This window comes from Lontra canadensis, unplaced genomic scaffold, assembly GCF_010015895.1.
Source record: "Lontra canadensis isolate GAN:19392208 unplaced genomic scaffold, GSC_riverotter_1.0 scaffold42, whole genome shotgun sequence".
Classification (NCBI taxonomy): Eukaryota; Metazoa; Chordata; class Mammalia; order Carnivora; family Mustelidae; genus Lontra; species Lontra canadensis.
The window spans coordinates 11420092-11492180 of record NW_022631036.1 but is presented as its reverse complement, the minus strand read 5'-3'; positions in this window follow the sequence as shown (position 1 = coordinate 11492180).

Below are 72089 nucleotides of genomic sequence, written 5' to 3'. Positions count from 1 at the left end.
GCAAACCTCTTGTCAGAAATCAAACAGGAGGAGAGTGTAGTAAAATATTTAAAGTGTTGAAAGGAAATAAACCCAGCAGCCTAGGATTCTAAATATTGACATTATTCTTTAGAACTATAGGAGAATAAAAAATTCCTCTGAAAACAAAAACAGGGAGTCCTTTGCCACTGGACCTGCCCTATAAGAAATATTAAAGAAGTTCTTTAGAATTAGAAAATGACCTAGTCAGAAATTTTATCTGCATTAAGAATGAGAGAGCACCAGAGAAGAAATAAAGAAACATAATCATTTACAGTAATATTAGTAAATATGTATTGGATAATCATGGCATATGGGTATGGCATATGGGTAAATGAATTGAATAAGTAATGATCATAAAGGACAGAATACTGAGAATATTGTTACAGGTATTACATATAAAGCAATACAGTGTTTTTTAAGGGTGTACTAATATCAGTTAATGTATATTTGAACCTCTAGGGATATTGATAAAACCATTTTTAAAAGCATAGTTGATATGCTGAGGAGAGAAAATTGAATCATAAAATGTTCCATTAAAACCCGAGAAGGCAAAAGAAGAAGAAGAGGAAGTAGAAGAAGTAGAAGAAGAAGAAGAAGAAGAAGAAGAAGAAAGAAAACAAATGCAATGAATAACAAGCAATTAAAAATATGGTAGATATTAATTAAATTATATCAATAATAGCTTTAAATGTAAATGTTATAAATACATCAATTAAAAAACATTGTTAGAATAGAAAAAAAAAATCCAACACATATATTTACAAGAAACTTAAGTTAAATATAAAGACTCCGGTGAATTGCAAGTCAGGGGTAGGGAACATACTAACATAGAACATACTAACTAATCAAAAGAGAGCTGGGATAGCTATATTAGTTTCAGACAAAGAAGACTTCAGAACAGGAAATTGCTTACAGATAAAGAAGGGCATATCATAATAAGAGAGTCAACTAACTCTCAATTATGTCTTCCTAGGAGACATAATTGTCCTTAGCAGGTATGGACCAAAATTCCCTAAGCCTAATCCCTCATGCATAAAGCAGGAAACAAATGTCCATTAGAGGATTTTGTGATATTAGAAACTGTAAAGTTACCACTCAATGGTTAATGTATCCTATTTTTTCTTAGTGTATTGTACTTTCCATTCACAATCTGTCCCTATTTTCATTTCTACTTTCAATTACTACTGCTCTTCCCCAAGCAAGCTTCCTGCAGCCATGACAATTGTCAATGGTTTCATGACTAGCCCACACTATTGTTCATGCATGCACTTTCACATGTAATTTCTTTATTTCCTCCAAATGGAGTGTTCTTCCCTGCCACCAAACTCAACCTGTTTACCTCAAAAAAACTTTCACAAACTTGCAAGAAATTGATAGTATTAATTGCTGTGTTCTCACTCTTCTAATATAAATTGTAGCTAACTTCAGTAGAACTTATTTCATTGCTTTATGTATCATTCTTCCCATAAATTTTCCTCCTCTTTTAATTGGAGTTTGTGATATAGAGGGACTGTATGGTATTTCATTTTTTATCCTTTGGACTTAGCAAAACAACTTGCATAAGACTGTGCTTAGTAATGAATGAAATTTAGTTTACTCCCATTTCCCAAATATACAATGAATTTACATTTTTTTGTACCTTTGCATGGGTTATTTTTCTCTAATTTGGATCCGTTTCCTATCTATGGCTGATAAACTCATTCATAATTCATGTTCTTCCTCACCTATAACACTCTTACAGTATTTTGTAGATGTTTTATAATTTTAGCTTCTGTGTTTAGGTTTATGATCCATCTCAAATCAATTTTTGTGCTTCATGTGTGAAGGGGTAGAAATTTCTCTTCTATTCTTTATTCAGTTGTTTCAATATACCACTTGCTGAAAAGATTTTTCTTTTCCCATTGAACTACTTTGCTCTCTGTCAAAAATCATTTGATTGTAATTATGTAGAGCTATTTCTAGAATCTATTTTGTCCTGAAGATCTATTCATTGATCTTATGCCTATACCACAAACTTGATTATGATAGCTTTACAGTATGTCTTGAAGTCAGGTAGTATAAATCCTCAAATTTTATTTCTCTTTTTCAGTAATGTTTGTTCTGTCTTGGTCTTTTACATTTCCATATAAATTTTATTATACACTTGTTAGTAACAACAAAAAGCCTATTATGAAATTGATTGAAATTGCATTCTATCTTTGATTAATTTGGATAGAATTGATATCTTTACAATATTTATTTAGGGTCATCTCTAATTTCCCTCAAAGTTTTGTAGCTTTCAGAGTAGAGATCTTGCTCAGCTTTCATTAGATGTATCCCTCCTTGTTTTTTTTTTTAATATTGTGAATGGTATTGATTTTTAAATTTCATTTCCAATTGTTTGTTACCACTTTGTAGAAATACAATTGATTTTTATATTGATCTTGAATCCCAAGACCTTGCTGAATTCATCTATTACACCTACTATGTTATAAATGTATTTCTTGGGAGTTTCAATGTAAGCAATTTTGTTTTTTGTAGACAAAATTCCTTCTCCTTCATTCTTTCCTTCTTTCCTTTCTTCTTCCCTCCCCCCTACTCTCTTTTTCCCTTCCCCCTCCCTTTGTCTCCCCTCTCCCTTCCTCCTTGCCTCTCCCTCCTTTCCTCCTTCTTTCTTTTTTTTTCCCCCTTAAATGTACTAGCTAAGACCCCTAGCACAAAATACAGTGTTGAATAAAAGTGGTAAAAAGTTCACAGCCTTTCCTTCACCCAAATCTTAGTGTTGCTGAAGAATGACTAATACTTCATCAATAAATTTGAATTCAGCTGAAAGTTTTTCACAGATTTTTTCTAGATTGAGGGAGTTTTCTTCCCTTTCTAGATGCTAAGAGATATTTTTTTCATTAATGAGTGTTAGATTTTGTCTGATGCTTTTTTTTTTTTTTTTTTGGCCTCCATTAAGATAACCATATGACTTATGTCCTTGGTTCTCTTAAACGGATGGATTATATTTATTGATGTCTGAATGTTAATATAATCTTGAATTCCTGGGGGGTAAACTCTACTTAACCATGATATATTTTCTAATTATACATATGTTAGATTGCCCATTATTTTTCCCACAGGTAATTAGTATTCAGATCAGTTGTTTTTACATTTTCTCCCTCTCTATAATTCCTTTAGGGTAATCTCTATCGAACTGTCATTAAAGTCACTGATCATTTCTTTTGCAATGAATTTAATTCTAGTGTTTAATTCTGTGTTAGATCATTTTGTATTGAAGATTCCAGACTTTCTATATTCTAGCAGTTTTCTTTTCTCTACTGACATATCATATTTGTTTATTCCTAGTTTGTCTATTCCTGCAAATCCATGTACTTATTTAGAATAGTTTTTTCATAGTTCATGTTGACCAGTTACAATATCTAAGCTATCTGTGAATTGGATTCTTCTGAAATTTTATCTTGATTGTGGGTTCTAAAGACTCTAGAAGATTTTTGTTTCTTCACATAGTTCATCATTCTTTTATTGGATGCCACACACTTTATGTCAAAGAACCAGGAGCACTGGAGTACACTATCATATTGCTTTGTTTTCCCAGGGCATACAGGAGTTTTTAATGTCTTGTAGATAAAGTGAAAAAGTGATCATTCAAATTTTATCAACTATTGAATGATTTAGGTTAATGGAGTTTATAATTTTAAGGTTAAGCTCATTTCTGATTAGCCTAACCAAAACATCCAATCTGGCTGCTGCTAGCTGCCATTGCTACAGAGGAGCTACTCTCTGTTTGATGAGAATTTGAATGAGGATTTGGGAGAGTATTAGGTGGAGATGTGGTCTTTGTATTTACCAGCTCCTGCTACTATTAGAATGGGTATTAGAGCTTTAAAAATGTGTAAATTATCTCTATTTTTCAGTCTCAATTTCACTGCCTTTGTTTCAGCAAAATTGGGAAGGAATGAGTTTATGAAAATTGTTATGCCAAGAACATTTTTGTTGCATTTGGGATTTCTCAGACTCCAGTTATTCCTGCCTGCTTATCAGTTGCTAATATCTTGCCAGACCTCTTTTCCCCAGTGCGGTCTCTAGTCTTTGGCAGGTCTCTTTATACCAGGCACTCTTTTTTTTTTTTTTTTTTTTTTTTTTTTAAATACCAGACACTCGAAGGAAGCTCATCGCCTATGGAGGAAAGCAGTTGATCAAGGCTTTCTTGGATCCACCACTCTTCAATAACCCCATAGACAAATATGGTTTCATATATTCTAGATTTTTCTTGGTGTTTCCACAGCAATAAATTTCTTCTTCATCTTTTTTATACCAACACTGTTCTCTTTGGAGAATATATGTGTGGGTTATCCTGGTGTTGATTTCTCAACTCTGTCCTCTGAAGAGTCCCTAGATGCTCAATGTGAAGGAATAAATATTCTTCTAGACCCATCTCACTCAATAAAACCCTGTGGAAAATACTTCTGAACAACTTTTATAAATACAATTTATTTTTTAAATAGCTTTATATTACTATTTACAAGAAATAGCTATATATTAAATAGCTTTGTATTAACATATAGTATGAATCTATCATAATTTAACCATTCTCCTACTTAGAGTACAATAATTTTATTTCTGTGTATTGACAACTATGAACAATTCTGTCATGAATATTCCTGTGTTTTTAGATACTGTATTTTAGATACTGTATCTAAAAACAGTATTTTAGATACAGTATTTTTAGATACTGATATTTGTTTCTATGATGGAGAATTCTAGGAGTGGGATTGGTAATTATGTGTAAAGTGATTGTAATAGATGTTGCTAGATTTGTTTTTTTAAGTGGTAATAATTTATATTTTCACCCATAGTGTGGCTTATTCTATATCCTTGCCAACAGTAGGAATTATTAGTCTTTTATAGTTTTTGTCATTCTGGTGAGTTTAATTTTATTTTGTTATGTGCTTTCCTGACTACCACTAGATTTTGTCCAGTATTTTGTTGTGTAGTTTCCTAACTACCAGAAAGTTTGAGCATTTTAAAATATATGTTATCATTTGATGTGTTTTCCTTCCATGAATTACCAATTTATAGCATTTTATCCTTTTTCTGTTGTAAACTTATAGGAGTTCTTTGTATATTATGGGTCAGAGTTCTTAATCTGTTATCTAAATTGCAAATACATCAATGTACATTTTCGTACACTTGAGTTTGTCCCTTATAAACAAGCAAAAAAAAAACCTACTATGTAATAAGTAAGTAGGACATGTGAGTGTGTCTGAGACTGTCTCATTTTTCTCCATTCCTCCCAGTGTACTGGCTGATTAATGTCCCCTTTTATCCTCAGAAATTTCTTAGTGTGCTAAGTTTTATAGTTGTCTCATATATGAGGAGTATTTGAAGAAATTAGAGATGTTCAAATTGGAGAAAATTCTTGCTTACATATATATGCTTGCTTGCATACATTTATATGTATGTGTACGTGTATGTAATTTTTTCCCATTGGAGGCCCTATGAGTACAACTAAACCAGTATGTGGGAAACACAGGACAATAGATTTTAATTTACTCTAAGGGAAATAGAAAGTTTTCAGTTTTTCAAAGTTGGATTTAGCCAGTTTGGGAAATGTTTGAGCTCATCACTGCCAGCCATAAATGTTATGTTGATTAACTGTTTAGTTATTGTGGGATTAAATCCCCCAGAAATCTAGTATGTCTTCTGGGTATATATATTGTGATTCCATATGACTGGAATGATAGAAGCCACTTTGTATGGTGAAAAAAATATTTGGGTATTCTGCAAACTAAGTGGTAAGGATTACAGGTTTTGGAATATAGCAGGGTTCTAATTCTGGTTAGGCCATTTACTTTCTACATGGCCTTAGTAACATTAGTAGATAGTTCTAAGCCTTGGTTTTCTACCCTTATAAAATTATAGTATTTCATGTGGCAATTTTAAGTTTTAAATGTGACTATGAACATAAAATATGTAGCTTAATGTTTAGTATGTAGTAACCATTCAAGTCAAGGGGACTCCTCATTAATATTCTTGCCAGATGTACTGAACAACAACATTGTCTGTAGGTCACTGTTGATATATTGATCTTGAAATTCTTATAGAAGTTTCTTATTGTGGAGTCAGAGTAAGGTTAGTAAAATAAGGTCAAAGTACTGTATTACTTAAAGTTTTCTTAGTTATGGAAGCAAGTAATTAAAACAAACACAAACTCTCATAGAAAGAAAAGTTTTGTTCTTTTATAGATCTTACTAAGCTACATTTGAGACCATTCCTAAAAATGAGCTTAGAAATGTTTGTTTTTATAATGTCATCTTCTCAAACAAACAGAAAGCACAAGAACTAGGAATGCAAGTTGTACATAGAATTAAGCCGAGGACATTTGTTAACCTTAACAATCAGATATTAGAAAGGGCTGTCACAGTGGTAGGAAAAATGCTGAAAGGGGCTTTTATAACTACAGATCTCGGATCAAGCTGACTGGGCAGAGTTCTTATTCTGAGGAGCAGTCAAAACAATCTCTGTTTTGAGAAGTGGTCATGGGTTTCACAAGCAGGTGGCTTCAATTGATTCTGCCCTTTTGTTTTTTTTTTTTTAAAACACATGGAGTAACAGGGAAGGCAAAAATAAGTGCTTTGGAAACGTGGCATGGAAGGCAATGCCGTATTATAGTAGGACCATAGCTGGAGATCTCCCTTTAATGGGAAGAAATCAAGTTAAAACGAGCTGGACATGAAGACAATCTATGTTACAATCCTGGAAGAATTCTTGCTAGTTTATAGTTTCGCTCTAGCATTTATCGAGCAAAAACACTAGACACTAATAGAGAACAATTTCTTTTCATTTGATGACAAGTAATAATAACAAAAAAGGAGTTGATGCAAATTTTATAGGAGAAAGGGGCAAGAATGAAACATACACCAAAATGAATGACAGACAAAGAAAACACCCTCTAAAATTTGTCAGTGATCAGGTAAACTGTGATTAAAAACACTAGCATGAGTGAGCATCTCTTAATGAAACAAGTATGAACTCATGGCTCAGAAACAAAGCTCAAAGATATATGGTGAGACCACAAATGTAGAAGTAGCATGAGAAACAGAAGCCAGGGAATACTTGGATGTTAAAAATAAAATAATCACAGAAATAAAGTTATCATTGACAATGTGTATATGAAGAGATTTGTGGAAAATACAATAAAGGTCCTGAAGGACAGGTTTTGTGTGTGTGTGTGTGTGTGTGTGTGTGTGTTTTGTTTTTTAATAAGCTAAAAGTAATGTAAATGAACAAATAATTTTAAGCGTTAGAAATAAACCAATATTTATGGAACAAAGGATCCTACATTAGCCATAATTAGTGTCCCTGTATAAGTAAGCAAAACAATTAGAAAAGAAAATAAACATTTAATAATGTATTGCAAGGGGAATTTCCACAAATAAAAGAAGACTTGAATTTATAGGTTGAAATGACATACTATGTCCTAGGGAAAAAAAAATCATACAATATGATTAACAGACAAAGCCTAGTGATAATTTCATCAAATATAAAGAAAATTATTTTTCCTATCTAGGCAAAACAATCCAGGCACCAGTCGGGGGAATAAAATAACAATGCAAGCAGACCTTTTAAAAAAAACATTCCAGACACGTGTGGAACAATGCCCCTAAATTACTCAGGAAAAACATGACCTAAAAATCTAATGCACATCCAGATCATTGAACTATAGAGGAGATATATATATATATATATATATATATATATATATATATATATGTAGTTTTTTTACATGTGCAAGAATGAAAGTAAGGTAATTTCCATAGATTCTTTTTGAAGAAACTGTTCCTCAGCCAAAGAGGAGAAAAATGAATAAAGAATGATTAAAGGACTGGTGGTCAGTCTTGAACCCATTTCCTGAAAGGGAAGAAATGGAAACTAATGTGTGAGTTATTCTACAAAATTGGCAATAAAGTTATATTGTTTATAGATGACTAGATTGCTTGCTAGGAATCTCAGGGGAAATCAAACAGACAAAAAAACTGGGACAATTTGGTAGGTGCCAAGTTACAAAATTAATAAACAAATGTCAACAGTCTTTTCTCTATAAAAAATATTTAAAATAATGGAACACATGGTAATATTTGCAAAAGCAAAGGAAATGAAGAAGTAGCTAGGGATAAAATTAAGTAGAAATTTATATGAGGTAGGTAAAGAAAACCCAAATTACTGTTTATTGATAGAGCAATCAATAGATAAACATACCTTTTAAGGATAGAAAGATTCAATAGCATAATGATGTAGATTATTCCTACATTAATACATAAAAGATACAATTCTAAAGCAAATAGAGACTGAACTTTTAAAAAATAAGAAAGGTTCACTGTAATATTTGCATGGAAAAGCAAATAATATTCTATAAAGGAGAGTGAAAGGCAAAATAAGCAAACACAAATGATAGCATATAATATCAATCTAAAGAAATGACCATGTGGTACTCAGAAATGACCGACGGGTTCATCAAAGGAGAAGAGTAGAGGGTGTGTAAATAGACCAAAGCCATACAGGAATTTACTACATTACTAAGGCAGCCATGTTCATTATCTTGAAAAGGAAGGGCTTTTCAATAAATGATGTTAGTATCATCTGAGACACTAATGTAAGGCTTATCTTACCTTTTACCAAAGAGAAATTTTTGATAAATTTCAAACCCAAAATTTCTAGGAAATAAGATGGATACTTCCCCTGCCCCCATAATTCTAGAGTAAGATACAGAATCTAGAAATTATCGATATATTTAAATGCTTATAATGCAAAAGAAGAAAATACTACATGACAAAATTATATTTTTAAAATATATGACAAAAGGACAATTTCACTTATATGCAAAGAGTTAAGTTGATTAGAAAAAAAATCAGTAAGACCATTAGAGAAAACACATGAACTGAGAGTTCAAGGTAAAAGAAATATAAACAGAAAACTATCTTCAAGTTCCCTGGAATGAGAATTGACAATTAAAATTATATAAATATTTTCAATTATTATCCCCCAAATATTACATAAGTGACTATTTTATATCATATTGGTGAAAATTAAGGTTTTTTCTTTTTATAGTGATGAGTTGGATTTTTCTGAACCTTACTTCAATTTTTCATATACTTGTGATGGTCAGATTTATATGTCCATTTAGCTAGATTACACTCTCCAGCTATTCAATCAAACATTAATCTAGGTGTTGGGAAGATACTTTACAGATCTGATTAAGGTCCATAATTAATTGAGTAAGGGAAATTGTCCTAGACTAACTGGGTGGGCCTGATTCAGTCAATTAAAAGCCCTAAAGAGCAAAACCAGGCATTATTTTCTCTCTCTCTCTCTCAAATTCCTGCCTGTAGACTGCAGTTTCATCCTGTGCTGAAGTTTTCCAGTCTGCCCTTCTGGCCGCCTGCCCTAAGGGTTTTGCACTAGCCTAGCCAACCACACAATTACATAACATAATTCCTTGCAATAAATCTCGTAACCTCTTAATATACATATCTTCTTCTAGTTCTGTTTCACTGACTGAACCCTTAATAATATTTTTTTTTCTGTTGGTATGGCTGCTTTTGCTCACAGGCAAAAGGAAAGAATCACTAGATTCTTTCGCATTCCTGAGCCTGTTTCAGGTGGGTACATATTTTAGTTTCTAAATTTAAGTGGGGAAGAGACCTTAAATATAATGACATATTATGAATGATTCTGATTTTGCCCCAGGATATGGATTGAAATATATACTGACAACATGGTATTTTAGGTGGGTATACAAGTCTTTCGGAGAGCTCGAGTAAATGGGACTCAGTGAGAAGTTCAGTTTATCGCTCTATTCTACTGTTGATGAGCTTTAGTTTTTTGTTTGTTTTATTCCTCCAATTCTCTTATAATCAGAAAAAAAAAATGTTGCAAAGAGAATTCCTGCTCCAATGTTATGGTGCATATGTACAAGAGTTTCCTTAAGACGATGGTTCTCAACCCTGGCTATATGATGAAGTGACCTAGAGAGCCTTTAAAAAATAATGCTGATATTTGGGTTTCATTCTCAAAGATTCTGAATTGATTGGCCTGGTGTTGGTCGAAGAGAATAGGATTTTTTTTTTTTAAAGATTTTATTTATTTACTTGAGAGAGAAAGAACATGAGCAGGGGGGAGGGGTAGAGGAAGAAGGAAAAGCAGACTCCTCACTGAGCAGGGAGTGGACATGGGGCTCTGATCCCAGGACCCCAAGATCATGACCTGAGTAGAAGGCAGATGCAGATGCCTCACCCACTGAGCCATGCAGGTGCCCCAAGAAGAGGATTTTAAAACCTTCTTGGATTGGTCTACTGTGCCAAAAAGCCTGACAATCTCCTATAAGTAGGAGTAAAAGTGTTTGATTGTAAGATGTGAATGTTTATTTTTAGTAGGTAAAGACAAATTATTTTCTGAAGTAGTTATACTCTCTTTTATTCTGACCATCAGGGTAAATGACTTTCCTTTCCTCCCTTACTCATGTTTATCTTAAAATTTTGCCAGTTAGGTGTTTATAAAGATAACACATTATGATTTTATTTTACATTTCCCTGATTATAATTGAGCTTATTTATCTTGTCATATGTTTATAAGGTTTTATAAACTTTTCAAACTACTTTTTCTGTGAAATACTAGTTCCTATATTTGCCTGTTGTTCTGTTGGTAACTTATCTTTTTAAAATTAACTTGTAGAAATTATTAGATACCCTGAATTGCAATTCATGTCAGTTTATGCAAGTATCTTCTTCAAATCTGGAGGTTTTTTGTTAAGAGAAAGACTCCATTTTTCATGTTTTAACCCTAAACAGATTTCGAGCATCCTCTTTCTCCTTTTCCCAACATGAGAGCAAGCCAATAAGAAACCCCCCCTCCAACCTTGGTGTTTGCATGAAATTGAATCCCCATCCTGGCCCCACTTCCTAGCCACAACACAACCCAAACCGTCAGTTTGCTCTAGCTAGCCACTCAGACCAGCCTTCACCTGCCTCACTTTCCCTAGAAAGAACAGTTGTGTAAGTAATAAATTATTTCATATCCTTTTGGTGGATGTAGTATCATCAGGCTCAATAGATTTTAGAAACTACTAATTTTTTTTTCAAATTATGTTTTTTTTCCTGTTTTAACTGTGGTTTTGCAAGAGTTAATCCTTCCATTTGTTCAAATGGATATGTGTGTTGTATCCGCTGGTTTCCTTGTATATTTTAGATTCCTGGTAGTCTGCTCATATTTATCAGTGAGGACCTAGAAGGAAAAGCATTGACAGCTGGAGTAGATGTCATCAGCATAATTACAGTTTCTCCCTACAGTAATGTATTCAGATTATGATCATAGAAATTTTCATTGTGATGATCGGACAGGGAAGAGGGTTGTATGTGATTTTTGGATTGTCAGTTTTCTCTAAAATGTTGAGACAAATTTGCTTTTTCTGGGTTGTGGGGCTGCACATACTCCTTTGTGTCCAGAATTTATCTGGACCACTGCCTGATTTTATGTCCTACCTCAGTAACTTAGTTTGTCAGACTTCTGTATCAAACTGCCATTTTACTATCCAAAGGTAAGTGCTGTTGGCAGCAATACTGGGATCTGGTATAACTGGTTTGCACTTCTTTCATTGGTAGCCTCATGGCAAAATCCAAAATCTTTTTATTTCTTTTTTAAGTTTATCTGAATTTCAGTTAATTAAGGTGTTGTGCAGTTCAGTTTCAGGTACACAATATAGTGATTCATCACCTCCATACAGTACCTGGTGCTCATGACAAATGTACTTCTCGATCCCCATCACCCACCCAACACATCCACCCCCCCACCCCATATCCCCCAGGGCAACCATCAGTTAGTTCTCTATCGTTAAGAATCTGTTGCTTGGTTTCCACCACTCCCCACGCCTGCCTCTCTTTTTCCCTTTGCTCATTTTTTGTTTGTTTGTTTCCTAAATTCCACATATGAGTAAAAGCATATGATATTTGTTTTTCTCTGACTGACTATTTTGCTCAGCATAATACACTCTAGTTCCATCCATGTTGTTGCATATGACAAGATTTCATTCTTTCTTATGCTGAATAATATTTCAGTGCATGTGTGTATATGTGTGTATACCTATATACACAACACTTGTGTATGTGTATATGTACACATATGCATACACACTTACCATCTCTTTATCCATTCACATTCATCAGTCAATGGACACTTGGGCTATATTCATAATTTGGCTCTTGTATATAACGTGGCTGTAAACATCAGGGTGCATGTACCCCTTCAAATCTGTATTTTTGTAGCCTTTGGGTAAATACCTAGTAGTGCAATTGCTGGATTATAGGGTAGTTGTATTTTTAACTTTTTGAGAAACCTCTGTACTATTTTCCAGAGTGGCTACACCAGTTTGCATTCCCAGCGACTGTGCAAGAGTGTTCCCCTTTTTCCACACCCTCACCAACACTTGTTGATTTGTTGATTTTAGCCATTCTGACAAGTATGAGGTGGTATCTTTTTGTAGTTTTGAATTAGATTTCCCTGATTATAAGTAATGTTGAGTATTTTTTCATGTGTGTCTGTTGGCCATTTGTATGTCTTCTTTGGACATGTATTCATGTCCTCTGCCCATTTTTTAATTAGATTATTCCATTTTTTTGGATGTTGAATTTTATTATTTTTAATGTATTTGCAATACTAACCCTTATCAGATATGTCATTTGCAAATATTAATTGACCATATAATTGTGGGCTCATGTTTGGGCTTTCTTTTCAGTTCCATTGATCTACATGCCTATTTTTGCACCAGTACCATACTGTTTCAATGACCTCAGCTTTGTAATATAACTTAAAGTCTGGAATTGGGATGCTCCCAGCTTCGCTTTTCTTTTTTAAGATTGCTTTGGCTTTTCAGGGTCTTTTGTGGTTTCATACAAATTTTAGGATTGTTTGTTCTAGCTCTGTGAAAATGTTGTTAGTATTTTGATAGGGATTGCATTTTAAAATGTAGATTGTTTTGGATAGTATAGACATTTTCACAGTATTTGTTCTTACAATCCATGGGCATGGAATGTCTTTTCATTTCTTTGTGTGGTCTTTAATGTTTTTCATCAGTGTCTTATATTTTTCAGAGTAGAAGTCTTTTATCTCTTTGGGTAGGTTTATTTCTAGGTATCTCATGGTTTTTGGTGCAATCGTAAATGGATTGATTCCTTAATATCTCTTTCTGCTGCTTCATTAATGGTGTATAGAAATGCAACAGATTTCTAGATATTGATAGCAGAATCTGAATTCTGCTTTTGTTTTTGTATCCTGATTACTCTGTTCCTGGGCTATTCTAAGGTTTTTCTTTGATACCTCACTTTTTAGAAAGTCCTTCTGATCACGAAGTGGTTTTAAGTTCCTAATTTCTAATTGGTTTCTTTTAATTTTCTTGTATCTACCTTATATATCTAGAAATTCTTCAGTGTTATACCTGCTTATGACTCTCATCTTAGTTCTCTGTCATGACTATGGATGTTATTGTATGTGTATATCTCTTCCGTTTTCCAAAGAAATTTTAAGGAGGAGGGACAATTACCTATCATGTACCTTGAATTGTAAACTCTTACCTTTGTCCTTTTACTTGTTTTATTTGCTTATTTTCTCCTTTAAGTTTGTCTATTCCTGGTATACAGTCTCCTGATACTACTCCTAGGCTTGACTTTCCTAAGTAGACTAAGTTTCTTCAAGACACATTTTTACTCATTAGATTTTGTGCAGCTATGCTCTGGACATGCTCTGTGTGATACAGTTTTTTTTAACCTATAGAACTTTGTTTCAGTCACACCCTTATCTTCTGTGTCCAATAATTTTGTCTTCCCTCCCAGGTAAAACAATGATGCTCATTACTGGAATCAATTTGATCTTAGTCGTACTATATTTAAATATATGAAGCTCAGTTTTTAGAATTAATTTGATTTTCAACTTGAAATAGTGCAGCAAAACAACCATATCACAGCCCTGGTCACAGTGAGTTATATAAACATACCTTTTCTTCTACAAAAACTCTTTTCAGACACAAAATTTTATTTACTTCACTTTCACAGAATAAACAGCTCTGTTTTAATTCAACACATTTTCCTCCAATTTTACACATCAAAAATCTAGGTTAGTGGTCCGGATTATTATTAGGAAGCAGGAGTGAGGAGTGTCAAGGTCAGTCCCACAGGAGTCAGACTAGATTTCTAAATTAGGGATACTTGAGACCAATTAGAACACAAGCTAGGAAAAAGAACACAAGAAGCAAAGGGACCCACAGAATAGAAATCAGTGCTTCCCAAATGGGGAGATCAGGAAACTCAACAGAATATGAGCACACAGCATGTGGATATTGACAGTACTTATGGTGCACATTGGAAAGACAGCCCCTTTATTAGGCACCAAAGGCATACTGTTACTTTTATCAGAGTAATGAGATATTATTAAAACAAATCAAAGAAAAGTTAACTCTGGATGCCATAGGCAAACTGCACATGACATCTGAAAAAAATTGCTTAGGTTTCTAGAAACTTATTATACTGTTTCCATTTGAGGGACAGGAATGGAAGTAGCAGTGGTAGTCTTGAATCTCCACACAGTTAATGGGAAGCAGAAGTTAACAGGGTTTTGTGACTGTTATTATAGTGACTTTTTTTCCCCCCTTGATCCATCACTGCTCTCCTTAATTCCTCTCACAGAATTCTCTGGAAATGTTACAAATGTAAAATATCTGTTCCACTGAGGAATGCTCATTAAGTGGTGTTATAACTATGAACAAATGTTGTAGATAGTACAGTTGCTCTCTTTTTCTCCTTTTGTTCCTAGTCACTCTCATTTTGGGAAGATCCTGGGAGATGTATAATGGAGTTCACATAGTTTTTAGAAGCATCCATCTAGATGTTAACAGCTATCAACTTCTTAATTTTAAAATTTTAAAGTTTATTTATTTATTTATTTTTATTTGAAAGAGAAAGACAGTGAGCACAAGCAGGGGGAGCAGCAAGCAGAAGCAGAGGGACAGCAGACTCCCTGCTGAGCAGGGAGCCTGACAGGGAGCTCTGGGATCATGATCTGAGCTGAAGGTAGACACTTAACTGACTGAGCCAACCAGGCACCCCAGCTATCGGGTTTTTAGATAGCACTTTAGAATAAAATATTTCTTACTGTATCATAACACCTCCACCTCAGTGTGGAAGTGCATGATTTAGTATTTCCATTAGGAAAAACAGCTACAAATAACTTTAGTCACAATAGTTAATATTAGTTAATAGTAGTTAATGGCATACAGCATTTATTGTATAGAATATTAACAGTATACTTTATACAGTATACAAGAACTGAGAAAACCTGGACTACAAAGTATGCTTTACCATTGCCCTCAAAACCTATTCCCCATTTAAATTTTCTTTCCTTTTCTCTTTAAAATGATGATACTTATTTTGCTAAGGGATTATATAGATTGATAGTTCTTAGCCATTTACAAAATAGAATATGCAATATAAGGGAAAAACGGCAATTATAAAGTAAGTAGCCATGGTTACAATGGAATTTACAAAGGTTCAAGTAGAATAAATCCTTTGGAAATATGACATTTTAAAAAATGCATTTTAATGAAATACACATCTCTTTGGTGATTAAATGGAAGGAAGAATCCATTATATTAAATCTTCAAATTATTTTTAATACATTTGGTTTTAGCTACCTTTTGAAGTCAATTATTTGTCGCTTTTATTAGGTACTTTTCCACTCCCAAAGGCCTCTAATTTGTTGTATTCATTAACATCTATGATTCTTCCTCAATACATGAGTGATATATTTGAGCTTACACATTAATATATTTGTTTTGCTGGAAAACAGATTTTGATTTTGAAAAGTTCTATGGGCAAGAGTGACAAATAATTTCCACAGGAATTATTTCTATTATTTCTATTTTCTTGCAGCAGCAGTTTATTTGATAATCCTTCAGATTTAAGTGACTTGACTATAGAAGAAAATTAAATTAGAAAATGAGGTAAGAAGAAATTAACCAATCTTTGTATAAATCCAGCTATTTCTGCAAAAATTTCTCATCATTATGTTTGGCTATTAAATTTTATTCTTGTTATAATTATTATGGTAAATTTGAAGAATGCAAGTAATAAACATTGTCAACTCATCTTTTTTTTTTTTCTATTTTATTTATTTATTTGAGAGAGAGAGAGCATGAGTCGGGGGAAGAGTAGAGGGAGAGGGCAAGCAGACTCGGCACTGAGCACAGAGCCCCAGTGTAGGACTTGATCCCACGCTCCTAAGAGTATGATCTAAGCCAAAAATCAAGAGGACACTTAACTGACTGGGCCACCCAGGCCTCCAGCTGATCTTTGATAAGGGAGTAAGGGCAATTCCGTGGAGGAAAGATGTTTTCAACAAATGGTACTAGAATAATTTGGTGCCCCTAAAGAAATGCATCTAGATATAGATGTTATACATTTAACAAAAATGAACTGAAAAAAAAATCATTGACCTGAGTGTAAAACTCAAAACTCTAAATATTTAGAAGAAAACACAAGGAATTTGGATGATCTAGGATTTGGCAATGAATTTTTAGATACAGCACTGAAAGTAGGACCCATGAAAGAAAAGATTTAAAAGTACAAATCATGAAAATTTTGATTACTCTGACTTAACTTGCTTGTATATCTTTAGGTGGTATATATTAGATTATTTTTCTGATTTTTTCATTTAGCTACATAGTTAAATTTTTTCTTCAATATTTAATCTTGAAAGTGGCAGTGGCTCCTATACATTTCTCTATTAGTAGCTTGGACTACCATAACAAAATGCCATAGACTGGGTGGCCTACAGAACAGAGGTTTATTTTCTCATAGTTCTAGAGACTGAGAAATCAAAGAACAAGTTACCAGCCAATTTGGTAACAAGTTACCTCTCCTAGTGAGAGCTCTCATTCTGGTTTTCAAGACTGCAACCTTCTTGCTTAGTTCTCTTAATTTCCTTCTCACACATAAAATACATTCGTTCCATCCCAATGATCCCCCAAATCTTATTTCCTTATTTTTTGATCCCCCAAATCTTAACTCACCCCAACTTCAATCCTTAAGTCCAAAGTCTCATCTGGATAATACCAAATCAGATATGCATGATACTGAAGATATGATTCACCCTAAAGAAAAATTCCTCTCCAACTGTGAATTTGTGAAACCAGATAAGCCATGTGCTTCCAAAATAAAATGATGGGAAAGCCATAGGAAAGACATACCCATCCCAAAAGGGGAAAGTAGGTGACTGATCCCAACCAACTCTAAACCTGGCAAGGCAAATTTCATGAAATTTTAATATCTAGAGTAATCCTCTTTGGCTTGATGTCCATCTTTCAGATTAATTGGGATGGTGGCCTTGCCTTCTGTACTTACCAGGTCAACAGTCCCAACTCCATGGCTCTGCTGGCTGGGAATTACACCCCCAAAGCTTTGTCCCAAGAGGCCCTGCCACTGAGGCTCCACGGGATAGCACTGCACCCAACCCTTTGATCAGAGGGCTTTGACCTGTTGAAATAAAAGCCACGAGTGGCACCACCCATTAAAACTAATGAGGCAGCTCTGAGGGTCTGCAAATTCCTTCAGGGACATTCTTTCTTTTCTTGAAGAATAGTGCACGTTTGCAGCTGAATTAACTCTATGGTCCATGCCTGTAGGATCTAAGAAGTCATCCTGCTTTCTTTGACTCTTCCTCCCCCATCCCCATTTTGTTCAAAATTTCAATGTATCTGGTGGTATAATTCCATCTTGATTCTTTGCTTCTGCTGAGATTAAGTCCCTGAGTCAGACCCACATCTCTTTATTAGATGTTTTTTCATCTCTACCTTTAATGTTCTCTTCAGAACAAGCTTTCTCACTTTGTGCCATATGGCTAGGCTGGTAATTTTTCAGATTTCCAAGTTCTGGTTCCTTTTTGCTTAACAATTTTTCTTTCATTCATTTCTCTCTTCTAATATTCTACTGTTAGCCACCAGAAGGAACCAGGCTTCTCCTTCAGCACTTTTGCTTAGAAATCTCCTCAGCTAAATATATAGTTTCATCACTTACAAGTTCTACCTTCCACCAAACAGTACAACATAATTCAGCCAAGTTCTTTGCCACTTTATAACAAGGCTCACCTTTCCTTCAATTTCCAAGAACATGTTTGTCATTCCCATCTGAGATCTCACTAGAATGGTCCTTAATGTCCATATTTCTACCAATATTCTGTTCTGATTATCTAAGTATTCTCTAAGATGGAATTTTTCTCTCCATCTCTCCTTTTTCTTTCTGAACTCTCATCAGAATCACCTTTAACATTCATATTTCTAACATTCATTTCAAAACTCTTTAACCTTGGGGCACCTGGATGTCTCAGTCAGTTAAGCATCTGCCTTTGGCTCAGGTCATGATCCCAGGGTCCTGGCACTGGGCTCTCTGCTTAGCAGGGAACCTGCTTCTTGCTCTCCCTTTGCCCCCCACTTGTGCTCTCTCTTTCATGCTTTCTCTCTCAAATAAAATCTTAACAACAACAACAACAACAACAACAACAAACCACAATCTCTTTACCCTCTATCTATGACCCAGATTCAAAGCTGAGCACCTTCCCCGACCTCTGCCAACTTCTTGGTACCAAGATTTATATTAGTCTGCTCAGGCTGCCATAACAAAATACCATAGACTGGTAGCTTAAACAACAGCAATTTATTGGCTTACAATTTTGAATGCTGGGAAGTCCAAGATTAAACTGCTGGCCTCTCTGGTTTCTGGTGAGAGCTTTCTTCCTGGCTTGTAGACTTCTGCCTTCTCTCAATGTTCTCACATGGTCATTTCTCATTATGACGTATGTGTGTGTATGTGCATAAAGAGAAAGAATCTGTCTTCTTATAAAGGCACTAATCCTATTGGATCAGGGTTCTACTCTTAAGACCTCATTTAGCCTTAATTATTGTCAGAAGATCCTATCTCCAAATATAGTCTTATTAGGCTTCAACATATTGATTTTGGGGGGGGACACACTTCAATCCATAGCAATTTCCAGTTGATCTTTGTTAACAATGCTTATTTTTATTTTGCAAATAGCAGCTCTTGACTTGACAAAAAAGCAGACTGAAGCCACACACTTAGAAATTCTGGTTGGTTGCTCAAAAAACATTAGCATTCTGATTCAGCACAGGAATGTGGGTGTCTTTGGGAACATATTTGTTGTAAGCCATATGTTTTGTACATCATGTTACAGGTTCTTGGGGACAACTCTTCTTCATAAAGTCCAAACCCAGCTAATAAAAACCTGTTAGACTGATAGTCAATGAAGGTTGAGCCTATAGAAGAAACAAAGAAAAATTACACTCTAAATTCAGAAAGGGAAAAAATGAAATCAATAACACATTTTCCCCACAACCATCCATCTTTCCTGGGAATTTTATATCATATCATTATATTTATTTGGATGTTAAAAGTAAGTAAGAACCATGCACTTTATTTACCAGCAGAAAAAAATAGGGCATATTCCTACATATGCCAAAAAAATGGGATATTCAAGCAGCTATTTAGATGATTTAGAACTCCAAATATTTTTTTTCTAATAAATTTGGTAGCTATAGCCTTTCTGTGTTACTTTAGAAATATAGAAGCAATAGACTTCTGGCTAAAATGGCAGTTTGAATGCAAGGGCCTGACTATCTACTTTTTAGAATTTAAATAATTAAGTAGATATAAATGTACTTGAATTAATTCTACAATTCCTGTGTTTTAATCTTACTGTAGTATTGCAGTATTGAATTCAGTGAACCACTATACATAATCTAGAAGTAAAATATGTACTTTCATCTCCCCAAATCCACTTAAGTCTAATTTATGGCTCACAGCATGAGCTATAAGTTTTCTTCCCTTCCCTCTCCAAGTGTCCTGAAGGCTTAAACTCAAATCATCTCACTCTGATCTCCTTACCCAAATACTCACCTTACTTAGTTTCTGTGTCTTTGAGTCTATCTTTCCTGATCCACAAATTCTCTTGGGTATCTGTTATCCACACTCCTTCTGTTACACACATTAATTTCTTTGATATATTTGTAACATGTGAGCGTTAGAGAGGAGATAGGACCCTCTGATATCACTGAGCCCTTTGGATGCAGAGGGACTAAGCAGGTGAGATGAATGGCTATGAGACCCCACAGTTGGAGAAGGAAGGCTGCTTACTTTGGGGGAGACTTTAGCCTAGGGAAGCTTCCTTTTACCTCCCGAAGTGTCTGAGTTTGCAGGATTAAACATGCTCTGCCTTCTACCAATTGATTTCCAAGTCCTCATGAAACACTGCCTGTTTGACAACTAAGGGAATACAAAACCTGAATACTTTTTGAATGGTTTATTAAATCATAAGCAAAGATGCACATACATTTAAACTAGAAACATTTCCACCCTAGCATTCTACATTTAAATTAATATTCTATGTTCTTTTCCAATATGACAACTTGCTGAAATCTTCAGATTCCAACCAACCTCACTCCTTGATAAATAGTTCTTGAGAATATCTAGGTCAGCTAATGTTAAAAATACAAACACGAAGTACAAAGTAACAAAAGGGATATGGAAGAGACTACAATACAGAGATTCAGCTGCCTTTTATTCCCCAGTTACCAAAAGCATTTGCTCTTCCTTGATCCAAGCTGTGTCCAGAAACTACTCTCCTGTAATAAATGTTCTTAGCCACATTTTTCAAAATTGATGCCACAAAAGCTTCCAATTGTTTTAAGACAATACATTTTTAATTAAAAAATTATTTTAATCAAGTGTGAATAGTGCTAAATATTCCTGTCTTAGCATTATGTATAATAAAAGACAAATGGCTCATGCCGTGTTTATTGTCATCTGTATAATTAATTTGAACAGGTTTATAAGTAAGTGGTATTTCATTTTTGAAAACCTGAAAATTTATAGACTGGCGAAGTATTTCATAGCAATATTTCAAATGCCTGATATCCCATAGTCCTAAATACATTCTCTCCACTGATGTATGTTTAGTACTTCCAAACACAGTTTCTCTGTCACAAGGAAGTTATCTTTGTAAGGAAAAAATATGTAATTCTTCAGGATGTTCTTTGATTCTTAGCAAATAATTAAGAGGACTGATAGCAATCAGACAGGTATAGTTAGAAGTCAGTGAAGCAAAAGTAGGAGAAGAATGGAAGCAGCCAGCTCTAAAATCAATCCTTTAGACCCTATAATACCAGATATTATTCATGGAAATTAATCATCAGGCAGAAGACAAAATGACAACATTTTTGCTATTATTTAAAAGTTTTCACTGAATATTTATGATCTGATATAGATATGTAAGTGATAGATTGAAATCTGATAACCAAAACTAAAATCCCCTGTTCCAGAATTCCCCGTATTGTTAACTTCAGAAGGTTAACTTCCCTCTAATTTTCCCTAAAGAGTAGAGATGCCTCATCCTCACTTCTTGTACATTTATATCTTGTGCATTTTACATGTCCTAAAAAATCTTTCCCTCTTTTAGGCCCTCTGAGGGTCCAGTTCCTCTTTAGGGCCAAGGTTTCTCTTTACTATTAAGTTATACTTAAATCCCTACATAATGTGTACATATGAATTTATTGATAAAATGTTTTAAAAGGCATTAAACATACTGAAAGTGCAACATATGTCACAATGACTTGTAAGTATCTAAAGTATCTCTGTGTAACATAAGATTCATCCCCATTTTTTTAACCCATTAGTTTCTATAGAAGGGATTCTACAAAAAGATTTTAAAAAATTTTTATAATCTCAATCTTTCTAATTCTTATAAATCAAAAATTTTGGATTATGTTATTGTTACATTAGATTTTAAAACAATTAAAATGCAATATTTTTGTTAAAATGGGATTCCTTGGTCTTGGCCCTGCTAACATTTTAGACCACAAAATTTTTAATTGTAGAAGGATGTCCTGTATATTGTAAGATGTTTAGGAGAATCCCTATCCTCTACTAGATGCCAGCAGCACCCCTCAGTTGTGGCAACCAAAAATGTCTCCATTTTTAAAAAAACATATTTATTTATTTTAGGGAGGGGAAAGAGAAGAGGGAGAGGGAGAGAGAAAATCTCTAGTGGACTGCCCGCTGAGCATGGAGCTTGATACAGGGCTCGATCTCATGACTCAGATCATGACATGAGCTGAAACAAAGACTTGGATCCTTAACAAACTGAGTCACCCAGGCACCCCTATGATGTCTCCATTTTTGATGAGTGTTCCCTGACAAATGTCCCCTGAAGGGCAAAGTCATCTTCAGTTAAGAACTAGTGATTTAAAAGACAATATTCTATTATTCATCATTATTAATAATAATGTCCTCATTTAGTGGACCACAGTGGATGTGAACACATATAAGACTCTATGTCCCAAAAGAAATCAGTGTAATTCATTCATTCCCATTCAGTAGACATTTCCCAATTTTAGTGAATCTTGTGGAAGTAAATGCAATTCTGAAGGTCAACCAAATAATATCCTTTACTTCTGGATTAAAATGGTGAGGACATTTAAATTCCTCTCCCCGTGTTTATGCCCTTCTCTTCCTTTGTTTCATATGTTAAGGCAGGAGGAGATGATTTGATTATTTTCTCTACACAGTTCATTGATGACATCTGCTGCTTTGCCCTCAGCACCTCGCAGAAATTTCAAGGCAAATTAACAACCAGATGGCTTTACCTGTATAAAAACTTTTCTGGATATCCAGCCTATTTCAGCACAGTACCTTCTGTCCTAAAGAGAAAGCCAAAAGTAACGTAATGCCATTAGGCAGAGTAAAATATAGAAAATATGGTCTATTTATTCTTTTAAATTCCATTTCTTCTAGTTTTACAAGTTTTTTCACTTCCACATAACTACATCATCCCTTTGTGATGCCCTTCTACAGTTAGCATCGACTGCTGTGAATATTGTCTCTTCCTTCCTCATGAAATTTTTGTAAAACATTATTTTAGCAACTTTCAAGCCAATCTGGCTTTATGTAAAGGAGAAAGGTGTGCCCTTCTTAAATATGTGTCCATATTTAAGAAGCAGGTGTATGTTTGTGGGCCCTCAGTAAAAACTGAGACCAAGACTCCCATTAGTTCATCTCAGACGTATGTCAGAACTGCTCAGGATTTCTACCTTTCAAGTCTGTAAATATGGACCCAATGCCATGTAATATAATTTCAGAACAAAGGGGAATTGTACCTTCCTTTTGAGGGATGCGTGCTACTGCATTTAAAGCAATACATCAACTATGTGATTAGCAGCCGTCATCTTAGGCAGAACTTACAATGTTAGCAGCACTTTGAGAGCAAGTCTGAATGGACCCATATGTAGTGTGCTGTGAGAAACCCTTTGTAGAGTGTGTTTCATTTTTGACTGTGTGAAACTAAAATTAAAGGAAAAATGTCTACTATCAAAAAGACAAGTCAAAACCACAATGAGATATCACCTCACACCAGTCAGAATGGCTAAAATTAACAAGTCAGGAAATGACAGATGCTGGCGAGGATGTGGAGAAAGGGGAACCCTCCTACACTGTTGGTGGGAATGCAAGCTGATGCAACCACTCTGGAAAACAGCATGGAGGTTCCTCAAAATGTTGAAAATAGAACTACCCTATGACCCAGCAATTGCACTGCTGGGTATTTACCCTAAGGATACAAACGTAGTGATCCGAAGGGGCACGTGCACCCGAATGTTTATAGCAGCAATGTCTACAATAGCCAAACTATGGAAAGAACCTAGATGTCCATCAACAGATGAATGGATAAAGAAGATGTGGTATATATACACAATGGAATACTATGCAGCCATCAAAAGAAATGAAATCTTGCCATTTGCGACGACGTGGATGGAACTAGAGGGTATCATGCTTAGTGAAATAAGTCAATCAGAGAAAGACAATTATCATATGATCTCCCTCATATGAGGGAAAGGAGATGCAACATGGGGGGTTAATGGGGTAGGAGAAGAGTAAATGAAACAAGTTGGGATTGGGAGGGAGACAAACCATAAGTGACTCTTAATCTCACAAAACAAACTGAGGGTTGATGGGGGGAGGGGTTTGGGGGGTGGGGTTATGGACATTGGGGAGGGTATGTGCTATGGTGAGTGCTGTGAAATGTGTAAACCTGGCGATTCACAGACCTGTACCCCTGGGGATAAAAATATATGTTTTAAAAAAATAAAATTTATTAAATATCTAGAAAAAAAAAAAAGACAAGATGGGTGCCTGGGTGTCTCAGTCATTAAGTGTCTGCCTTCAGCTCAGGTCATCGTCCCAGAGTCCTGGGATCCAGGCCCACATTGGGCCCCCTGCTTGGCGGAAAGCCTGCTACTCCCTCCCTCACTCCCCCTGCTGTGTTCCCTCTCTTGCTGTGTCTCTTTCTGTTAAATAAATAAATATAATCTTAAAAAAAAAAGAGATAAGTATTGGCAAGAATATGGAGAAAAGGGGACCTAGTACATCATTGTTATTGGGAATGTCAGTTGGTACAGTCAGTATGGGAAACAGTAGGGAGGTACCTCCAAAACTAAAAATAGTACTACCATATGAACCAAACAACCCTGCTTCTGTGTATATATCCAAAGGAAACAAAATTATTTTCTCAAAGAAATACTTGCACTCTGTTTCCTACAAATTATTCACAATAGCTAACATAGCTTCATCTGATGGATAAGTAGATAATAAAAATGTGTGTGTGTGTGTGTGTGTGTGTGTATGTGTGTGCATACTCATCCACAATGGAATATAATGCAGCCATAAAAAGAAAGAAATCCTGCCATTTAAAACAATATGAATAGACCCTGAGGGCATTATGCTAAATGAAGTAAGACAGGCAGAGAAAGACAAATACTATAAGATCTCACTTGCGGGCGGAATCTAAAATAGCAAAACTCATGTAAAAGGATAGTAGAATGTTGGTTGCCAGGGTCTGGAGAGTGAGGATAATGAGATCTTGATCAAGGAATGTAAAATCACAGTTATAACATGAATAAATTCTGGAGGTCTAAGGTACAGCCTGGCAACTACAGTGGTTGCTAAGAGAATAAATCTTATATGTTTTCTCCACAACGATAACAAAAAAGATGGTAATTATGTGAGGTGATGGCTATGTTAACTAATCTTTTTTGGTAATTTTGCAATATATACATGTATCATATCATCAAGTAGTACATCTTAAACATACACAATGTTATATGTCAATTGTATCTCAATAAAATTGGAAAATAAAAGCATCTACATGCAAATCTATATTTACAAGTATAAATTTAAAAATCTAATTGTTAGTCAAATGAATATTTTTATTGCAGAATTATTTCCAATGTTTTTCTAATTATATATGTCCATTGTGGAAAATGCTTAGTAGAGTAAACTCAATAAAGAAAATAAAAATCATGCATAAATCAGCCCAGAGATAATGAGAGCTAACTCAAAGGATAATGACTCTTGAGCCCCAGCCTCACTATAAAAATAAAATACACACACACATATATGTTATATTGAATTCATTATATTATATTGAATTATATTGAAAAGCCACATATATAGAATGTAGTAGTAAGTCAGAGAAATAATATACGTTTTACTGTATACTTAAAACCCTCATTTTTGGAGTGCCTGGGTGGCTCAGTGGGTTAAAGCCTCTGCCTTCGGCTCAGGTCCTGATCCCAGGGCCCTGGGATTGAGCCCCGCATCAGGCTCTCTGCTCGGCAGGGAGCCTGCTTTCCTTCCTCTCTCTCTGCCTGCCTCTCTGCCTACTTCTGATCTCTGTCTGTCAAATAAGTAAATAAAATCTTTAAAAAAAAACCAAACCTTCATTTTTATCTTTGAGAGATTAGAAATAGTTCATCACCCTTGGAAATAATATGCCCAAACTCTAATTATACTATAGAATTTTCTGATTATTTTAAAACAAAATATTCCTGAGTGATATTTGGGAAAGAACCAAAATATACTCAAACGTCATTTTAAAATGCTTAAGGAAATGTAATAAGTGGAGTGCTTCCAAAGTAGTGAGTGGTGAACCTCGTTCAGTGTCCAGGGGACACCTTTACCTCTTTAGCCCTGATCCTATAATTAGGATGTGAAAGCTGGAAAAATTACATTAAAAATAAATAAATAAAAACTGTCAGTTATATACTCCACACAGCAACTTACTTCTATTATTTTTGTTTGTTTTGATTGGTTTGATAATCACAAATTTCAAGATATGTACAGATTGTCTGGGCTAATATTTGTAACACTTATGAAAAACTTTATTTAAAGATTAGTGGTTTCTGGGGCATCTGGATCGCTCAGTCTCTTAGGTATTTGATCTTGGGGTCCTGAGTTCAAGCCCCACGTTGGGTGTAGAGGGGTGTAGAGCCTACTTAAAAACAAAAACAAAAACAAAAACCACTCGCTGCTGGTTTGTTTTTTATTATTATTATTGCTAGGGGTGTTTATCAGTGGTTCTTTGGACAAAAGCTTTTATTTTTCTGTCATGACTCAGAATGACTTATGATTTTCTGCATAGTGAAGCCTCAAGGAGAATGTATGTGCCTCATTGGTGCAACTGAGTTATGGCAAGAACCATTCAGGAAAAACAGCACAGCTACAGAGGGGAACTGTTAGGTGATCTATATGCAGTCTTTTTATCTCCAGTGATTTGTCTTCTGTGGTACCAGTTACTTATTCATACCACTGTGTGATTTTATGCTCAATTTCTTTCTTTTTCTGTGCAAGCCAAGAGATTTTGCTTTTCTTTTTTGGCAAATAAAGAGCATTTTTTAGAAAAAATCTACTTTCAGTGTTGCTGTGGTTTAAGTTACTAAGCATTGTTTGTCTTACCAAATGTTTGAGTGCTATTGCCATTGTATATTAAAATGATTTATTAAACATGTTGCAGTTAAAACCTGTTAAAATTGCATTTTGAAGGAAGTAGTCTACCTCTGATATTTAATTCAATTCTAACAGTGTGATAGGAATGCACTGTTGATGCACCAGAACTATTCACTCAGGCCATTAAAGTACAGTAAGAAAATTGCAAATTCCAGTAAACTTTATGACAATGTGGTATCTTGAAATGGCTGATAAACCTCAAAAAGTACTATTTCTTGCTGCAGAGACAGCTATAGTTATATACTTAGAAACTTTTAAAAGCTCAATTCATATTTAATCAAAATTGTAGGATATTTAAAATATTATATTTGCAACTGATGGAATGAATCACAATAGAAATACTCTCTTAGTCCTGAAGTAGCCATTGACATTTATAGCTATTATAACTAGAAAATAGTTATTTATAGTTATTGCTAGTAAGATAGAATAATTTTGTATCATTCTTGGACCTTTCTTTTGTCTTATAAATATATTCAACTCTAAAAGCAATGCTTATACACATTTTGGAAAATACTAAAATGCAAATAAGGGTGAACATAAATCATTCATAATTTTATACACACACACATACACACACACACACAAATCCCACACATGCTACTAACATTTTGAAAGATTTTCCTTTTGTCTCTGTTTTATATAATGAGAATCCCATTACCTTCTTTTTTATGAGGCAGCACAGACTAAACACTAGGTTCATGGATTTTGGACCCAGGCTGCCCACTTTTGAATCACAGTTTTGTAATACCGGGCTAATTGCTGGTTTTTTAACCTCTAATTCTCAGATTCTGCATGTATACGGTGGGAGTAACAACAGTACCTAGTTCATAGGGTTATGTTATAAAAGAGTATGATTGAATAAGAAAATTAAAAACAGGAAAAAAATGGGAAAGGCAGAAAATTTTGTGGAAAAAGACTAGCATGCTTGAAACTGGGATCAAAGTAGTATATTGGTTAGGGCATTTATAAAACTGATGAACCATGAGTGAGGAAGATTCAAGAGACTCTAAATCTCCTATAAATCCATAACTGCAGAACCAAATACCTGGAAGTAAAAATTTAATACATAGACTAATATCAGATTCATGTAAAGTTCATGCAAAGTTTTATTGGCATGCCTGGTATTTTTTATAGAATTCCTGATATTTCATGTGGAAATCATGAGGCCTTGAATGAGGTTTCCATTTTCATCTTTTTTTTTCCCCCATTTTTATCATTTTTGAAAGGATTGGATTATCTTCTGGCAGACAGAGAGATGGCATGCAGATTACCTTGATCCAGTTGAAAGTGGATTTCAGGTGTCTTTAGGGCTGGTCTGTTTCTCCTTTGTACTTCTGGGAATAACATTTACATCCAGGGCATGGGTCTTCTGGGTCTCACCAGGAACACTGGGGTTTTTAACAAAGTCCTTCCTTTTGAGCCGTGAACTCTGACTTCTGTCAACCAAGCTCCATGAGATTGTCAAAATCTCTGCTCAAATTTTTAGGCTCCAAGAGCTATTGTCCGCTTGCTTTATTTGTTTGTTTTTTCAGCATTTTGTTCATTGCATTAGAGGCTTAAGATTTGGCAAATTCTTTGAGGAGAAATTGAATGGAGAATTTCAGGCTCCTATCTATGATTCCCTCTTGTCTGGGATTATGACTTCTTGAACTCCTGCCACTTTAGCATTCTTGAACTCTAGTGGTTGCCTCTCCAGTCCAGAAAAACTCCCACAAGCACCTGGCCACCTGTACACTTGTCCTCTCCTCACAGTAAAGGAGATTTGCAGATACACTGGGGGGAGTTTGAACCACATCTCAATGTCCTTCCCTTCCTTGATGGACTTTGGTCACTCAAATCCTGAAGTTTGATGTTTTTAATCCACATCTTAGACTTATATTCACTGGGAGTGTTAGTCTGATACAAGCTTCTCTATCGAGACCAAAGAATCAGTGATTTTAAGATCTGGAGTATGTTTTGGGTGTCTGTACTGACACCAACAGGTGATAGGCTTCTGAAACTGCTCCACCCCTATAGAGGCTATCCTCTTCCATACTATTTCCAATTGTAGCCTGGAGTACAATATTTAGTACATAGAACAAAGGATTGGCAGATTGTTTAATCAAGGATATTTCTCTACTGATGACACGGAGAATCCTGGATCTTCTCCCTAGTAGGATTTTACAGTTATTAGAGACCAGTTAGGGCCATGCATTTCCCATTATTCTTCATTCTCAAGGGTAGTTTAATTTTTTTTTTCTTGTTCTTCTGGATCACTGTCCAAATAGATCATTAGCAGGCAGCTTTTCATTTAGTGCATACATTATCAAACCATAAGGAGTCATATCTAGATCTGATGGGAAGGATTAGACATCACCTAGAAATCTTCTGTTGTGACCTGATTGTCAGAGGATAGGGCTTTCTGGCTGTCTTCTTTCAGACGCTGGGAAGTATGCCTTATGACATGTATGTATGAATGTTGTGTATGGATGTTGGGGAACTAAAATATGAACGGCAAATGAGATTATTTATTGTCTACATAATAAGTAGCCTTACTTTCCTCTTTGCTGACCAAACTCAATTTGTTGTAAGCATCAAGAACTTCTCTAAATTTACATTTCCTAACTTTCCTTGTACACAGAAATAGCCCTTGACTCAGTTCTACCAAACGACATATACATGAATGTCACTGAGTAGAACTTTTAGGAAAGGATTCTAAAAGTTAGTATAGGATCTCTTTTGTTGTTGTTCTTTTACCCCTCCTGCTTTAAATACTAATGTAAGAATTGGAGCTGCAGCTCTCTTTTCATTATTTGCATTCACATTATGAAGACAGAGCCAAGAGAATCTCAGTCCTGGGCCCTGATAGCCATGACCAGTTGATAAAAATGTCAACACCTGCCTACCTTCTGACTTTTTGTAATATGAGACAATAAAGCTCTGAGTTGTTTAAAGCACTATAATGATCTCCCTTCCTTATAGGTAATATCTACAGTTTCAAATCTACATCGTTATGAATAGAAAGCACCATATAACATTTTTTCCTCAAAGGACCCTAAAATCTACATTGTATGAAACTGAATGTCAACAAAATATATCTATTTATTTCACTCATACTTTAGCTTTTAAGAAAAAGACTTGAAATAGACTGGCTATTAAATACTATTAAATATTTAATTATTTATACATACATTAATACATATTAAATATTAATATGTATTATTAATATTAAATATTAAAATGTAAATACTAGATTGGACACATACTCTAGTATTTTTTCTAAGATTTGCCTCCAGTTGCTTAAGTGATAGAGCAATTAGAATAACAGTGGCCAATCAAAGATAAGAGATTAAAGTTATAGATTTTCTTGAAATCTGTGTTTTCAATAGATGAATATATAAATGAGTATCCATTCATTGCTGAGCAATTAACAACAAGATGTTGCACAATGTTAACTGTTAATGTTTGACTCTAATGCTGTTTATAGGCCTACAATAAATAGACCATCATAGAGATAGTAAGACTTGGCCATCCTTATATGAAAATTTCTAGATATTTTTGGCTAAGTCTCAGATGGATATATTTTTAAAAGTTTTTATTTATTTATTTGAGGGAGAGAGAGAGCACAAATGGGGGAGGGGTAGAGGGAGGAGCAGGGTGTGAGGAACAAGCAGACTCCTGCTGAACAGGGAGCCAGAGACAGGGCTTGATCCCAGAACCCTGAGACCATGACCTGAGCAGAAGTCAGATGCTTAAATGACTTAGCCACCCAGGCACCCCAGATGGGTATTGTTTTTACTGTTTTTCCTCTAGGATTCAATTTTGCACACTCATTACGTAATTATTCTATCTAATGTCTATCAGAGGGTAGGGGAAATACAGAATAGAGGATGAAGACTGGAATGGGTAGAAAAAAGGAAAAGAAAGAAAGAAAGAAGAAATTTGTACCGCATAGATGTATGTATGTGTGTGTCTCTGTGTGTGTACATATATCTCTATTATTTGCTTTTTACCAGGTCCTGGAGTAATGTCATTGTATGTATAAAGTCGTTCAATCTTCTCAACCACCCAAAGTGCAAGTTACTATTATGATAACCATCTTAAAATAAGAAAAACCAAGATTTAGTGACTTAGGAGATTTGCCCATATTCCAACAAGCAGCCTGAACAGCGATGCCTGGGTGGCTCAGTCAGTTAAGCTGCAGCCTTTGGCTTGGTCATGATCTCAGGGTCCTGGGATCGAGTCCCACATTGGGCTCCTTGCTCAGAGGGGAGCCGGCTTCTCTCTCTGCCTCTGCCTGCCACTCTGCCTGCTGCATGTTCTCTCTCTCTCTCTGACAAATAAATAAATAAATACAATCTTTAAAAAAAAAAAAGCAATCTGAACAGAAAAGGGGCTTAATCCATGGTGCCTGTCTCAGGAAACAACATCCCCTAGTAACACATAAACTGTTTTCTCAGACCTCTCCTTATTACCTATGGCAGCAGAGGGTACTACTGTGAGAGACACAGGCAATGATTTTTTTCTCTCACAGCTCTTCATACTACTGCCTGAGAACCTTGATGACTGTTTAAGATTTTATTGGGATTTTTTTTTTCTTTAAGGGAATATGGAAATTAAAAAAAAAAAATTCCAAGCATTTCTTATTTGAAATGGATCAAAACCTCTAAATTCAGTTCCTTCATGACTGAAGGATGCACTGAACTAGTCTGTGAAAAATTTGTATTAATAATATGGGTGTATAAGTTCACCAATTTGGCATACAATATAGTCCTTTAGGAAAACTGATGCTCCTTCAAAGTGTCTCCCAAAGTGACTACATAACTAGAAGGGATTCTTAGATCTTCCAAGGAAGATGACTCAGTTTATAACCATTCCAGGCCATGTGTATATCGCACTTCATTGTGGCTATCTGCTTGACACTCTGCCCAATCCTACCACTCACAGCTCCTATTTGTGTTTCAATGCATACAGATATGTGTTTAAAGATTCAACAGTATTCTCAGTTTCCAAGTTATTCTGTTACCATTACCATTACCATTACTCTAGTGACATTGATTGATATTAACCCCATCCATTGGTAAGTGATCACATATTCCAGACCATATAACATCCCAAGATCACTGACAGGCCAGTGATGGCTCCCACAGTTGCACCTGCAAAATGAGCTTGAACTACAAGAGCTGATAGGATAGGGAGAAAAGTGAGAAGTCTGTATTTTGGTTTCTGCCTGGCAACCAAGCAGCTAAATAAATGGTCATTGAACAAATGGTGATTTATAACTTCAACAGAGTCACTGGCAGATTAAGTGGGGAAAAAAGCTATTCTTCTCCCCAGTTTCAAGCCTTGACATTAAGTGAGTCCATCAAAATATCTTTTTCATAAAGAGTAGTGTGATACATAAGAAGGACATTAGCAGATCCATTGCACTTCTTACCTTTGCTTGACATTAACTAAAGAGGGATGCTATATCACCAGTATGCTGGCCAGATGACCACTTTTTTAAAAGATTTTATTTTTTAAGTAATCTCTACACCCAAAGTAGGACCTGAGCTTACAACCTAAAGATCAACCCCAAGATCAAGAGTTGCATGCTCTACTTACTGACTGAGCCAGCCAGGCACCCCTGGCTAGACCATCTTTTGCAGTGTAATACAAGGTCCAACATTTCATAGTCAATAAGATGCTTGTGTCCATCTTCCACAAATACATTGAATTAACCAACATCTGAACACATATCAATTTAGAGTATGCTACCAAGAAAGAGTTATCTTCTTTTCCACATGCAGTAGAGTTGGTTGTAAAAACCTACCTATTCATTTCCATATGTATCATAGATTTTGTTCTTTACATGAAAATTTGCTACTTTGAGAATCATGGCAACCTTATAAACATATGTTGTAAAAACCCCTGCAATCAAAGATAACCGTGATTGATGAAATTATCAACAGGATCACCAATCAGAAGTGAAGTTAAAACTTTCCCAGTGAGATGGGATACTGTTTGACATAGTACATTATCTGTTCTTGTAGAGAGGCACCTGCTCAAGGTGATGTTCATGGAGTGCCATTCGAGACTATGTATCTATCAAGGCAGGTTGTCTGACATGATGCTGGAATTACCATAGTGATTTTTAGAATGTAATGAAAGGGTCCAAAAACCTATGATATGACTTCTCTTCTCTGTATACATTTTTCTAGACTGATTTGGCAACAATCCAAGTATGTCAAAAGAATTGAAGCCCTACCATAAATATCACCATGGGTAAACATTGTAAAATTGCTGACCAAATAAGCAATATAAGCCTTACCCTCCTTTATGAGAAATACTATAGCCCAAACAAGGAAGGTGCAGACCTGCTGAGGAAGACCAGACTTTGGGCCATAATTCTTCATCTTTCTTTGTAAATATCTATGCCCCAAATATGGGAGCAGCCAACTACATAAGACATCTGTTAATCAAGATAAAGAGTCACATTGATATGAATACATTAATAGGAGGGGATCTTAACATGCCACTTTCAGTAACAGATTATCCAAGCAGAAAATCAATAAAGAACACAAGAGCATTGAATGACACATTGGACCAGATGGACTTCATAGATATATGAACATTCGTCATAGATTATATATAACATTCCACCCTAAAACAACAGAATACTCATTCTTCTTGAGTGCACATGGAACTTTCTCCAGAACAGACCACATACTGGGTCACAATCATGGCTCAACTGATACAAAAAGACTGAGATTATTCCCTGCATATTCTCAGACCACAATGCTTTGAAACTGGAACTCAACCACAAGAAAAATTTTGGAAGGAATTCAAACACTTGGAAGCTAAAGACCACCCTGCTTGGATCAACCAGGAAATCAAAGAAGAACTTAAACAATTCATGGAAACCAATGAGAATGAAGACACTTCCATCCAAAACCTATGGGACATGGCAAAGGCGGTCCTAAGGGAGAAATACATAGCCATCCAAGCCTCCCTCAAAAAAATTGAAAAAAACAACAACTGGTGAATACACCAGTTCTCCTTACACCTTAAAGAACTGGACAATCAACAACAAATTAAGCCAACCCCACACACAAGAAAGAAAATAATCAAGATTAGAGCAGAGATCAATGAGTTAGAAGCTAGACATATAGTAGAACACATCAATGAAACTGGAAGATGGTTTTTTGAAAGAATCAATAAGACCGATAAACCACTGGCCAAACTAATCCAAAAGAAAAGAGAGAGGGCCCAAATTAATAAAATTATGAATGAAAAGGGAGAGATCATGACTAACACCAAGGAAATAGAAACAATCATGAGAAATTATTATCAACAGCTATATGCCAATAAAGTTAAGCAACCTAGATGAAATGGATTCATTCCTGAAACCTATAAACTTCCAAAACTGAATCAGGAAGAAATTGACAACCTGAATAGACCAATATCTACTAACAAGATTGAAGCAGTGATCAAAAACCTCCCCAAAACAAGAGTACAGGATCTGAAGGATTCCCTGGAGAATGCTACCAAACATTCAAAGAAGAAATAATACCTGTTCTCCTGAAGCTGTTTCAAAAAATAGAAACAGAAGGAAAACTTCCAGACTCTTTCTCTGAAGCCAGCATTATCCTGATCCCCAAGCCAGGCAAAGACCCCATGAAAAAGGAGAATTTCAGACCAATATCCCTGATGAATGTGGATGCCAAGATTCTCAAAAAGATCCTAGCTAATAGGATCCAGCAGTACATTAAAAAGATTATGCACCATGACCAGGTGGGATTTATCCATGGGATGCAAGGTGGTTCAACATTCTCAAACCAATCAATGTGATAGAACAAATCAATAAGAGAAGAGAGAAGAACCACATGGTCCTCTCAATTGATACAGAAAAAGCATTTGACGAGATACAGCATCCGTTCCTTATTAAAATGATTCAAAGTATAGGGGTAGAGGGGACAATCCTCAACTTCATAAAATCTATCTATGAAAAACCCACAATTGTCCTCAATGACAGCCTTGCCTTTGAGATCAGGAACACAAGGATGCCCACTCTCGCCACTGTTGTTCAACATAGTACTAGAAGTCCTAGCAACAGAAATAAGACAGCAAAAAGAAATAAAACGTATTCAAATTGGCAAAGAAGAAGTCAAACTCTTTTCACAGATAATATGATACTTTATATGAAAAACCTGAAAGACTCCACCCCTAAACTACTAGAACTCATACAGCAATTCAGTAATGTGGCAGGATACAAAATCAAGTTGTATGTATACAAAATCAGGATACAGAAATCAGTTGTTTTCATATACACTCACAATGAAAATATAGAAAGAGAAATGAGAGAATCAATTCCATTTACGATAGCACCAAGAACTATAAGATACCTGGGAATAAACCTAACCAAAGAGGTAAAGGATCTGTACTCAAGGAACTACAGAATACTCATGAAAGAAATTGAAGAAGACACAAAAAGATGGAAGACCATTCCATGCTCATGGATCAGAAGAATAAACATTGTTAAAATGTCTATACTGCCTAGAGCAATCTATACTTTCAGTGCCATCCTGATCAAAATTCCACCAGCAGTTTTGAAAGAGCTGGAACAGACAATCCTAAAATTTGTATGGAACCAGAAAAGACCCCAAATCACCAAGGAAGTGTTGAAAAAGAAAAACAAAACTGGGGGCATCATGTTGCCTGATTTCTTTGTGTCTGCATCTTTGTCCTGTGACTTTGCAAACCCTAATTCAAGATATACTTCTCTGCTTCTTGATTTTGAGCTTGTCTGTGTAATTTGTTTTGATGATAGGATGTGAGCATATGTGACTCAAGCAGAAGATTGAAATGTGCTTGTGGGATTGAACTTTGCTATTTTACACTCTGGCCACCATGGGAACAAATAGCCTAAGGAAGCCCACTGGTCTCAGAAGAATGAGAGATTTGTAGAACAGATTAAACCAAACATGCACTTGGGAACCAAGCTGAATTAAGTCTTGCTAGTATCAGCAAAGACACCCCCAGTTGACTTGTAGACACATGAGTAGAATAAATCCTTGTTATTTTAAGCCACTGAGTTTTGGGGTGATCTAATATGCAGGTTTACTATAGTAATAACTAACCATTACAGAAGTTGGTACCGGGTAATGAGGTACCATTGCAACAACAACGTAAAGTATGATTTTGATCAAGGCTATACACTGCAAGAAAACTTCTATAAATGTCTAGAAAAACGGGAAACTATGAGCTACTAAAAAAAATTGTGACCTATGGTCTATAGTACTGAAACGTTTACTAAAATTATTGCTTACTACTGAAAGAAAGATCATGTAACTGATAAACATACAATAGTACTAAAAATGATGAAAGAAACAGCCAGTTTTCAAGTAGTATTTAGAAGTAGTAGAGACAATACAGAATTGCAGGTTGTTAAATAAAATTGTTTCTCATCAAATTAAAAATGTAGCCATTAGGAGATAGCCTTAAGGAAAAGACCTAATTCAGAGGTTACCATTAAAAATTACCTCAGGGTAAAGAACCAGTGAAGGGCTTTGTCACCAAACCTTTTGTTCAAACTTCTTAAATAATCTACATACCTGGTAGGTCATGTCTCTAAAATAACTAACCTGCCATTCAGCAGAAGAAAAGTGATGCTAGGGTGAATAAAGTAGTATTTTTACTGAAACATAATACATCTAAAATATACATAATTGAATCTGGAGAGAGGCATTATAGAAGGAATTATGGACACAGATTTTGTCAGTGGACCTGCAAAGTGTATAGAAAACCCATAACCCTGTAAAATAAAGTTGTTAGCAAAAAACACCACCACTCTAGGCTAGAAGAGATTAAGAGTTCTTGAGGTGTTAAATACTTCTTTATCTTTTGATTTCTACAATTAGTTAACGGGTTGACCAAAAAAGAGCTATTCTCCCATCCTTTCTTTATAATTGGACAAGGAGGATGACAAAAAAGGAATGAACTCCCAGCAGGCAGAGCTGAGAACAGTGGTCCATGGACCTACTCCCAGAACTTAGGTCAAGGTATTTTCTACTCCAGATAATGCCAAATGGGATTTCAGGATGTCTATGGACCAGTTACTGCTAAATTCCTCTCATCATTCCCCTTTTATGAGAATTTGTTATAGTCATCATGTCTCTCTTTTATAATTATCTAGATAATTTGACTTTTTAGTTCATGGGTCTTCAGATCGAGAGACACCAGATCTAGATCTCATCCAGATCATGAGATCCTGAACATTGTGTCTGATGTCATGATTGAGTGAAAATTTTGCAAGTCCTATGATGAAGAAAAGGAGAAAGAATCAGATGCTCAAAGGAAGAGATGATCGTAACTCCTAAATGTATAGCTAAAAATGAAATCATAGCCTACTGGTTAAGAGTATGTTGAGTAGCCAGGGTGCCTCAGTGACATTTTGTTAGGCAGCGACTCTTGGTTTCTGCTCTAGTTGTGATCTCAGGGTCTTGGGGTCAACACCCATGTGGGGCTCTGTGCTCAGTGTGGGGTCAGCTTGGGATTCTCTCTCCCCCTCTCTCTCTGCCCCTCCTGCTCATGCTCACTCTCTCTCAAGTGAATAAATCTTTAAAAAAATGTAAAAATTTAAGAGTATATTGAATAGCTAAACCAGGATTTTAAATACTTACTAACTTTTGGTTATACTGCATATTTATAATGGTAGTAATGATATGTATCTAATCTTTTAGTGGGTTAATAACATTAAGCCATCATTAGTACGCAATATACTGAATGCAAATCTCTAATACTGACTTGGCACACTGTAGTGACTCAGTACATTGTGGTCTATGTTGTTCTCAACTACATTACCAGTTTTATTTATACCTATTTTTGACATATTAAAAAAACTGCATTTTCTGTGATACAATAAATAATTATGATGACAAGCAAAACCTTTGAATGATGATGAAATAGTCCAACTATAATTCTGTTCTTATATATAATTCTACCATTAACACAAATCTAGGCTGTTAGAATGTCCATTATTAATGACATAGTGACCTACTTATACAGCTCTCTATGCTGGTGATACCTGCTAATTTCAACTATAAATTCTGGTTATCAAACTTTTGTAATACTAATTATAAGAAGAGCATATTGTTAATTGCTAAGAAAACAGCACATTATTAATTGCTAAGGTGTATTTAATAAAATGATTTTAGGTCAGATTTTCCCTATTAAAATATTTCTTTGAAAATATCCAATTGTTAAGAATTTTCATTTGCTAAGCAGATACAGCAGTTAGTTTTACAATATTCATTTTAGTTTTCTATTTTTAATTTTTGGAAATAACCATTCAACCATTCTTTTGTACAACAAAATGCTGTAACAGCACTTGTAATGTCCTATTAATCACTCTATTATAAATTATTATGACAGTCCCATTTAGCCAACATTATACCATTTATTTCAGAAACATATCACAAGTTTTAAAGAGCCCTGATCTGTACTTTTACTATACTTGCAGATAGCCACAACACTCTCAAGGTTGGGGAAGGGGCAAGTCTGTGTCATAAATCTTAACTGCACATGATAAAGAGCTGTACTATTAACTTTCACAGGCAAATGAATAAAATTTGGTTACATGTGTTACTAAAAGGAGGAAACATGAATTTTAGTGGGTTAATAACATTAAGCCATTATGACAAATACAAAGACCTTGCACTGGACTGACTTTCTTCAAGATCTATATTCAGAGCTTTGGAAATGATGTGGTTTTGGATCCCTCACTGTCAAGTATTTCTGTCCATGCCATGAATTTCTGTCTATTAACAATGGGTAGAGGGACACCTGGGCTAGTATCAAACTCCATCTTGCAGCTTCATGCATAAGGAGACTTTCATTGGATGGTAAAGTCTAATATTCCATAAATGCTTATTTGGATGTATGGGGTACAGGAATGGATGAGGGCTAATTCCCTGGGGAGAGTGGCCATATGTTTTAGCTTTGATGCTCAGAAGATACCATCTATAATCCATTCTTCTAGAACAAGAAATCCTTTCTTCTGGAATAACTAGTTGGCACTTCTTTTTCTCAGCCTGAGATAACTATGAAGATGATTTCTCATCTTGAGCTCCTCCTATTTAATGCTGAGAGGTAGAGTATCTTCTGAGACTTGTACCATGTAGTTTATTGATTAACTTCATCACTAATTATGTTCTATATATAATTGATAGGACAAGTCACAGACATATACACTTTTCAAATATATTCCATATGGTTCCAAAAATACATCTGCGCTTTTGGCATTTTCCCCTGTTGCTCAGGTAAGGCCGTAGGTATTTATTGTATCTTTATTGAAAGTAATGCTGTTCACATTTTGATATGTTTTTTTTTTCATATCTTTTTATTTTTTCATATCTTTTTTCATATCTTTCATATCAAATAACATATGATATGTTATTTTTCATATTTTTTCAACATTTTGATATTTTTTTTCACATTTTCATATGTTATATGTTATTTTCCTCTCTCTTTCCTCAGGTCTGTTACCACCCAATGAAGCATTTCTGTTACTATTAATACAATTGTAGCATATGGAACATATAAATCATTTCACTTTCCTTTGTAAATTCACTTGTGACGAAGTTTTACTCGAGGGTGAGAAAATGAGATGAAAAATCCTTAGCTCAACAACTGTCAACTCTTAAGCAATTAATCAACTGGTAAATTCCATAATACATGGAGTTTTATGTTAGTAGAAAAGTGAGCTACCTTGGAGATGTAACTTCACATAAATTTCCTGGTGTCAATACTGTGTATATTGGATTGGAGGTAGCCAGTTGGTTTTTCCATTTGACTCCCAGAGACAACCAAGCAGGCAGCCAGCGTGAGGTTTTGATAACATATGGATTAATTAATAAAGTCTAACTAGTCTGTGGAAGTGTTGGATTTAAATGCATTTAATAAAATTAGACTTTCAAACATTATTTGGTGCATTAATTCAAACACGCAAATTGGCACAGCCCAGAGGCCCAGGCATGAAATAAAAATGAGGGCAGATAGGAATAAAATTAAATTTTGGGAAATATTAATATACTCACAACCTGAGATTTAGAACTGGATTTAGAGTTCTTCAGTCTATTAAAACTCACTGCTATTAGTATATGAAGCCACTAAGGTAGGAAGATTGGCAAAATTTGCAAGCAGGTATATATTTAAAATTAGAAATTATCATTTTTTCCTCAAACATTAAATTTGAATCTTCTGTACAGTTTCTCAGGTGATTGCTGCCAATACTAAAGCATCTTAAATCTTCTTTTTGTTTTAAAGATTTTATTTATTTATTTGGCAGAGAGAGATCACAAGTAGGCAGAGAGGCAGGCAGAGAGAGAGGAGGAAGCAGGCTCCCTGCTAAGCACAGAACCCGATGCGGGGCTCGATCCCAGGGGCCTGGGATCATGACCTGAGCCGAACACAGAGGCTTTAACCCACTGAGCCACCCAGGCGCCCCAAGCATCTTAAATCTTAAAGGATTAAAAATAGCACAGCTTTCTATGACTTGAATTAAGGATTTTGCCCTATAACTGGTTTGGTATTTTGGACTCATCATGCTAATACCTACATGTTTCTTTCTGCTGTCTGAATAGAAACTGTGGAAAGAAAAGGTAAACTTTGGCTCTGAGAACTCAATGGCACTGAAATAAATCTGAAAACAGAAATTAAAAATCATTAGAAGTATTTCTTGCCAGGTACTCTAAAATGTAATATTTGGTATACTTACGAGACAGCAAGCATTTTTATACTGTAGTTAGTAAATTAAAACTAAAATGAAATTAAAATTTCCACCATGTGTAAATGAAAGTTACTATAATTCAACATCAGATATGAGTCAGTTAATTCTATCTCTGCCAAAGCTCTGATATTTCAGAGAACAGCAGATGTTACCCTTTTTACTGCCCCATTAATATACCTTGTCAGTTTTTCCACTATTTTCCCTAGGGTAGAGAATAAAGGCATATTTTCCTTTCTGTTCCTTAAGCAAACCTACTTGCTCCCTGAAGCACAAGATTTAATTATCCTTATTGCATTATATTTGCTTGAATAGCTACAGAAGTTATTAATGGCCATAACATTTTCTGATCTTTTTCATGAAATTCAGCTAGATATTTATGCTGATTTAATTACTGCTAGCACATTAATTAGTCTAGCAGTAAGAATTAAGGACTTAGGATTTATAACAAAATTTATTTATTTCTATTGATTATTATGATATGTGACAGTTTGGATAATGAGAGTGTTTAGACATAGAATTCATGTATGTATATATAAGTCTGGAAAGAAGGTGATGGTGTCCTACTATATTACCTAGATGTTTATGGGAATATCAATCAAGAATGAACCCTGGAGCCATACTGGGTGCTAGATCAACCACTAAATAGGTGTGTGACCTTAGGCAAATAGTTTAACTTCTGAGTCTCTCAGTTCCATCATTTGTCAAGAGGAAATGACGGTCCTATGTTATAGGGTTCTTTTAAGGATTAATTAGCTTAATGTCTATAAAGCACTGAGAGCAAAGTATGGCAGATCATATGCTTGACATAAAAATCAATCATTGTTGTTATTATTACTGAAAATAAGGAGAGGAGATAGATTTTGAAAAAGAAAATGATTGTATTCAGTCACTTTGACTGCTAGATAGAAATTTTATGGATGGTTTGTATCTGTAAGTATATCAGAATTATGGGGGTTAATACTTTTGGATAACATAAAATTGTAGTTAGTATGTTAAGTCGAGAAATAAAGGGGGAATTTGAGAGAAAACATGAAAAATTAAGGAGAGAGTTGGGACAAACATTGGGCATTGAAAGAATTTTGTCAGTCATGAAAGGAGTGAGGAACGTGAAGGCTATTGGTGGAGACAGGGAGAGGGCTGGTAGGAAGAGCAAAAAATAAATTGTAGTACAGAGGGCATGGAAAAAGTGATTTATTGTATTAAATGCAATAAAATAATAACATTAAAAAGAAGCCTGTAGCTTTGAGTATGAAATTTATTGGTATTCCTTGAGTGTAGTTACAGAAGAATTTTGGGGAAAAAAGACACTGACTGCAATAAATTGGGGAGTAAACTGACTTGAAGCAGAGCAAACATTTTAGAAAACCTCAAAAATTTAGGTGGTCAGGCTAGCTTCAAAACTTGATAAAAGAATGGAAGGGGAACAATAACTACAACCCACATATAACATAACATTTCATCACCTGATTGTCTTGAAAACTTCAAGTTTTGGATTTAGTTGGATGTGACGGAGCTGATAGTGGCCCCCATTGCCTGGGAGAAGCAAAGCCTGAGCCTCCCTGGAGAAACCCATTTTCAGAAATACCTCAAATGATTCACGTACTTAACATTCCAGAAAAGGTAAAATCAGAAAACTCATAAGGAAATAAAGTAATGAGGAAGATTTAGCAGAAGCAATGCAAAGAAGGTTCAGAAACACAGTAATGTGAGATATTGGATTTCTCAGACAGGGTATTTGAAACAAGTACTTCTTGGGGCACCTGGGTGGCTCAGTGGGTTAAAGCCTCTGCCTTTGGCTCAGGTCATGATCCCAGGGTCCTGGGATCGAGCCCCGCATCGGGCTCTCTGCTCAGCAGGGAACCTGCTTCCCTTCCTCTCTCTCTGCCTGTCTTTCCGCCTACTTGTGATCTCTGTCAAATAAATAAATAAAATAAAATGATCTAAAAAAATAAATAAATAAAACAAGTACTTCTTAAAGGGATGAAAGAGTAATAAAAGTATGAACAAAGAGAAACAGATTATAAAATGATTAAGCATATTTTGAAACAATAAAATATAAATTCCAGAAATGAAAAACATTTAATTAAAATTAAAAACCCTTAAATTGCTATATTGTGGATATTTAGCCAGTCAAAACATGGAGATGTAACTTTTTGTCAAATATATGTTGTACTTTAAAGTTATATATGCATATGGCATGTATTAGTTTTCCACACTGTATAACAAATTATTACAAACAACAATGTAAAACAACACACATTTATGATCTCATGGTTTCTGTGGGTCACAAGTAGGTTCTTTCCTGGAAGCTCCACAGGAAATGAATTTACTTTCAGGTTCAGTCAGGTTGTTGCAAAAATCATGTCCTTGTAGTTATGAGACTGAAAGCACTGGCTTTGTGCTGGCTGTTGTTGAAGTGCTGTCCTCCGTTCCTTGCCCGCGGGCCTCCTAACATAGTCCCTTAGTTTATCAAGCCATTCAAGAGAGACTCCAGAGTGAGCTTACAAGACAGATAAAATCTGTTATAACATAATGTAATTATGGAAGTGACATTTCATCATCTTTGCCCTATTTCATTGGTTAGAAACAAATCACAGGCTCCATCTACACTCAAGGGCCTGGGACTATATGAGATCAGGGAATTACATACAAAAGCATAAGTAGCAGGATGTGGGCATTACGGGCAGTCACTCTGAGTCTGTCTACCATATGGAAAATAAAGCCATATAGTACTATAACATGAAATGCATACAATGAAAGTAAAAGTTTCCCTCCTCCTTTCCTGATCTCTTATTCTTCCCAATAGTATCTACTATATATAAGAGTTTCTTTTGGATCCTTCCTGAAAATCAAAGACTTGATATTCCCCCAAATAAAAAAAATGGCCATTAGTAGATGTTATGGACTGAATTATGTCCTCCTTCCTCAACACCCCAGCCAACACCTAATGTGACTATATTTAGAGATAGGCCTTTAATTACAGACAAATGAGGTCATAAGGTGGAGTCCTAATCTAATAAGACTGGAGTCTTTTTGAGAAAAGAGATATTCACAAAAGGCCATGTGATGACACAGTGAGAAAGTAACACAGTTCTGTAAGCCAAGGAGAAGTCAACCTTGATGGCAGTTTGATCTTGAAGTTCTAGATTTCAGAACTGTGAGAAAATAAATTTCTGTTATTTAAGCCTGTCAGAGTGTGATATTCTGCTATGGCTGCCCTAGCAGTCTAATATAGTAGATTATAGTTTTAATGAACTAGAAGATATATCTGAAGATATTAATTATAATATGGCAGGCAAAAAGATGAAACATGAAAGAAATGTTAAGAACGAAGGAGAATATGGGGCGCCTGGGTGGCTCAGTTGCTTAAGCATCTGCCCTTGGCTCAGGTCATTATCCCAGGACCTGGGATCAAGTCCCATATTGGGCTCCCAGCTCAGCAGGGAATCTGCCTCTCCCTCTGACTGCCACTTCCCCTGCTTATGCTCTCTCACTCACCCTCTCTCTCTGACAAATAAACAAATAAATAAAATCTTTTTTAAAAAAGGAGAATACAGCAAGAAATTCTAAGAATATTTTATTGGTGTACCAGGTGAGGAGAAAAAGAGTATGACAAGAGGAATGTACCAATAAATAATGGTTAAGAACTCCACAGAACTAATGAAAGTCTGTTAAGAGTTTTGAAGGGTTTGATCCTTTACAGTACTTGCAAGCTAATAAATTAGTTTCCCACAGTTTTATAGAAGTTGCAGAAGATACAAGTCTCCTGGGTCAGAGAAAGGTAACTTTATTACCCATGTGACAGTATAAGCTCATGCTTGCTTAAGTTCTTCTTGACCTCCAAACCTGACAAGGGTGATACAGAGGGAGATCTAGAAGGACAGTATGCATAGTGAATTTTCTAATAGCTAAGGAACTCTGAGTTTAGGGAACACAGAATTTTAAAGGGTGACATTAGCAAAACTGCCCAATGTTTGGATAGACACATTGTTTTCATTATCCTGGTCAGGAGATAAATTTGTCCTTTGACCTGAAGGAGGACACCCCTGTATTCCAAGGCTGTCTTCTATGCAGATATCCTTAAAAAGAGAATCTAGTAAAAAGCCACCAATATCTCTTTGCAAAATGTAGAGACATGTAACAGAGACTTAGGGAGGATTGTCTCCCAACAAAGTCATTGCCACCCAGAAAGTCCATTGAATTCCAAACTGGAAGAATTTAAAGAAATTCTCACCTAGACATGTATCAAAATGAAACCACAGAATTATCGAAGGCAAAGAGGAATACAGAAACAGCCTGAGGGTAAATACTGTTCAACCTCCAAAGAATAGCAATAGCAAATAGCTGATTTCCCAACAGTGCCAGTGAATAGCAAACAAAAATCAACTAAAATGATTTAAGAAAAAACTGTCAACTGAGAACTGGATAGTCAGTCCCATTTTTCCAAACACAACAACAATAGAACTAAGTTTGCTACCAAGAAAACCTCACTAAGTAAATTTTGAAACGATATTTAGTCAAAGTGATTCCACCTAGAAGGCCTAAGATACATGATGATATGATGAGCAAAGAGTGTCAGATATAGTTATATGTCCATACAAATACTGATTCTAAGAAACAATTTTTTTTTTTCCTGTAGGCTAACACAAGCTAGAACAACTCAGATACACAAAAATAACAGTATATAAGTCAGGAAGGTGGTAATAAGAAGTAAAATGCTCAAGAGAAGGGTAAATATGTAACTCTGAATGATTTTAGAATTTAATGAGTTTAGAACCATGTTAAAATGCTATAAATTGTGTAAGACTGATGAATCACAGACTCCTGAAACAAATAATATGTTAATAAAAAAAGAAAAAAATTCTATGAAAATTACTAACAGATCAGAAATAGAGCGCATATCTCACAGAGTAGTAGAAGAAAATAAATGGATTGTAAATGCTATTGTGAACATCCTAATAAGATGTTTGATATAGTAATACTGGTCTTTAAATTATTGGATAAAGTCTGAATAAAACAAATAGAACAATATTATTTCTCCAGAGAAAGAGCCTACAAATGCCTTTGCTGAAAGTGCTTTGTCCAAGACTGCTAATGCAGCAATAGTTGAAAGAAGATATTTCTCAGGGCACCTGGGTGCCTTCAACTCTGGTCATAATCCCAGGGTCCTGGAATTTAACCCCATCCATGTCCAGCTCCCTGTTCAGCTTCTGCCCCTACCCCTGCTTGTGCTTTCAAATAAATAAATAAAATTTTTTTTAAAAAAGGTATTTTCTCTAGATTAGTTTTAGTTTTTTGATTATAAGGGATAACTTTGAAACATGACCATCAAAACCATTGGTTTTTATACTTTTATGTGTCAGTACATATCTACTGTAAGCTTTGTTTCATATTGGGCAAGCTAATTGGTCACTTTTGTGGACTATAATCCAATTTATATAATTTTTCATAGGTTCTCCAATCTATTAATTTACATATTTATTTAAAGCTTCCTAGTTTTTGATATATTTTGAAAAAAAATTTCTTTTGAACTTTTGAAAATCTACCAAAAAATGATATGATTTAAATTTATCAAAAAGTATAGAAAACAAAGTGTTTTGTAATTTTAACCATTTCGACTTGCTTTATCCTAATGATGGGTGTTATAAACTCAAGCCACAAGGAAAGCAGAAAAATAGGAAAAATGTTTTACTATAGAAAAGATTTACATAAATCTAATGATTCTGATACCATATAGCAATATACTTTTAAAAAGATGATCAACAGAAGTGGAGAATAAATCAAACATTCACAATTTCAATGGCAGTATTTAAAAATATTTTTTAAATGAATACATAGCAGTGACATCTAATTAATTCATTTCAAACATTGATAGCATTCCTTATGACAGCCTATAATTATATCCTTCATACACTAGAAATTAGAGACAATGTGTGAGTTATAAATTAAAAGTATAAGAGGACTTTCTTTTTAAAATGGGAAAAATTATAAATGTAGAAAATGGCCTGAATTAAAAATGTAATAGGCTTACCTCTGTGTCTATTTTAATGTGTTCTTTTCAGTACTTGGCATTTTCTGTAATGGTACTCTCCCCAGAGGCTGAACATCTTGACCTTATATGGGTGCAGTTATAAAGATATAACAAGTTAACTTGAAAGAGGTCCAATTATTGACAGAAAGTATTTGCCCTTTATTTTTGATACACACAAAGCATTAGAATATTGCGTTAATTATGGAATAGGGATTGCTTCACAGGTTTCATTTACTGGCAGCAAAAATCTATTCTCTCAAAAATCATGGTAGATGCATGTATTGTATAATTTCATGCAGCTGTATCTCTGACCGACCTCCTGGCTCATCATATGTTGAATGGAAAGTAGGCTAAAGTGCTGATGGGGGATCAAGTGGTACCTTCTGGTGATGGGAGAAAATGAGTAGGCACACCAATATGTAATGATATGCCTCGAAGCAATTTTCTGCCATTGAAAAGTACAAACTGATGGACGAAATATATTCTTTCTGTCCTGATCGGAGGCTCACTGCAATTAATAAAAATTTCAGAAGCAAAGAATTAAACTGTTCAGTTTCTCTATTTGAGAGCTGTTATGATACTGTAAAGTTTAAAAATGGTTTTAACAGAGAAGAAAATTCTGTCCAGATGATCTCTGAAGGTAGTATTTAGAAAATGTCTTTCAGGGGCGCCTGGGTGGCTCAGTGGGTTAAGCCTCTGCCTTCAGCTCAGGTCATGATCTCAAGGTCCTGGGATTGAGTCCTGCATTGGGCTCTCTCTCAGCAGGGTGCCTGCTTCCTGCCCCACCCCCACCCCCAGCCTGCTGCTCTACCTATTTGTGATCTCTGTCAAATACCTAAATAAAATCTCAAAAAAAAAAAAAAAAGAAAATGTCTTTCAGAGTTCTCTTTAGAGTCTAAGGGATCATTCAGAGTTTTATTTGAACAAATTTCAAGGCTAAACATTTTAATACCCATTGGCTGAAAGACACGTATTTCAGATACATAAAACAGAACTCATCAATAATTGTCAATTACATTTTCCCTCCTTTATTAATACTATAAAGTTCCTGGAAAAATACTATGTTTCCTTGTTTGTGTGTTAAGTTTATACAGAATCTAGGAATTAATGAGATTCAAGATTTAAAATGAAGAAAAAGAGATAGTATTAGGCTGTGTGGTGTCGTGAAACAAAGGGAGAACAGGAGTAGGACAACTTTAACTGGTAACTCCATCACCATTGCGAAAAATCACACAACCCATTTGTGCATAAGCTTCTTTATAGAATGCGCATACTGAAATGAATGATCACTTCTGGGATGAAATAATTTTGTCTTGTCAATAAATTCCAATTAATTTATTTCACTCTAGAAGAATTTTTCTATAATTAAAAAAAATGCCAAGGTTTAAAATTAGGCAATTTAAGTGAAGTTACATACTTGGTATTGTCATAGTTTTTCATCAAAGTTAACAAGGTGGAGGGGATTATAAAAATCAAGTCAGCATTTTCTGTATATCATCAAGGTTCAATTTTCAAGGTTCTCAATTTCTCATCATGATAGAAAATCAATACTGAGTCTACTCTGGGAGTATTAGCTTCAATTTTTATATTGCAATTTATTAACAGTGTGTATTAACAGATTTCAAACTTTTTATGAACTCATTATATATTATTTTAAAAAAAGCATGTTCTGTAGCTTTCAATCAAAAGGCCTAAGAGAAAGTGACAAACCAATTTGTTGAGAAAATTCAACAAATACCTCTTGAACCCAGATTGTGATTAAAAAAAAAAAAAAAAAAAGCTTCTTTTCCTTTGAGAAATAGCTGAGTTCAGATCTGGAAAAAAAATGTATAAAATGATCCTGGAGCATTATGCCATACAGGAACTATCATGATGTGTCAAAAGAATTCAAGAGCCATCACGAAGGGATTCCCATTGCTCAAATATGGGACAATTTGACCAACAATAATAAAAATAACTACCCTTGATAGAAAATAACAAATATTTAAAAATGCCAATGTATATCAATTATATGTCATAATGATACTTTATAAAATACCAACTGTTCAATGTTGCAGAATACTAGTAAACCAATTCATTATTTTGAAAATTGGCAAATAAAGTGAAAAAACTTAGAAAAATAGATAAGAGGGAGGTTTTCTTTATGGAAAATTTCTAGGTAATACTATAAGAAGGAGTGGTAGGATTAGAATATCAACATTTTTAACCTGTAATTAACTTATTGGATCGAAGTATTGATCATCAATCATTGCTTATAAAGAAGTCCACCTCCCCATTCCCAAAATTGTACTGGAGTTTGATCTAAATTGAATGTGTATTTTATGGGAAGTCTAGAAGGTAGAAGAAGATATTTATACTATGGGAATAAAATGAGCAAAATCTGGATGGAGGAACAGTCCACAAGACAAATAACATAGCTTCCTCAAAGAAAGAAATTTGAGGAATGTCAACCAATCACAATATGTGTATTTTATTTGAATTCTTATTTAAACTGTCAAAAAGAAATATGACATTAATTAGACAATTGAAATTTGACTCACCGATCAGGTATTTAAAGATGATACAACTTTTTCTTGTAATAATGGTATTATGACTATGCTTTTATAAACTTTATCATTGAGAAAGATAGTGAAATATTTATGGATGAAATGGCATGATGTCTGAGATTTGCTTCATGATGATATAGAGTCGGGAAATGAATGAATTCATGAGTCTCATGAAATGACAATTATTGAAACTATATGATAGGAGCAGGAGAGTTAATTTCATTATGATGTCTACTTACACTAAAATTTTCAAGTATAGACTTTACTGCCACAAAATCATACCTTTTCACTCAAAGAGCAGCTCCTAATTTAGGCATACCTCTACTCAATCTGCTTTAAAAAAATTTTTTTTAAAGATTTTGTTGATTTATTTGACAGAGAGAGAGCAGGAGAAGGGGGAGTGGCAGAGGGAGAAGGAGAAGCAGGCTCCCTGCTGAGCAAGGAGTCCAATGTGGGACTGGATCTGAGGACCCTGGGATCATGACCTGAGCCGAAGGCAGCTGCTTAACACATAGAGCCACCCAGGTGCCCCTCAATCGGCTTTTTAATTGCACTTGGATCTTGGCAGATAGCTTAACTTTGTCAAGGTTCATTTTATGAAAAATGTCTCTTCAAGGCTTATGGGGCAAATGAGTAAACCCCTCACCTGGGATTGCTCCTGTGGCCATACTACCCTGATGTATCCAATCTCCTGGAATTGTTTTAAATTGTTGGTTCAGATTAGCAGAAGTATCTGTATTCCCCCTGGGCCTCCAGTCATTAAAAGATACCATATTTTCCACTTGTAACCAGTTTAAATTCTTTCTTTTTTAAAAAAAAATTATTTATGTATTTGAGAGAGCAAGACAACGCCAGCATCCACTTGGGTGTGGAGGAGCAGAGGGAGAGAGAGTCCTTAAACAGACTCCCTGCTGAGCATGGAGGCTGGTGTGGCTGGATCCCAGGACCGGGAGATCACGACCTGAGCCAAAATCAAGAGTCAGCTGCTTAACTGACTGAGCTCCCCCACAGGCACCCCTTAACCAATTTAAATTCTATACTTAAACGTGTTTTCTCAGTTTTGAATTTTTCTTCTTTTTATTATTTAGAGAATCCTATTTTAAGCCTTTTATTATAACTATATGTTTGCACCATTGTTCTTTCATTTTAAAACTAGTATATAGAGAATTGTGAAAATATTAGGATCTTGGTCTATCATTGCCAAAAGGCAAGGCTGTTTGTTATTTTAAGTTTTAATACTTACTAAGATTCTGCCACATGCCCTGATTTTCACTGTAATATAACTCAAAGGTCACGAGATCTAGATCTCATAGCACTTCTCTAATGTTTAAGATAATCATAATAGGTCAAATATAGTCGAGAACTGTATAATTATGCATTTAAAAAACAAATATAAATATAGTTGTACTTTTTTAAAAATGTCTTTGTATACGTACTGATTAGAGTATGGAGTTGATTTTTGCTTTTCTTTCCCAGTTTCCTGACTTTCACATCAGATCTTCTCTATCTTGCAAATTAGGCCATCACAGATTCTGGTCAGTTCTTCCTATTCTTTAGTCTTCTGCTAAGTGGTCTTCCCCAGAGAGTGGATGTGCACCTGCTCCCTCCTGAGGCTCACCTGGAAACCAAGGCCTCCACTTGGGCCTGGCCCCCAACTGGGCTATTTCCTCACTTGCCAGCCTGAGTTGCTAATCTTTGTGGACCTTCAGAGGTTGGTATCTATGGCCTTCCTTTTCAGTTTTTACTAAACAATCCTCAACACACTTCAGGGATTCTTCATATGGTGCAGTAACGTTGGAGCACCTTCTTCTGTTTCTCAAACTTTTTTGAAAAGGCCGAAGAAAGGTTTTTACATGGAGTTCAGGTCTGCAGTAAATTGGACTTTCTCTTTCAGAATCTTCTGGATTTTGTCTTTAAGTTCCTTGTGTTTCTGAGCCTGCTCCATCACCTGGTACAGAATCCCCTCAAACTCATCCACCCTCTAACTCTAGGTTCTTCTTATTGAGGTCCTCAACACCTGTTTTTCACCAGCAGGTGCCCCTTTGCGCTGCTGCCACTGTAGCATCCAGGTACTTCTGGCTGCACGGCAGCATACGTACTAGGCGCCCTGTGGGCAGCCGCTGCCGCCAGAGAGCACGAGGAACAGCACCCAGCTCAGGAACACCTGGAGTTCTAGGAAGCCGGGCTCCAGGAGCCCCGCCTTAAACTTACTTCCCGTGGGAGGTGCCTGCGTCAGAGGCCAATGGCACAGATTTCAGAAGGCTTCCCTTCCCGAGCGTGTAGAATTTGATGTGCAAGGACTGTATCGTCAAAGCTGACCCCTTGGGGCGCCTGGGTGGCTCAGTGGGTAAAACCTCTGCCTTTGGCTCAGGTCATGATCCCAGGGTCCTGGGATCCAGCCCTACATCGGGCTCTCTGCTCAGCAGGGAGCCTGCTTCCTCTTCTCTCTCTCTGCCTGCCTCTCTGCCTACTTGTGATTTCTGTCTGTCAAATAAATAAATAAAAAATCTTAAAAAAAAAAAAAAAAAGCTGACCCCTTAAATGAAGTCCCACACTGCTCTAGACAGTCCGCCACAGCCCTCATCTGGATCTCGGACATGCCAGTCATCCAGGGCGGAGGCGGGCTCAGACCCTGTCGAGGGAAGGGGCGCCTGCTCAGTGGCTGGTGGGAGAGAGACTCCTTGAGGTCCTCCAGGCTCCTCGAAGGAGGTGTGAAGCCTCCTCTCTTGTCTTGAGATGCCATCCGGGAAGGGTCTCCTAGGAATTCAGAGGTGGGTGTAATGCTTTTCTTTGAGGAATAAGAACTAATATTTTCCTGCAAGGCTGGCTCAGGAGTGCGAGACTTTGGTTCTGCAAATGCCGCTTAATTTTCAAGACTTTGGGTCTGGGGAGAGCTTGAAGGGTGTAGGAATTTCCTAAAATCCTATACATTTCCCTCTAAGCCCTGCTTTAGATGAATTTTGCAAATTGTAGTAAGTTGTATTTTAATTCTCATTCAGTTAAAATATTTTAAGAGTCTCCGGGGTCTTTTTCTTTGACCTCTGTGCTATTTAGAAGTGTGCTGTTTGATTTCCAAATTAGTGGGTGTTTTCATCGTTCTGTTACTGATTTCAAAATTTCACTGTAGACTGAAAATGTATCATTTCTATTTTTTCTAAAATTAAGGTATGTTTTATAGAGTGGAATGTGGCCTATTGGTGAATATCAGTGTGAGCTGGAGAAAAAAAACAAAACAAAACACCTCTTCTGCTGTTGACAGGAGTATTCTGTATGTCTCAGAATGCTGTTCAGATCATGCAAAGCCATACTGAATTGATCTATCAATTACTGACAGGGATGTTGATGTCTCTGACTATAATCATTAATTTCTCTTTTCAGTTATATCATTTTTTTCCTCCTGTATTTTGATGTGCTATTGTTAGGTGCATACACATTTTATATACCTATGTGCCATAGGATTTTTATGTTTTGGAGAATTGACCCTTTTATCATTGTGCAGTGTCCTTCTTTGATTCTGATAATCTCCCTTCTTCTGAATATGCTTTATGTGAAATTAATATAGCTACTCCAGCCTTCTTTGGATTGGGGTTAGCACATTTTCTCTCTCCTTTTACTTCACCTACATGTGGTCTTTATATGTAAAGTGTGTTTCTTGTAGGCAGCATATCTTTGGGCCTTTTTTTTTTTTTTAATTTTTAGTCCACTTTGACAATATTTGTTTTTCAATTGATGTTTTAGGACCATTGACATTTAAGATGATTTTTGTTATAGTTGGATTATTATCTACTATCTTTATAATGATTTTCTATTTATTGTACTTGCTCTCGATTCCTCCCTGCCCTTTTTCTACCTTCTCTGGTTTTAATTAAACACGTGATTCCATTTTATCTCCTTTCTTAGCCTATCAGCTGTGCTTTTTAAAAACTATTTTTAGGGGCATCTGGTGGCTCAGCCTATTAAGCTGCTGCCTTTAGCTCAGCTCAGCAGGGAGCCTGGTTCTCCCACTCCCTCTGCGGAACTCTCTCTCTCTCTCAAATAAATAAAATCTAAAAAAGTATTTTCAGTCATTTCCCTAGATTTTACAAGATATGTTTTTAACTAAGTCTACCTTCAGAAAACTCTGTACCATGTAAAATGTAGTGCAGGTACATGTAATGGAACATTCCTAATTGTTGTTGGCCTTTATATTACTGTGTTGATCTGCTTGGATTGCTATAACAAAATAATACAGATTGAGTGGCTTAATGAACAGAAATTTATTTTCTCCCATTTCTGGAGGTTGAAAAGTCCAAGAATAAGGGCCCAGCCAGTTCAGTTTCTGGGGAGAGCTCTCTTCCCAGCTTGTATATGGCTTCATTCTTACTTTGTCTTCATATGGCAGAGGAAGAGCCTGGACTCTCTGATGTCTCTTCTTGTAAGGACGTTAATCCTATAGGATCAGAATCCCAGCCCTAAAACCTCATTTAACCCTAGTTACTTTCTTACAGGCTCTGTCTCCAAAGATAGTCACACTAGGCGTTAGGACTTTAACATATTAATTTTAGGGTGATACAGTTCAGTCCATAGCAATTTGGGTCGTTCATTTCATTTACCCAGATAATGTAATCACCCAATACATTACTGGTATTACTTTTTTTTTTTTTAAGATTTTTATTTATTTATTTGACAGAGAGAGATCACAAGTAAGCAGAGAGGCAGGCAGAGAGAGGGGGAAGCAGTCTCCCTGCTGAGCAGAGAGCCTGATGTGGGGCTCAATCCCAGGACCCTGAGATCATCACCTGAGCCGAAGGCAGAGGTTTAACCCACTGAGCCACTCAGGTGCCCAACATTACTGGCATTACTTTAAATAAACTTATCTTTTAGATCAATTAAAAATTTTTTTTTTCTCTTTGCACTTCAGTCTGGGAAGTTTTTTGTTTGCGCATGCATTTTATTTTTTAGAGCGGTTTTAGGTTCCAGCAAAATTAATGGAAGATACACAGAGTTCTAAATTCCCTACCCTCACACACATACAGCCGTCCGCCAAATCACCATCTCACATGAGGGTGGTATATTTGTTATAGTCAGTGTATCTACCTTGACACATCATTACCCAAAGTCTTGGTTTATATTATAGTTCGCTGTTGGTAGTTCAGGAAATTTTATTGGTATACCTTTAAGCTCACTGATTCCTCGGTTGTGTCATCTACTGATGAGCCCATCAAAGAGGCCTTCTTCATTTCTGTGACTGCGTTTTGATTTCTAGAGTTTACTTTTGATTCTTTGATTCTGTAGTTTACCTCTTCTCCTATTATTACCCATCTGTTGTTATATCTTGTCTACTTTTTCTTTAGCGCCTTTAGCATATCAATCATTGTTGTTTTATTAATTAGATCAGCATCCATGTCATGTTAGATTGTGGTTCTAATGATTGCTATGTGTCTTCAGACAATTTTTTTCCCATTTTTGGCATGCCTTTTAATTTTTTGTTGTACATCAGACAGGTAATACTAGGGAACAGGAACTGAAATAAGTAGGTTTTCAGTGTGAGAAGTTATGTTAATCTGGCTAGGAGTTAGGCTGTGGTTAGTGTTTGTTGTAGTGGAGGTGCCAGAGGCTTCAGATTCCCCTAATGTCCTCATTTTTATCTCTTTTTTTAACCTTTGGGACTTCTCTATGTTGCTGCTCCAAGAGTGTATGTGTTGTACGGCCTGTTAGCTATAATCTACTGGAGCAGCCTTAGTATACTGGTGGAGTGTGTGGGGAGGGAAGCTTTCTTTCCTTATTTATTTAATTAAAGTGTAATTGACATATAATCTTACATTAATTTCAAATGACAGCATAGTGATTCCACAAGTTTATATGTTATACTCATCACAAGCGTAGCTACCATCTGTCCACATATATTACAGTACCATAGACTACATTCCCTATGCTGTAACTTTTATTTTCATGATTTAATCTTTCCATAACTAGAAGCCTGTATCTCCCACTCCCCTTCACTTATTTTGGCATTCCCCCATTCTTGTCCCCTTTGGCAACCATTAGTTTGTTCTCTCTGTATATGGGTGTGTTTCTGCTTTTGCTTATTTGTTTATTCATTTGTTTTTTAAATTCCACATATAAGTGAAATCATGTGGTATTTATTTTTCTCTGACTGACTTCACTTAATATAGTACCTTCTAGATCTATCCATGTTGTCACAAGTGGCAAGATCTTATTTTTTTTTTATGGCTGAATAATATTCATGTGTGTGTGTATGTGTGTATGTGGACACATCACATTTTTATCCATTCATCTACTGATGGACACTTGGGGAGGGATCATTCTATAATTCAATTAAGTATCAGCCTTCAGTGGGCCTATGTCTTAGCCCTTGCCAAGTGTTTCCTGATTTTAGGGAAATCTTCCCTGATTATAATGTTCCCAGTTTATTTCTTTGATATCTTGAACCATGCTAATTATTTTTTTCCCCTTAGATAAGATAGTAAGTCTAGAGAAAACTGTAAGTTGGGAGAATTCCTTTCCCCAGTTTGGGTAAGGGCTCAAAATTGTGTTCTGACAGAGTACTATCTCATGGAGAGTAAGCCTTTGTTATGGAGAACGTTCTGGACATGTTTTACCATGTTACTTTTCCTCTTCCCCCTGCCATGGCTATCAGGGATCTTTCTTAGATCTTGATCCTAAGAACTTGATGGGGTTCCTGGGAGGATGTTCATGAAAATATGGGACGCATAATACTGGGGACACCAAGAGTTTTTTACTTTCATATTAGTCCACATTCGGTGTGCAGTAATTCATTAAAATGACCATTTCAGTGTTCCTGACAGCTCATGGTTCTAGCAGCTTCTGCTGCAGGTAAGCAGGTCCTAGCTGCGATTCTCTGGATTCATCTGTCTCCAGATTTGAGAGTGGTGGTTTCCCTGAGAGCTTAGTTCTCTAATGAATCCAAGAAACATCACTGATTTTCAGTTTGTCTACATTTTTCCTTACTGGAGGGATAAAAGTGACCACTCCCTAAGCTCTTTGTATTTTGAAACTTAACGTAGAAATCCCACCATATCTCTTTTTCTAAAATTTTAAAATTGATTTTAAGTAGTTCAAATGTCTAAGCATTGCCATCTCAACTAATTTTAGTTCAGAATACCTGAACAGTACCAAGTATACTATAACAATAAAATTTGCTTTAAATATTTTGAGGCATATTTCTGCTAACATTCGATTGGAATCTTAAATAGAAATTCATGCTAAAATGTTCAAGGATATCCATAGAACGTTTTTATTTTTTATTTTATTTTATTTGACAGAGAGAGAGAGAACAGCAAGAGCAGGAGCACAAGCAGTGGGTGTGAGAGAGGGAAAGCAGGCTTCCTGCCAAGCAGGGAGCCTGATGTGGGGCTGAATCTGAGGATTCTGGGATCATGACCTAAGCCGAAGGCAGATCCTTAACGACTGACCCACCCAGGCTGTTTTTAAATCTTCCTGTTGATGTTTTTAAATCTTCCACAAGTATAATACATATACAAAAACATTTTTGGCTTAGTGCATTAAACGCATTTTTTCTTCTTTTTTTGGTGTGCACTATAACAGTTAGCTGTGATTTACTTGAATGCAGATTTATTAAATACTTGAGCACTTCTCTATTACTGACTTTGCTGAAGTGTTACTGCCCTTTTTCCACAAAGGGCTAAGTGAATGAATTTGGTTCGAAATGGTGGGAGTCCGGGCACCTGGGTGGCTCAGTGGGTTAAAGCCTCTGCCTTCAGCTCAGGTCGTGATCCCAGGGTCCTGGGATCAAGTCCCGCATCTGGCTCTCTGCTCAGCGGGGAGCCTGCTTCCCTTCCTCTCTCTCTGCCTGCCTCTCTGCCCCTTTGTAATATCTGTCTGTCAAATCAATAAATAAAATCTTTAAAAAAACAAAACAAAAAAAAAAACCTGTTTTAAAAAAAAAAAAAAAGAAAGAAATGGTGGGAGTCCAAGGCACCAGAGGTGTTTGAAGTTTTTTGGCTCTGTTATTTTGGAGAGGACATCTGGATGTCCCATTAATACTCTGTGTATTGACCACAAGGGAAAGACAGCTTATTTTCTTTTAATTTTGAAAGTTTTGCTTACATTAAAAATGTAAATTTCATGTTAAAGGGGAAAGTAAGTCATTGTGACACTATCGCCGAATATGCAGCAAATTCTATTCATTCTGCTACTGTGCAAGTTGGGAAACCTGCTAGGATGAATTAGAGGTGCTGATTCTAAAAATTTCAAAAGTAAATGGGAACCAAAAACAGAATCAATCACAGACCAGTCACAAATATGGAATTATAATAGCATTCCATGATGTTGATTTTTAGATATTTTAACAAATAGATTTTAGGAGTATATTAATGATTTGAGAGATTATCCATACAGGACTATAAATAATCTGATGTAAATATATTAGAAAACATATCTTAAACTATGTGGGATAATTGTCTTATAAGTGATATTTTTCCCGCTTTTATATATCACCTTGTCTACATTTCAGTTTCACTTCCTTATCACTTTAGTTTAGAGGTATGGTAATTCAAATATAATTTTCAAAATTACCCTACTTTGAAATTCTTTCTTTTTGGTAGTATATTATGCTCCATGTCTGACATGTTTGCAGTGTAATTCAGAACTAAAATGACTAGGTTTCTTTAGTCATTTCTAATGACTGAATTCTAATTTGTTCTAAATTAAATTTCTAATTTGTTTATAAAGTTAAATCACATTCAGATACCTTAAGAAAAAAATCCTAGTGGAAACCTAATTACTATTAAGTAATAAATAATTATTAAATTAATTAAATTTTAAAATAGCCATCGCACTGACAGTAATTTTATAATTTCTTGGATTATCTGTTTTAGTAATGCTACTGAATTTTTATGGAGAGACACATGTGTTTTGACTTATGACATAGATTGTAGATGATATTTAAGAAAATACTGTTCACTAAGATTAAAAAAAAGGGAAAAGGCACGATATGTTTTTTGTGCTGTAGTAACTAGAAAATTATGACAAGCTGATGCATACATATGGCTATTTTCTACCTAAAAATTCAATATGCATAAGCCTCTTTACACAGAGACCAATACTTCATCATTTTCAGGCTTGGCAATGAAAGTCTCCCCAAAGAAACAAGAAGTGTCTTGTTTGCCCAGTTTTGGAATTATGTTTGACTCGTGCTATTTCTCAAAGTCACACCTTAATTTGTTTCTTAGGCTTCACTGGAAATTGCTTGATGCATCCTCACATCCATGTTTGTAGACATGGAAGTGAATCTTTCTGGAATAAGAAGACTGGAGAGGACTTTAAAGAAGGGGTTAAAAATGAAAATACATGACAAAGATAAAAATTATGGAGGAAAATAATCTTTAGCAAATTTGAGCTCACAACTTGTAAGGACTTGGGAAAGCAGTAGTGCAATGTTATTATGCTATTCTGTGTTCCGTACAGGTTTACAGTCAAATCGTTTTAGTTCAAGGCGGAGTTTAGTAATGTTTTAATCAATTTAGTAAAAATAAATTTTTACAATAAAATAATACAGAATACAGATACAATAAAATAATACAGAAGAAGAGGTTATCTTTATTTGAGCTTATCATTAACACTCTATAAGGCAGTTGAGCTCTGACTTCAAAGTTTCATGTAGGCAGAGATAAAGGAGGCCATTATATGCCAAAAGTGCAGTGTGAACAGTAGCACTTACCATAAAAATGTGGAAAATATTCTCCATAGTAGAGAATACTTCACTCAGTGGAATATATATGATCACTAGAATTTAGAATTGAAACTTGGATATGGCCAGTTTGCTGAATGCAAACTTCATTCATTCATTCATTTGGCTTCAGAATTTAGAAACATTCTACTGGAAGCATTTCTGGCCTGGGGGTGATAAGTAGATAATTATATAGTTCTCCAGGCAGTAAGAAAATATTTTTTGGTAATATAAATAAAAAAACTAGAAGATTGTGGTGGTTTAGAGACAGAATTAATATTATTTGGTAACTGATTAAAAATTCAAGTGAAAAAGAGCCGAGGTTAACTAATTGTAAACTTTGATCACTTTGAGGGAAATGAAGAGCAGATTTTTTTGCTAAAGTTTTTTTTTGTTGTTGTTGTTTTTAGGCAGCATGACCAGGGGGGTTGGCCCGAGGAGAGGGAGAAGCAGAGTCCTTGCTGAGCAGGGAGCCTGACATGTGGGGTTCGATCCCAGGACTCAGATCATGATGTGAGTGAAAGGCAGCCTTTTAACCAACTGAGCCACCTAGGCACCCTAAAGGGTAGATTTCAAAGAAGAATTTTTGTTTGTTTTGGATATCCTCATTATCAGGTGAGGATTTATCAGAGATTTCTTGGATTCATCATGATAACTTTCCGATGTTATAGATGATAAATTAATTCTAAAAGAGACTAAAGTCACATAATCTGAGTTACTAAACAGATGTTTAAACTCAAGGATTTTGTCTGCAATAGCAATTCTCTTCTATGATGCATACTTCTCTTTTTGTAAATATAAGTGTGGCAGGTAGTATCACAGTAAGAACTAGAGAATGTGCTCAGAAGGGATCAGACAGGCTAGGGAGCACGCTCTCAGTCTGCTATTTTTCAGTTCTGTTACCTAGAACATCTTACTCAATCACAGTCAGTTTCAGTTTATTTACCTGTGAAAATGTGACAGTAATACCCACAAGCTTGTTGAAAGGATTATATGCAGTAATGTCATAACAAAGTAGTATAAAAATAGGAGAAGTTGTATAAAACTGGAGAATAAGTGGGTCCTATCCACAGGCTATAAATATCAAGGGTTTTTTGCTAGGCTGAACACATATGACATTTAAGGGTGACATCAACCATTGACTCCCACTCACTTTCTTTATGTGAAAACAAAATAAGATCCTGTTACATCTATTTGAGGCAACAGAGATGAAGACAGTGTGAAACTTAGGATGGTTTGGGGAATCTATTGTTGGCCCTTTTGCAACTTACTACATCAGTGGTTTTCAAAATGAACTGCTTTCTACTTGTTTTTTTATTTTTAAAATTTTATTTAAATTCAGTTAATTAACATATAGTGTATTATTAGTTTCAGAGGTAGAGTTCAGTGATTCATCAGTTGTGTATAACACCTTAATGTCCATCACCCAGTTTCCCCATTCCCTTAGCCCCTCCCCTCGAGCAACCCTCAGTTTGTTTCCTAGAGTTAAGCGTCTCTCTTTTTTTTTTTATTTTTATTTTTTATTAACATATAATGTATTATTAGCTTCAGGGGTACAGTTTTGTGAATCACCAGGCTTGCACACTTCACAGCACTCACCATAGCACATACCTTCCCCAATGTCCATAACCCAGCCACCCTCTCCCTAACCACCCCCCACCCCACAACTCTCAGTTTGTTTTGTGAGATTAAGTCTCTTATAGTTTGTCTCCCTCCCTATCTCATCTTGTTTCATTTATTCCTTTCCTACTCCCCAAACCCCCTTGTTGCCTCTCAACTTCCTCATATTAGGGAGATCATATGATAATTGTCTTTCTCTGATTGACTTATTTCGCTAACTGCTTTCTACTTGTATGGTAAATACTTAAGAAGCTGTGGATAATCACACCATATATTCAGATTGAATACAGTCTTATTACATTTGTGTCCTGCAGGCTGGCCCTGGTTTGTAGAATTCTTCAGGAGTAGGGAGAGTCTACATAGAGAAAACAGTTATCCACAGATCTCAAACCCCAACATAGGATTGGGAGTCCAACCCAAATGCCAATCAACAGAGGAATGGATAAGAGAGATGTAGTATATATACACAATGGGATATTATTCAGCCATTTGTGACAATATGGATGGACCTTGAACACAATATACCAAGTGAGATAAGTCAGAGAAAGACCAGTGCTGTATGATACCGCTTACGTGTAGATTCTGAAAAAATTAGACCTATAAAAAACAGAGTAAAATGATGGTTACAGGGGGATGGGGATGGGGGTGGGGGTGGATAAGAGTCATGCTGTTTAAGAGTAAACACTTGTAACAAGCAGTAAATAAGACATAGAGATCTAATGCACAGTATAATGAATATAGACAGTACTCTCATACTATAATTATGTAATGTGATAAATATAGCTACATCAGTAATCATTAAAATATATAAATGGATCAAAGTAACACCCTGTACACCTTAAACTTACAACATTACATGTCAAATGTATTAAAAAAGGCATAATCCAGATTAAATATAAATCTTAACAAGCTATTATCTGATTTAGCAGGTTTTAAATTCCTTCGAAAATGATTTTATAGGCCTGACTGTAATAAAATTAAGAAAACAAAACAAAAGGAAACAATTATTAACTGGGACAGCTACTTTCCTCTTCCTTTCAAAAGTTTGGGTTATTTAACTGGTAGTATAAACTGACATCACCTCCTCGTATGGCAAGGGAGATATTTTATTTTAGGGATAAAAGAGGAAGTAAATGCCCCAAACTTAGTGTTTGTTTCTAGGGATTAGTCAGTTTTCTTCCTTGCCTTATTCTTCTGAAGGATGTGAGCTATCTGTGCTATTAGAAGAGAACAGTAATGATCTTTCCAGTCATACATTATATAGTAGTAATAAGCATAGCCTTTTGTGTCAGGTAAACCTGAGTATGGATCTCTGATTTGCCATTAATAGGTATTTGACTTTGGGTAAAATATTTAATTCACTAAGCCTCAATTTACCTGTAAAAGAGGAATAATAGGGCACCTGGGTGGCTCAGTGGGGTAAGCCGCTGCCTTCAGCTCAGGTCATGATCTCAGGGTCCTGGGATCGAGTCCTGAATCAGGCTCTCTGCTCGGCAGGGAGCCTGCTTCCCTCTCTCTCCGCCTGCCTCTCTGCCTACTTGTAATCTCTCTCTGTCAAATAAATAAATAAAAATCTTAAAAAAAAAAAAAGAGGAATAATAAAAATAATATTAAAATAACCTTGAGGTTTGCTCTGTGGAATAAGTAAGATACTCTTTTAAGTATAGAGCCTGGCACATAATAAACAGTTACTAAATATTAATTTATATATCCAGACTATTACTCATGAGAAACTGAATTTATTCCTTATAGGAAGAGCTATCAAAGGGTTTAAAAATTCAGTACAGTTCTCAATCTCTCTTTTTTTTTTTTTCTTGTGGTATAGTCTTCCAGTTTTGTCTTTGTGAAAAACTATCTCAAAGCCTAATAGCTTAAAACAACATATTAAAGGGGCGCCTGGGTGGCTCAGTGGGTTAGGCCTCTGCCTTCGGCTCGGGTCATGATCCCAGGGTCCTGGGATCGAGCCCCGCGTCGGGCTCTCTGCTCAGCGGGGAGCCTGCTTCCCCCTCTCTCTCTGCCTGTTGCTCTGCCTACTTGTGATCTCTGTCTGTCAAATAAATAAATAAAATCTTTAAAAAAAAAAAAAAAAAAAAAAAAAAAAAAAAAAAAACAACATATTAAAAATTATTCTCTCTCACAGATATGTTGATCAACTGTACTCTGCTAGGTGACTCTATTAGAGTCTCTCAAATGGCTGTGACTGAGTCTACTGAAGGCTTGATTGAGCTGAACCTGCTGATGACTCATTGACATGGCTTGTGGTTGATGCTGGCTGTTGGTGGGAAATCAGACTCTGGCCTACACATGGCTTCTCTCCATAGCTAGGATTTCTCAGAGAATGACAGTTGAGTTCCAAAAAAAGAATGTCTCAAGAGTATTTCAAAGAAAGTAAAATGTAGAAGCTTTCAAGTAGGTTGAGAGTCATGTACAGAATTGACACAGAATTTTATTTGATATTATGTATATATAACTATTGATAAAGATAGTTGTAAGTCCTGTCTGTATTCAAGGGTTTGAAGAAACACACTTCACCTTTTTGGTGGGGTGAGAAGTTCACATTGCAGAAGAGCATGTGGAATGGGAAATATCCCTGTAGCCATTTTTGGCAAATCAGTAAGTTACCCAAACAATTTGCATCCCTCCTGCAAGCAAAATACACTCACATCCTCCTTTTCCTCACTAAAGTCTCATAATTATAGCATCAAATCCATGAGTACAGGATCTCTCATCTAAACCCAGGTCCATGTGCTAATTCCTTTGGAACTGTTACTCAAGTAGTTCTTCTTCATCTAAAACCTATGCAAAATATTGTTTGTACCACTACATATATGAGTCATTTTTTCTCTGTCACCCAATAACAATTTCCTCTCTGTCATTTCAGTCCCATAGATCGTCTTTTTGTGACCCTTAAAGCCTCTGCTCATTGCCTAGTTTCCAAAGCCGATGTGTTATATGGTTGACCCTTGCTCAATATGTGGGTTAGAGGAGCTGACCCCCTCCTCATGCAGTCAAAAATCCGTGTATAATCTATGCCCCCAAAATTAACTACTAATAGCCCACATAAACTACGTAAGCTACATAAACAGCTAATACATAATTTATGTTATATGTATTATATACTGTATTCTTACAATAAAGTAAGCTTTTGAGAAAAGAAAATGTTATTGAGAAAATCATAAGTACTGTTCTGTATAAATACTGTAAGTTTATATCATCTGTTTACAAGAGTTGTCTGTCAGTATATACATCAGTATTTTATGATATAGAACATTGTAGATATTATATGTATTACTAACAGTAGACCTCAAAAATGAAATAATAATGTGAAAAATCATATTTACCAAAATCATACTAATCATACATTAGTGATTTACGTGTTGATACTGAAGTGGCAATATGATTGCTTTATGGTATCCCAGTGTAATCAATATAATTGCTTCACAGTAGCTTAGCCTATACAATGAACCATTATAAAATTTTTATGACATATGGTATTATAGTCATATTCATAATATAATATTAAAAACATTACATATTTAGCAAAGCACTGCAATAATAGGCTGATATGCAGTTTCTCTAATTACAAGAGGGAGGTGTACTAATAATGTAAATCTTTGAAAGCAAAGCTATAAAACAGAAAATAACACATTATTAGTTTTATAATAAATATGACTTACCTTATGCCTATATGTGGATAGACTATTCACTTTCATACAATCTTAGTCAATGATGATGGTGACACCAAAGTATTTCCTACAGTTCTTGCTCTAAAAGTATTAGATTTTCACACAAGGGCACTCACCCTCACAAGAGATAAATTTATTAACAGTATAGGATGATAGTTATTTACTGTTCATTAAGTGGACATGGATTATCATAAAAGTCCATCTTCATTTTCTTCATGTTGAGTAAATTGAGAAGGACGAGGAAGGGGAGGGGTTGGTTTTGCTGTTTTAGGGGTGGAAGAGGTGGAGATGGTGGAAAGAGAGGCAGACATACTCAGTGTAACTTAGTGTAACTTTATGAAAATACATCATAATTTCTGATTGTTTTCCTTTTTAATTTCTCCATAAGTGTTTTATATGGACCAATCCTTCCACCATTGCTTTAGTTTCAGTGTCTGTATCATAGAAGGGAATATGTCATAAAAATAAGTCAAAGAATAATCAGAACCTTTGGGACCCTGGATTGGCGTTGGCAATTAAGCTTCCAACTCTTGGTTTCGGCTCAGGTTGTGATTTCTGCTGGGCACAGAGACTGCTTAAGACTCTCCTTCTTCCTCTGCCTCTCCCCCAACTCACTCACTCTCACAAATTTTATATATATATATATATATCTGTATATATATACTATATATACATAGATATGCATATATGCATATATATATGAATATATGAATAAAAGAACCCTTCCGCCAGTTTGTCTAATGTCAATTTGTTTTCTAGCACTGCTTCTTTGTCTTCTTTCTCATTGTCTGGCACTGGTTTGGAAGCACTCAGCTCTGTCAAGTTGTGTTGTTATTCCTCTGGTGTGGTGGTGTCTGTTAGCTCTTAAATTTCTCTAAGATCCAAATCTTAAAATCTTTCACCCCCACCCCACCTTTTTTTTTTTTTTTTTTGCCATAGCCACAATCTCTTTCATGATTTTCTTAATTGGCTTTATTGTAAATCCTGTGAATTCATGCACAACTGAACAGTTATCTCCAGCAGGAATTTATTGTTTTCAGGTTTGATTGGTTTCAGGGCTATAACAACAATGTCTTCTTTAATGGTGTAATCCTTGAAAGACTTTCATGATATTCTCTTTATTGGGAGTTCCTTTGATATTGCTGATAATACTCTCCATAGAGTACCATGTGTAATGAGCCTTAAAGGTCCCTAAGACTTCCTGATCTAAAGGTTGAATTAAAACATTGAGTTTGAGGGCAAGTAGACCACTTTAACACCACCGGTGTTGAACTCAGGGGCTCTGGGTGCATTGTCTAATATCAAAAGAATTTTAAAAGGCAGTTCCTTACTAGTAAGGTACTTCCTGACTTCAGGGACAAAGTATCTATGGACCCAATCCAGGAAAATGGTACTCATTGTCATTGTCCAGGTCTTCTTCTTGTACAGCCAAAAGACTGGCAACTAACATTTATCTTTTCCCTTCAGGGCTTGGGGATAGCAGCTTTGTAAGTGAAGGTAGTTACAAACCCAACTGATCATAAACCCACCTGCATTTGCATGAAACAGTGGAGTTAGCCTGTTCCCTCCTACCTTAAATCCTGGTGCTTGTCTCTTTCTTACTAATAAATGTACTCTGTGGCAATTTTTTCCAGAATAGGTGACTTTTGTCTGCATAAAAACTTGTTCAGGCAGATATCCTTTCTTCTCAGTGATTTTCTTAATTGTTTACTGCCTGTTGTGTTGGCAGAAGCTGCTTCTTTTAAGCTAAACCTCTTTCGAAAATCATCAAACTACCCTTTGCTGACATTGAATTCTCCAGCTTTAGATCCTTCACCTTCCAAGTTTTGCTTTGTTATGTTAGGGCTTCCTTTTTTCCCCCCTCAAATCCTATTACAGGGTATAGGTGTGCCTTAACTATTGCAAGCCTGCACTCCATAAGAGCTGCATTTTCATTGTGAAATAAGAAGGTATTTTGCAAAAAGTGCAAGGTTTTCACACCTGCTGGCATAACTGCAGCAGTGACTTCACAAATTCACTTCTGTTTGTAGTATTCCTAACATTGTATTCGTTTATCTTGACATCTGGCAACTGCAGCTGCACACCTCAGTCTGTGATACATGTCAATAGAAATTTTTGCTTGTAATGTCATGACTTTTTTCTCCTTCTTGGGAACACTTCTAGCACCAGTAAGGGCACTTTATATGGGTCCCATGGTATTATATCAAGGTTTACTGTATTGCACTAAGTACCATGAAAAATACAAGGGAACTGTGAAAGATCACTTTTTACTTCAGTACACAATTACTGGAGAGGCAAACTGGCTATGTGAAAAGGATTAACATCACATCATATTTTAAGTGGATACTTACAACACTTGAGCTCATTGCAATAGCAACAGGAGGTAGCTATGAAATTATTACAGTAGTACAGTCTGTAGTATAGTTAATTTTATACAGTTATGACTTAATACTGAATCTTACCATTTGTTTACATTTCCCTCTACTGGGAATGGCACCATGTGGAGTCTGTCAGTGTTCGTGTGCAGAAGTTTTGATAATTTTTTAACTTTTTATAATAGATTTGTGTGTATTTTATGGTAGTAAAATATAAAATAGACTAGTGTCTGCATATATTTTATGCATTCATGACATACCCAACAGTCTTTTTAACATTTCTAGGCTACATTGTTCATCTGTGAATTTTTTCATATTGTCACAGATCTCCAAAAGTATTTCCAATATCTTTATTGAAAAATATCCACCTGTATGTGGACCCATGCAATTCAGACCCATGTTTTCAAGAGTTAACTGTATTTCATGTTTTGTTGTAGCAGTCTTTCACTCCTAGGTACCAAATTCTGTGCTGGCTTTGTATTGGTGGGTAGTAAACTACCACAAAACATGGTGCTTTTAAACAACAATTTATCATTGTCTCTCACAACTTTGTTATTTGACCTGACTCCACCAGGTGGTCTCCCTTGGGGGCTTGTACAGTATTGTGCCAGACGTTGGCTAGAGTTGAAGTCATCTGAAGTCTTGGTTGGACAGCTCCTCCCAGATGATTCACTTCCATGGTGGCAGTCGATGTTGTTTGAAAGCTAAGTTGGGCCTGCTAGCTGAGTCATGACCTCTCCATATGACTCTGGCTTTTTACAACATGGCAGCTGGGTTCTGAGGGAGAGCATCACAAAAATATGCAAGAAGGGTCAGGACAGGTGCAGCCAGGACTGTTAAAGTCTATGTTTAGAACTGGTATAGTGTCACTTCTGCCACATTCCATTAGTTAGAGTAGTGACAGGGCCTGTCCAAATTCAAAGTGGTAGAGAAGTAGACATCACATTTGTTTTGGAGAGTGGCAAGGTCCTAATGTAGAAGATCATAGACATTGAGCAATTATGTTACAGCTTGTATTTTTTTTTTATATTTTTACTTATTTATTGGGGGAGGGGGAGAGAGAGAGAGAGAGAGATGGAAGAGGAGCAGAGGAAAAGAGACAAGCATGCTCCCTGCTGAGTCTGGGGCCTGATGCAGCACTTGATCCCAGGAGCGTGAGATCATGACCTCAGCTGAAATCAAGTCTGTTGCTTAACCCAATGAGCCACCCAGGTGCTCCTACGTTGCTGCTCTTTTTAGAAAATACAATCTTCACCTATGATAAACAGGTCAGAGCTTTTTGTTAAAGTGAGTCTCCTGTTTTTCATTCTGCCTTCTTTTCCTTCCTACCTTTCTGCTTTGTGTTCACTTTTGTTGCCTCCTCCTTTTCCATCTTGTTTTCACATAGCAGCCTTGCCAAAAGTTGCTGTTACAATTTGGGAATGACTGGGTTGGAGATTCTAGACATTGGGCACAAACTCTGTTTCCTACTCTGTCTCTCTAGATAATGTGTTCTCAAGTGCTGGTGCATCTCATCTCAATGGAATTATAAATTTTGTTATTTGCATGGCTTAGGCGAAGTAGGTCATTTTATTTGCTTTGGCTTTGGGTACTAGTTTACTGCCAATGTGACAAAAGTATTCCATATCTTTCATGTCAGTTCACCTATATCATTAGTGTACATAGTGGTTTGGGACCAAAGGTCAAGTTATAATTAACATTATTTTTATTTTTTTATTTCTTGGTGTGTATTTCTTTGAGTCATCTTGGGAAATACGTTGCAGTCAGAACCAGGTTAATGTGTGTTTCCTGGTCAAAGCCCTGGTGACATGAATATCATATGAATATAATTCACATAACTTATAAAAAACTTAGTATAAAGCACAAAGAAGAGGTACACATCTCTATATTGGGACAAAATCATGGTTTTTGGAACAGTGTTTCTGTGAGAAATAGGTGAATTTTATAAATCGTCAACTCAAATCTTTAATAAAATTCAAAAGGACATTTGATGAGATTGAATAGGTTAAAAGCATAGTCATGAAAAAAACTAAGAAAAGTAGAGGACAACATGATTAACTACTTTTGCTTAAAAAGCACACTTGGAGGGAGTATAAGATAGGGTAGTAGGAAAACCCATTATGTGAAATAGAGAACAAAGTTAGGAAATTGATGAATCATGAAAATAAAATATAAGACACAGAATAGATCTCAGATACCCAATGTAGTCTAATTTATTAATCTTTTCACATATTTAGTATCTATTATATCAAAAAATGCAGGGAGAGGAGAAAAACAAATACAATAGGGGAAATTAAAGAAGAAGAAAACAGAATAACATTTCTCTGAGCTGAAGAAAGAAGTGCATCTGCATCTTGAAATACCACTCTAACTTATTATAGTCAAATGTGGGTGGTTTATGAGAATATATTAAAAAAAAATCCTTTAAGCATCTAGGCCAATAAAACCCAAATTACAGTTTAAAAAGAAGTAGATTGATAACACATTTTTCTGTAACTTTTAAAACTTCATAAATTTACTAAGACAATGCTTATATATTTTAATGTAAATTATAGTGATCTGTGAATTGTGTACACAGAAAATACATTAGTCTTGTCTGAGGCACATCTGTCTTAAAAGAGTTTAGAAATTGTACACTAATGTGCTCCTAATAAAAATGTCTTGAGGAAAAAGAATGCAAACCAATAGGGTAAGGACTAACTACATGAAATTCATTGTCTTTATAGTGGTAGAAGTATTGTGAATAGAAGTAGTTAAAAGGCTGCCAGGTTGGCTGGAGCCAGGAAGGAAGGAGCTGGTAATGGCAAGAAATAGAACTGGAGAGGTGGGAATGATAAGTTAGGTCAGATAGGATCTTGAAAGCCAAATTAGGTGGTCTTGTCTTTTACTGAGAATAATGGGATGCTGTTAGAAGATAATTAAGCAAAATTAGATTTAAGTTTCAAAATAATCTCTTTGTTTCCAATGTGGAAAATGGAAGGAAAGGTACTGAATGAATGAGCAGAGAGATGTCAAGATGTTAATCATAATATAGTTTGGCCTGCAGTGTTTGTGATAGAGATAGGGAAAGTGATTTGTGCATGAGTTGAATATGTTTACTCACTCTATTGAACCCAAAATTTAGTTGTCTTCTCAGATTCCTTTCCAGCCCTGACTCCCTCCAGGACCGGACTATTGACACCAAAATGAACTTGCTCTGAGATATCCTGGTCCCCCTGAATGGCTGCTGACTGAAGCCAGGCCAACTACCAGCCAAATACCTGGAGTTTCTCTGATACCCCAGAACTTCTTGGCATGATATTAAAGAGTGATTAGAAAATTCAAGAAGGTTGGAATGTTAGAATTGATTTGTTATTTATGGCTTGAGAACCCACCAGCTTTTCTTAGTGGGTACTCCCTTACTAAGGCGGTAAAGGATGCACTCGTTCAGAGGGTACTAGTATTTTTAAAGTTTGGAAGTGGCTGTCTTCTCCAATCCAGTATTGATGGTGGAGACGTTGCCATTGATCTGGGATAATATTAATCTGGATAATATTATGAACAAATAATATTCATAAATAATCTTAGAATGATAAATCCTGGTAGGATTGCTATTGGCAGTGGCAAGGTGAACTGTGATTACTTGAAATTGTCTTCAGCGCCAGAGTAGCAATCAGGATGATTAGATCTGTAGAAATTTGTGAAATGGCCAGTATAACATGGTGTTCTTTTGGCAAGATGAGAGCTAACTACATGAAGTTCATTGTCCTAATAGTGATGAAGTGTTGTGAATGGGAGTAATTAAAAAGCAGTCAGGATGGCTGGAGCCAAGAGAGGAGATTTTATTCAATTTATGTAATCAGAAAAACTCAAACACTGGAGGGGCACTTGTGTGGCTCAGTCAATTAAGCATCTGCCTTCAGCCTGGGTCATGATCAAGGAGTCCTGGGATCAAGTCCTGTATTGAGCTCTCTGCTCACTCTCACTCTCTAGCTCTCCCTCTGTGATCTCCCTCTCTTTCTCTCTCTCAAATAAATAAATAAATAAATAAATAAATAAATAAAATCTTTAAAAATGAACAAGAAACTAGAGAACAGAAGACTGTATCAGTTGCTACCATGGAGACTATCATCTCCATAATGGGTTTTAGTATCTATGCTATTACAAACCCATTGTTTATTGATTTAAGGGGAGAGTAGATCTTCTTGAGGGACCTTATAGCTCCATCAACCTATGTGCAATAAATACTACCCTGAACTTTCTCCTAAAGTGTCTGAAAGCATTCACCAGGGTAAAACCATAGTAGAAAAAAGGGGGAAAACTTTGTTGTTGTATTTAATATGTCTATTAGATAGGGAGTCTGACACTAAATCCAGATTACCAAAAATGCCATATGGAGACCAAGTGATCAATGGAATTTTGGCACAAGTTTATTTTATAGTGGGTTCAATAGGACTTCAGACCGAATCTGTCATTATTTGCCTATTTCTCTCTCTCGCTCTCTCTCTCTCTTTTTTTTTTTGAATGAGATAGCCCTACCTCACCTCTGAAAGAAGCCTCACAGTGATGCCTTGATCATTGAACTAAGTCATATTATGGCAAGAATGGCCATGTGGAGGACCTCAAAACCACAGTCCTTCCCCCTGCCAACAGAATAGTAGATCAGAAGCAGTACTACATTTCTGGAAGAATTGCAGATATTACCATCAAAAACTTAAAAGGTCTAGGTGCCGCTTTCTGATGGCACATAGGAGAAGAATGAGGCACAAACAAGTCAGCTGCAAGAGAAAGGGAGCAGGGGACAACAGTAGAAAAGACTGTTGCCCCGAACAACTCCTCAGACCCGTATTTATTAGATATAGACAGTAATCAACAAAGGAGCTGAAGAAGGCTACACATTAATCATATGCCTTGTAGATAAACAAGAAGGAAGGCAAAATATTATCTAGTCAAGCAGTATAAAGTTTATAGCTGAGCAAGCACATTCAAAGGGATCATCTAATTAGCCACAGGTGCTCTCTGGGGAAGGGGTGATAACGGAAAAATGAAGCAGGTGGCGTTCTGCCCTGAGCGAGTCGGGCATCCCCAGCTGCTTGGTTTCAAGGATGTATATCATCCTCTCCCCCAGAGGCCTGTTGCCAGTACATGTTTTTCTTAAGGCTATATCTAAACATGCTTGGTAACCAGTATGATTTCTCATGGGTTATATTTCAAGTAATACATTGTTCTGAGGGACAGTTAAATCTAGGAATGGTGGAACCTGTCATATTCTTATTGTTAGACATAGAGTAGGAAAAACAAGTGTAGACAATGAATCTGATTTTGGGAGATAGATTTAAAATTACCAAAAATGTTTACCAAATAACTACCACATATAGCCCATATGTTACAATAAGAAATATTTAAAACAAACCAAACATACCAAAATATGACTAAATTTCATCT